Below are 66,878 nucleotides of genomic sequence, written 5' to 3' on the forward strand. Positions count from 1 at the left end.
AGTGTCCAGATATAAGTGAGTATATACCATTTGACTCTTTCTGCTTTGGGGTTAACTCACTCATTATGATCATTTTTAGTTCACACTATGGAATACTACTCAGCTATAAAAAACAAGGAATCCCTAAATTTGTGGAAAATTGGGCAAAGCCTTGTCTTAATAATAGCATATGAACCAGAAGATCAGTCATGCACATCCTATTCCTGAGCTCTAGGTTTCTAAGCACTTACTAGTTATCAATAAGGTATTTATGTAGGTCCCCAAAGAAGAGGATTCAGTTTCTTTCATATGCCAAAATAATGAGATATGAAAATAGAATGTTTTACTATAATTTCAAACTTCGAATGCTCACCTGAAACAACTGAAAATGAGAAACTGTTAAACTAATGCTTGAAAGACAATCAGCTCTAGTAATGTTCAATTTATACAGTAGAATATAATAAAATATTCTTGAGTCCAAAATCAATAAAAGCAATCACATGACATTAATCTTTTATCACAGAAGGACAAAATGAGTATAGCATGGCTGAACACAATGACACATCTTCACCACCAGCACTTCGTAGACAGTTTATGACACACTGGTCAACTAATGGGCCTTCAGGACAACGAAGGATACAAAGTGAATTACATTAAGAAAGTATAATATGAATCCAAAGCATAAAATAAAGTTAATAGTTCAAGTACAAAGATACTTCAGTACAATGGATGAAGATTTATGGACCCACGTAATCAAATCATATTATAACTGAACACTAAAAGTGTAACAGTATGGCACTAGTTCCAATCATTGTGTTCCATTTACTAACATAGATTAAGTTCATTTTAAAATGAATTTTATATGTCTATTCCTTCCTGAATGTATTTTGTGTCTAATGTCACAAGAGTTCTTATCTGGCCTTAACAAAATTATGTAACATTTGGGGGCAAAGATCAAGCCAAGGAGAGCTGTACTGGAAGCCAAGATAGAGAAGACTTCCATAGCCACCATGACCTTCCCCTTTGTGCTGTGGTAGACAGGGAGGAAGGTGACCCAGACACAGAAGAATACCTGCATGCTGAATGACAGGAACTTGGCTTCGTTGAAAGTGTCAGGGAGATTTCTGGACAAGAAGGCCATGGTGTAGGTCCCAAGTGCCAAGGAGCAGAGGTATCCCAGGACACAGTGGAAGGCAACTTCTGAACCCTTGTTGCACACAAGGATGATGTGACCATGTTCAGCATGAGCATCTTGATCAATGAAGGGTGGAGAGGTAAACAGCCAAACTGCACAGAGAACAGTTTGTATCAGTGTGCAGATGGGAATGATGAAGTTAGGGGCCCTTGATACCATTAACCATCTCACCATTCTAGCTGGAACAGTGACCTTGAATGCAATAACCACTGTAATAGCTTTGGCTAGGACTGTGGAGAGAGCCACAGTGAACAAAATTCCAAATGCTGTCTGCTGCATGATGCAGGTGGCTGTGTTGGGCTGTCCAATGAAGAGCAGGGAACTGAGGAAACAGGCTATGAGTGTCAATAACAGGATGTAGCTGAGAGCCCGATTATTGGCCTTGACAATGGGTGTGTCTCTGTGCTTCACAAAGATGAAAAGTACCACAGTTGTGAGTACAGCTAAGAACAGTGCTGTGGTGGTGAGAGCCATCCCCATGAGGTGTTCATAGCCCAAAAAGCTCACAGATTTCTGGAGGCAATGGTTCTTTTCTGAGTTAGCATAATGACTTTCTGGACACTTCACACACTGATCCATATCTGTTCAGAAAGGAAAGTTATTTTTCATTAATCCTCAGGTATTGTTTTTCTGCTTAAGCTGTTATTCAGCTTCAGGTCATTGAAATGCTTCTTTTTTAAAAGATTTATTTATTTTATTTATTGCACATGAGTGCTTTATCTGCAGAAGTGGGCATCAGATCACATAATAGATGGCTGTCAGCCACCATGTGGTTGCTGGGAATTGAACTCAAGACCTCTGGAAGAGCAGATGAAGCTCTTAACCTCTGAGCCATCTCTCCAGCCATGAAATGCTTCTTGAATGGGCTTCCTTTATTTTTTTTAGTATCAAATTTTAAGTATTCTGTGAATCATTTCAAATTAATACAGCTCTATTCGCCTATGGTGACAAAATCAAAGAAGCTTATTGCTTTCCTTTCTTTGTGTGTACTTTCCCTGAATTTTTCACTTTTTGGCATCTATTTTATAGTTCATAAATATAATTTAAAACTACATTGTATAATTATCATTTTATTATGATATAATATTATGAAATGATGACAACTCTGGATATGTATTTTGTACATTATGGCTATAATTTTTTTTGAAATTTCTTTCTCAAGTGGTGCAGATTTGGGATCCATATTTCCTTATTTTCATAAAATACCTTTGTTTCTCTAATTTGGTTGTACTCTGAATGATTTTGAAGTAAAAAATATCCTTATATTTTTTATTAACCTTAAATCCTTCACTAATAATATTTTGTTACATTTAACTATAGCATTATATTTCTCAATATATAGGAAAAGAACTTTTGAAATATTTCTAATTATTCAAATAAAAATTTGTATACTCTGTTCCTAATATTTTGACTTTTATGTTGACTGCAACCACTTTTATCTTGAACAAAATGGTAGGGTGTAGATTAGAAAGGATATTCACCAATCCTGCCTCTGACAATGGCCTAATATCCAAAATATACAAAGAACTCTAAAAGCAAAAAAGGAACCAATGAAACAACCCAATTAAAAATGGGGCATAGAAGTAAACAGAATTCTCAACAGAGGAATCTTGAATCCCTGAAAAGATTAAAGGAATGCTCAACATAGTTAGTCAGTGTAGAAATGCAAATCAAAACTACTCTGAGTTTCATCTTACACCTGTCAGAAAGGCTAAAATACAAAACTCAAGAGACAGTACATGGTGACCATGATATTAAACAATGAGAACACTCAACCATTGATGGTGGAGGTTCAACTTGTCTAGCCACTTTTGAAATCAATCTTGTGCTTTATCAAAAATTAGGAATATCCCTACTTCATGCCACAGTTATCAAAAATTTAGGAATGTTCCTACCTCAAGACACAGCTATACCACAATTGTGCATATACCCAAAACATACCCCACCACACAACAAAGACGTTTGATCAGCTATGTTTATAGCAATTTTATTCATAACAGCAAGAAACTGGAAATAATCCATATAGCCCTGTACTGAAGAATGATGAGAAATGTGGTACATTTACACAATGGAATATTACTCAGCTATTTAAAGCAAGGAAAGAATAGATATTTCAGACAAATGGATGGAACTAGAATGAATTATCCTTAGTGAGGTAACCTAGACCCAGAGATTCACATGGTATGTCCTCACTTATAAATAGATTCTAGCCATAGAGTACAGGATAAACACACTACAGTTCACAGAAGCCAAGAAGCTAAGTAAGAAGGAGGCTCCAAGGCAGGGTGCTTGAACCTCATTCAGAAGGAGAAACAGAATGTAACACAAAACTGGTTGAAAAAAAGGGAATAGGGTAGAAGCGTGAGTATGGTGGAAACTGAGGGTGGATATTAGATGTGGAGAAGTGAGGGTGGGAGGCCACAAGTCTTAGAGAGAGGAGAAACTGTGGTGGGGTAACACTGAAACAAGCTAGAGACCTATGACAAGGTAGGCTCCTGAGAGGATATGGGAGTGACTGTAGCTAAGACTCCTAGTATCAGGAGTCATGGAGTCTGAATAGGCCACCTTCTATCCAGACAGGACTTCTGATGGAGGGAGAGGAACACCAAGTCACCCACCAAAATTTTACCCCAAAATTTTCCTGCCTATAAGATATGCAGAGACAAAGTTGGAGCAGAGATTGAAGGAATGTCTAACCAATGCCTGGCACAACCTGAGACACACCTGATGAGAGGAAACCTACCCCTAAACTATAAATGATACTCTGCTATGTTCCCAGATGGGAGCCTATCATATCTGTCCTCGGAGAGGCTCCGTGGAACAGCAGCTCAAAAAGGTTGCTGAGACTCACAGCCAAACATTTAACTGAGCATGAAAGCCTTATGGAACAGGTGGGGTTAGGACAGAAGGACCTGGGGGATAAGAACTCCCCAAGAATACAAAGTGTCAACTAACCTAGGTCAAGGGGGCATATGGAGATTAAAGCCCTAACCAAGGGCCATGTCTGGAATGGACCTAGGCCACCTACACACAGGTACCCAATTGGCAGCTTAGTATTTATATGAGCTCCCTAGGAAGGCAAGCAGGAGCTTTCTCTGACGTACTATCTCACCTTCTTTCTTATAATTTCCCTCTGGTGTGGCTGCCTTGCCCAGCCTCAGTGGAAGAGGATGCATTCAGTCCTGATATGACTTGATATGCAGCCCTGTGCTCATTTTGGTGGCTTGCTCCCTTTTCTGAGTAGTAGGGGAGGCAGGATAGGAGAGGAAGGAGGAATGTGTGACTGGAGCAGAAGGGAAATGTAAATAAAAAAACAAAACAAAACAAAAACTTATACACCTTGGATTTTAATGCCACATTTCGATTAAATCTTTGTGCATTTCTAAATTTTATCACCATATCAATACATCTGTCTATTTTATTGTTTGAGCAAAACATTTATTAAGTTTGTTTTTTATGAGAATCAAATTCTCCTTTAATAACTTGGGTGATTTTTGTTTATTAATCATGGAACTCTAATGAATTTTTCTTCAGATATTTTCTCAAGCTTATCACACTTTCACAACTTATCCTTTTATTATGAATGCTTTGTTTTCTTTTCTATAGTAAAATGTATGCTTCAAGTATAGATTTTGACTTAATTAAGGTACATGCTATATGTCTCATTAACTAATTTATATAAGGATAACACTACTCTTTAAACATGTTTTCCTTATTCTACAATATTGCATTAGTATATTTTGAATTTCAAAGTTTTATCATGTATGTTTTCACCCTACTTTGTCTTACATGTATAAGTAATATAGTCACTATCACAAAACGTGCATATTGACAATATTTATGGACACACATTATAGCTAATGTGCAAAGGATAAATATTTATCAAAACAGTATTTTGTACCTGGCATTATGAACCCACATTCAATGTCAAGGGGAGGGAGAGCATATCACACAAGGAAGAACTTAATGATGCCATTTAGCCTAACGTAATTATGGTGAAACACCCTTTTAAATCTCTGTGTTTATGTACACTGATAAGCAGCACTCTCATTCTTACACAAAGAAGCCTCTCCTTACAATGATCTGTGATGAAAGGCAAGAAATATGATTGGAAGATCCTGAGACTAACTGATGATTTAATCCCCATTCATAAACAAGTATTTGTATATCATCCATTGTAATGTTGAAGAAATATAATGGAAATGAAGGTGTAAACAATTATAAGATGAGAACTGCACATTGTCTGTTTCTAGGCAACATATGATTGCACTAAGGAACTCTGTACAATTACACACAGCTCCCTGGTTCGTGAAGAAGAATGAGGAAACTATCTTACTAACCTTACCTACTACACTATCTCCTGACAAGATATTCAAAGAAAGGGGAAGTTAGTTATTACACTTGTGTAACAACTGATGACCAAATCAGGCCCTGAGCTGCATTCAGAATCCAAGGGTCATGAAGATGATGATAAATAAATAAAATAAATCACACACAAAAATGAAGAAAATCATGAAACGGGGAAAGGGACAAATACGGATAAGATGAGTTGACAAGTGTTAATAGGGGGAATCATACATTGGTTACATTGAATATATATGGAAAATTATAAAATAAAGAACTTGACAAAAATAAACCAATAGTATGCCATTCTTTCCAGAAAACCAGGTAGATTGTCTGCAAATCTTCCACTCTCTATTTTCCCCTATATCCTATCTTCTGTCAGAAGTCTATGGGAGGGAAGAGGGCAGAAGAGGGAGGGAGAGTGGAAATGGGAAGATGAAAGAGAGAGGATAACAATCAGGATGCAATCTGAATAAAGTATAATAAAAATTTTAAAAGCCTGTTATTTTCTGAGAGACAGATAAGGACTGCCTGTCTGATAAAAAAAGGAGATGGGAAGGAACTGGGAGAAGTGTATGGAGAGGAAAATATATGCAGATTATGTTGTATGAGAGAAAAGTCTATGTTTAATAAAAGGGAGACAGATTACAAAAGAACATACTACAGGAAATCTATCTTCAGTTAAACAAATGAAACTTAGTCATGATGCAATAAATTATATGTAATAGTGAAATAAATACAACTCTTCAGTCACCTACTGTGTAAAAAATACAAACCTGTACAGGGAATGATCAGAAAGAGAATGTGAGAAATCCAAGCCTTAAAACAATACTACATGTAATTGAGCATCGTGTGAAAACATAAAGAAATGTTGTGATAAACACTGTGTTCTTGGTAAAATAAAGCAGACTGCTAGTTTTAGTGCAAAATAGGTTTCCTGAGGGAACAGCGTCTGCAATGGAACAACAATGTAAGTCAAGATAATTTCAGTGTCTAGGCTGTGTCTCTTTAAAGGAAGGAAAAGTAACAGCAATGTTCAAATTTTATAGTCAAGGAACAAAAGTTTATTTCTTACTTCTCTCCCATCTCTTTCCTTTTGCTTAAGTATTGCAGACTCCTGTGATCAAGTCTGAGAGTTCTCTGTAAACAAGATTTTACCTGTCATGTTGGAAATCTCATTGTCTGCACAAGGAATGCAATCAAAGCAGCAGGCAGCCTTGCCTTCCTGGGCAGTTTTCCTGAATCCAGGCCTACAGCTCTCACTGCACACAGACTGAGGGATCTGAGAGAATTAACAGCTATTAGAAAATGCTCTAGACTTTTGTGAAAATTTAGAGTAAATAGAGAATTTATGAGTATCATCAACAGTAAATTTGCAAATGCTTACATTGGCAAATGAAAGTAATATGTTTAGATATTATTAATCTTGGCAGCAGCTTTAAGTCTGCATAAGCCACATGCTTAATTCTTGGTCCAATACCACAAAGCTGTTGTTAAGAGTAAGTCATTAAAGTAGTGTTCTAGAAGGTCAAAGTGTGATTTTGGTGAACCTGTCTCTGTACTTACTGGCTACTAGTGGGGACTTCTATATTCTATATGGTTGGCAATGTTGATTGACATCTTTGCATTGTTTAGGTTGACTATGGAGACATATCTTATGCATCTGTGAGGAGTTTTATAAGATATTTACTTGGGGTAGAAAGAGCAACCACAAAATGGGCATAATTATTTCACTGTCTACTGTGACAGACAAAATGAAAAGGAGATAGAAGGGGAGTAGCTACATTCTTGGTCTCTGACTGTGATATAATCACCTCCTCTGACTCCTAAAACATTCTCCGTGCACTAACATATAAATACATGGTAACAGTGTCATCTAAATCAAGCCTGTATCCTTTACTTGTTTTTGTTACTATTTATCTGATGTAGCAAAGCAAGTATAATACACACACACACACACACACACACACACACACACACACACACACACACACACACACACTTGTCATGCTATCCTACCTTTTAAAAGCTGACAAAACAAAAATGCCATTTTGCCCTTCTCTGAAATATACTCATCTTGCTGACAAATATAACCCTCTTATCATTGTTTGAGACAGTAACAGAAATCTAACAGACACTCTATTCATAAGAACAGAGTAAGCATGAATAAAATTTAGGAAAAACTTTTCCATTGATCAGAGTCAGGGAATGCGAAATTAGTCTATGTTTGATATCCTATGAGTAGTTTCATATTGATAGTTGTATATTGGTTTTTATGAAATAAATGTGCAAGTATTATTTTCCTGAGAATTATTTTTACTTCTGTGAAAGGTCAAAGCAGTGAGATATGTCACAACCCACCTTTGTAAATTGTGTTGGCCATTGAATCATCTGCTCAGATAAAGAGAACTGCTGACCCTGAGGAGTGTTTGGAGAGAAGGTTCCTACTTTGACCTTTAATCTCATGCCCTTTGGAAAATTCCAAATATTGAAAATGTCATACCCTGAATCTAAGTTTCTTCTCCCATCCATTAGGATGTGACCTCTCACGTGATCTTTCCGTAGGGTGTTCTTTAGGAAATGGAGGAGCTAGAAGAGATGCAGGGACATATGTTGAAGTCCATCTGAGAACTGAAAACATTTTCTTAAGTTGATAAATGAATCTCAGTTGGCACAACCATATCCACTGGAAATGGTGAAAGTCATGAAGCCAGCACAGCTGTTTGTCATTGTTAGATCCTGCTGCACGGTGTGGCTGGCAGAATCATCCCTCTACATAGGGGCAGGGATTCCCCTCTCTCAGAGATTCACTTTATACACCAGTTAGTTTGCTTCCAGGTCATCCTTCTTCCCTACCTCTCTACCCTCTCTCCTTGCCTCCCCTATCCAGTGCCACTTGCAAAACACCTGTATTTATATTATAGCTTTCTGGCCAATTAGCTCATTTTGTTTACTTAATCCATCCCTCACCATTTTCACAAAGCAGAGCCCAATGCTGCAATCACTGTTGTTCTGTGTTCTTCAAGTTTTATCCTCTGCATGTTGCATTCTTGAGGATATTCTGCATTATGACATGTTATGTCTTTTCCTGAGAAAATTATTTCTGGGTTGTTTTTATAAAAGTCCTAAATGTAGAAAGATACCTTGTGTTTTGTACAATTCAACACCTGTCACTAAAACACATATGGCCCATAGGAAAGGATAGAATCGAAAGTGGACATCTGGCAGCCAGAAAGGATTCTGGGATATCTAGGTGTGAAAGATTCATTAATGAAGATGTGAGGACAGATGCATGATATCTGAGCAGAGGTAAGCAGACATGTGGCAGAATGTAAATTAGTATAAATAGATTATTTTAAGTTATGAGCTAGTCAAAGAAGAGCCTATCTATATAGTTTAGGAATTTGTAAACACACATTGAGTTTGAGTGGTTATTCCCACAACATGGGCCCTGGTGGAAAAACCCCACAACATAATGACCTACCATTCATGGAGCATAAAATCCAAACTAACTTGTTTAGAGTCTGGGACAGAGAGAGAAACCTCACCCCCTTCAAATAAAACTTCAAACCTGTGTTTTTTAAAGAAAAGAAGCTTGAAGACAAAAAGCTTCTGAAAATAGTGGCACAAATCGGTTTTAAAAAAAAAAGCAGCTGGACACACGATTTTTCTAACTAAAAAGCTAGAAAGGAGCAGGAAATTGCAGAGAGATACAGCAGATCTCAGCCTTTTAAAACAAAGCTCCTGGTTCTCCATTTTTAAAAAGGTGCATGGATGGAGGGAGGAATGGGATTATTCAAGGGATGGGATAACAATTGAATGAATTAATTAAAAAAATTTTTAAAGACAAAAAAAAAAGACATTAAACTGGAAAATTTCTCTAGAAACAATAGGAAAATTATACTGCTATAGATATCTGATGTATCAAACATTCACATTAGCTAAATAACATATGTCTGTGAAAAAAAATATGGGAATATATATGTATATACAAATACATATATGTGGAGGAGCCCAGGGACATGAATGGAGCCACAGACTGCTGGACCTTGAGAACTGTAGGTGAGTGGGTCCCCAAACTCCGCAGACCACCAGTGGGCCTACCCCCGGGACAAGCACCATCCCAAAGGCGCTAAACACACTCCCCAAACTCTGGAACGGAATCCACCTGCAAACTGTACCCAGCATATAAAACACAAACTCATTGTCTGGGGAGGGGACTTTCCGGAGCCCCCAGTCAGAGGAGCTTCAGGGAACAGGGTGAATCTGCCCTTGGATCCCTCCATCCACACCACCCCAAACATGGAGGTCACCCGTCCAGGCTGAGTGGAAACACAGGCAGCGGGACCCACCAAAGACAGCTAAAGTGGGCCTGCAGCTCACTGGCTATCCTGGACCAAACCTAAGGCCAGACACAATGGATTGAGCCTGCAAACAGGGGCAATTAGAAACCAGCTTGGACTGCTTCCACAGGCCTATTGGGAGACATGGGTCGTGCCTGCAGTGCCTTATTGATAACCTAGAGTATTATCAGAGTCTCTGAGACCTGCAGGAAGAGCACGCACCTCCGGCAACCACCAGAGCTCAGAAACCCTATTGTCTCTGGCCGCCTGGCCACAAGGCACTGACCCTGAACTCCCCAAAGGAGAGATCCTAGATGAGTCCACTGGCCCAGGCAAGACAGGAACTCTCATGTTATTGGGAGATGAGACATGGGTTGTGGGTCGTGTGTGCAGTGTCTAATTGCTGACCTAGAGCATTATAGGAGCCTCCCAGGCCTGCGGGAAGAGGAGGCACCTTGGGAGACTGCCAGCGCTCTGAACTCCTTTTGTCTCTGGCTGCCCAGCCGCAGGGCACTGACCCTGCTCTCCCCAAAGGAGAGATCCTAGCTGGGTCCACTAGCACAGGCAAGGCAGGAATTCACATGGTATCTGGAGATGAGACCCACCAAGGGTCGTGCTTACAGTATCTAATTACTGACCTAGAGTGATCTCGGACCATCCAGGCTTATAGTTCTGGGAGAGGCTGGACACTTCTACAGGGTATAGAGGCAAAGCTAAAAGACAGCTACAGTCCAGAAGATCTGATCCACCTGGGGTCCTGGCTACATAGCTACAGGAAGGATAGGCAGATAGGATCAACCTACACTACCAGAGCGCTTGTGTGCTGACCTTATTCTAGGTCCCAAAACTGCTGATCTGAATTACAGCAGTACAGTGAAAGAGTCCAAACAGAAATGTACTTTGGCTGACTCAGCCTAGAGCCTAAGGTATAGAGAAAAATCTCCAGGAGTGGAAACCGGTTCACCTGCCTGTTCCAGGGAAATACTCCCTGATCCCCACAGGCAAGAGCACCTGACCTATAATCAGTCATCAACTATCCACTCTCAACCAGCAAAGGTCACTACAAATTACCTTCCAACATCAGAGTCACCAAAAAGACAAGAGGACAGTGAAAAAAATGCTAACAAAAATGAAAACAATTTGGCATCTCCAGATCCCAGCAATCCCAATGAAAACAACATGGAGAACCTAACAGCAATTGAGAGTCAAGAAAATGACCTCAAGTCCTTAGTAAAGAAGATGATAATGGAAGAAACAAATAAAATATGTAAACAAATGCAGGAGGAGGCAAACAAGAGGGCTGAAGATTTAAAAGAGTCATATAAAGAGTCACTTGAAGAATTTTAGAAAAATATAAAAAACCAGAAGAAGGAAATCATTAAAACAGTTCAAGACCTGAAGATAAAATTGGAAGCTATGATAAAGGGACACACAGAAGAAAAATGAGATCGAGAAGCATCAGAGAAGAAAGCAAGCATCTCAGAGGTGGCCTTATCTAACATATTGCAAGAAATGGAAGAATGAATATCAGGACTTGAAGATACAATTGCAGAACTGGAAACAACCATCAAGGGAAATGCTAAATCTGAAAAATTCCTGACACAGAACATTCAAGAAATAAAAGACACCATAAACAGATGAAACTTGAGAATAGTAAGGATTGAGGAAAGAGAAGGCAACCAACTCCACAGCCCAGAAAATATCTTTAATAGAATAATAGAAGAAAATTTCCCCACTTTGAAGAAGGAGATGCATATGAGCATACAAGAGGCCTACAGAACACCAAATAGAATAGACCTGGAAAGAAAATCTTCCTGGCACTAATAATAACAACACAAAATATACAGAACAAAGAAAAAATATTAAAAGTGGAAAGAGAAAAAGGCCAAGTAACATATGAAGGCAAACCTATCAGAATTACTCCGGACTTCTCAACAGAGACCATGAAAGCCAGAAGGGCCTGGACAGAGGTTCTGCAAACCCTAAGAGAACACAGATAACGGGCAAGATTACTTTATCCAGGGAAATTTTCAATAACCATTGACGGAGAAAACAAGATATTCCATGACAAAACAAATTTAAACAGTACCTAGCCACAAATCCAGCTTTACAGAAGTTACTAGAAGGAAAACTCCACACCAAAGGGTCAAACTACAACCAAAACTACATAGGAAATAGATAACTATACCATCGCAAAACCACAACCTCACAAAATCTAGACTGTTACAAATACCAAAAATGAAGGGACTTAGCAATCACTGGTCATTAATATCTCTCAACGTCAGGGGTCTCAATTCTACAATATAAAGACACAGACTAACTGAGTGGATGCATAAACATGGCCCAACATTCTTCTGCATTCAAGGAACACACCTCAACCACAAGGACAGACATTGCCTCAGAGTAAAAGGTTGGGGAAAAATATTCCAAGCAAATGGTCAGAAGAAGCAAGCTGGGGTAGCCATTCTAATATCTAATAAAATAGACTTTCAACCAAAATTAATCAAAAGGGATGAAAATGGACACTTCGTACTCTTCAAAGGTAAAGTCAACCAAGAAAACATCACAATTTTGAACATCTATGTTCCTAATACAAGGGCTCCCACATTTGTAAAAGAGTTATTAACAAAGCTTGAACCACTCATCGATACCCACATTTTAACAGTGGGAGACTTCAACACCCCACTTTCACTCAAGGATAGGTCTTTGAATCAAAACTAAGCCAGGAAATAACTTCATTAACCAATGTCATGAATCAAATGGATCTAACAGATATCTACAGAACTTCCCACCCAAACGCAAAGGATTATACTTTTTTCTCAGCACCCCATGGAACGTTCTCTAAAATGGATCACATCGTTGGTCACGAAGCAAACATCAACAGATACAAGAGGATTGAAATAATGCCTTGAATCTTATCAGATCACCATGGTCTAAGGCTGAACTTCAACAATAACAGAAATAACAAAAAGCATATTGACATGTGGAAACTAAACAACTTTCTACTTAATGACACGTGGGCCATGGAAGAAATAAGGGAAGAAATAAAAGACTTCCTGGAACAACATAGCCAAATTTGTGGGACACATTGAAAGCAGTGCTAAGAGGAAAATTCATAGCACTAAGTGCCATTAAAAGGAAAATGGAAACATCCCACATAAACAACTAAACAACACATCTGGAGGCTCTAGAAAAAAAAGAAGCAGAAACACACAAGAGGAGTAGACGCCTAGAAATAATCAAATTCAGGGCTGAAATCAATGAATTAAAAACAAAGAGAACAATCCAAAGAATCAACAAAACCAAGAGCTGGTTCTTTGAGAAAATAACAAGATAGACAAAACTTTAGCCAATCTAACTAAAAGACAGAGAAACACTATCCAAATCAACAAAATCAGAAATGAAAAGGGAGACATAACAACAGACCCCGAAGAAATACAAAGAATCGTAAGAACCTACTTTAAAGGCATTTATGCCACAAAATTTGAAAATCTAAGGGAAATGGACAATTTTCTTGACCGATTCCATTTGCCAAAATTGAATCAAGACCAGATAAGCAAATTAAATAGCCCTATTTTGCCTATAGAAATAGAAGCAACCATTGATAGTCTCCAAACTTAAAAAAGCCCAGGGCCGGATGGTTTCAGTGCAGAATTCTACCAGTCCTTCAAAGAGGAGCTAATACCGATACTATTCAAGCTATTCCAAAGATAGAAATGGACAGAACATTACCAAATTCCTTCTATGAGGCCATAGTCACATTGATACCTAAACCCCACAAAGACCCAACAAAAAACAAGAATCTCAGACCAATTTCTCTTATGAACATTGATGCAAAAATACTCAATAAAATACTCACAAAACGAATACAACAGCATATCAAAGATATCATTCACCATGACCAGGTAGGCTTCATTCTAGGCATGCAGGAATGGTTTAACATACAGAAATCCATCAATGTAATCCACCATATAAACAAACTGAAAGAGAAAAACCACATGATCATCTCCTTAGATGCAGAAAAAGCATCTGACAAAATCCAACACCCATTCATGTTTAAAGTTCTGGAGAGATCAGAAATACAGGCACTTATCTAAACATAATAAAGGCTATATACAGCAAACCAATAGCCAACATTAAAGTAAACGGAGAGATACTCAAGGAAATCCCTCTAAAATCAGAGACCAGACAAGGCTGCCCTCTGTCCCCATATCTCTTCAATATAGTTCTGGAAGTTCTAGCCAGAGCAATAAGACATCAGAAGGAGATTAAGGGGATCCAAATGGGAAAGGAAGAAGTCAAATTATCCCTATTTGCAGATGATATGATAGTGTACATAAGTGACCCCCAAAATTCCACCAGAGAACTCCTGCAGGTGATAAACACCTTCAGCAAATTGACAGGATACAAAATTAACTCAAAAAAGTCAGTAGCTTTCCTATATACAAATGACAAACAGGCAGAGGAAGAAATTAGGAAAACTACACCCTTCACGATAGGCACAATCAATATAAAATACCTAGGAGTAACTCTAACCAAGCAAGTGAAGGACTTATTCAAAAAAAACTTTAAAACTCTGAAGAAAGAGCCTGAAGATGACATCAGAAGATGGAGGGATTTACCTTGTTCATGGTTCGGGAGAATTAACATAGTAAAAATGGCCATCTTACCAAAGCAATTTACAGATTCAATGCAATCCCTATCAAAATACCTACAAAATATTTTGAAGATATTGAAAGATCAATTCTCAAATTCATATGGAGAAATAAAAAGCCCAGAATAGCAAAAACAATCCTATACAATAAAAGATCCTCCAGAGGAATCTCCATACCTGATCTCAAGCTGTACTACAGAGCAACAGTAATTAACACAGCATGGTACTGGCAAAGCAATAGGCTGGTAGGTAGATGGAATCTAATTGAAGACCCAGAGATGAATCCACACACATTTGCTCACTTGATTTTTGACAAAGAAGCCAAATCTATTCAATGGAAAAACGATAGCATCTTCAACAAATGGTGCTGGTCTAACTGGGTGTCTACATGTAGAAAAATACAATTAGACCCCTATTCGTCACCATGCACAAAACTCAAGTTCAAGTGGATTAAAGACCTCAACTTAAAACCAGAGACATTAATTCAATTAGAGGAAAAAGTGGGAAAGAGCCTGGAACACATTGGCACAGGAGACAACTTCCTGAACAGAACAACAACTGCCCAGGCCTTAATGTCAACAATTAATAAATGGGACCTCCTGAGGCTGAGAAGCTTCTGTAAGGCAGGAGACACTGTCAGCAGAACAAAGCGACAGCCTACAGACTGGTAAAAGATCTTCATCAACCCTTCATCTGACAAAGGTTTAATATCCAAAATATATAAAGAACTCAAGAAATTAAACACCACAAAACCAAACAACCCAATTGTGAAATGGGGCTTGGAACTTAACAGAGAATTCTCAACAGAGGAATATCAAATGGCTAAGAAACACTTAAAGAAATGCTAACCTCCTTAGTCATCAGGGAAATGCATTTCTTTTTTTTTTTTTTTTTTTTTTTTTTTTTTTTTTTTTTTTTTTTATTAATTTATTCTTGTTACATCTCAATGTTTATCCCATCCCTTGTATCCTCCCATTCCTCCCCCCCCCACATTTTCCCATTATTCCCCTCCCCTATGACTGTTCCTGAGGGGGATTACGTCCCCCTATATATTCTCATAGGGTATCAAGTCTCTTCTTGGCTACTTGCTGTCCTTCCTCTGAGTGCCACCAGGTCTCCCCCTCCAGGGGACATGGTCAAATGTGAGGCACCAGAGTATGTGAGAAAGTCGTATCACACTCTCCACTCAACTGTGGAGAATATTCTGACCATTGGCTAGATCTGGGAAGGGGTTTAAAGTTTACCTCCTGTATTGTCCTTGGCTGGTGCCTTAGTTTGAGCGGGACCCCTGGGCCCAAATCTGCCTATCATATTGTTCTACTTGTAGATTTCTAGGACCCTCTGGATCCTTTTATTTTGCTGTTCTCCCATGCGTCTCTCATTTAGAGTCCCAATAGGATGCCTTCCCCTCTGTCCCAGTTTCCTGGTAAGTGAAGGCTTTCGTGGGACATGCCCCTTGGGCTAGTATGCAGATATAAGTGAGTATATACCATTTGATTCTTTCTGCTTCTGGGTTAACTCACTCATTATGATCATTTCTAGCTCAATCCATTTATCCACAAATTTCGGGAATTCCTTGTTTTTAATAGCTGAGTAGTATTCCATAGTGTATATGTACCACAGTTTCTTTATCCACTCTTCTACTGAGGGACACTTAGGCTGTTTCCATGTTCTGGCTATTATGAATAAGGCTGCTATGAACATGGTTGAGCAAATTTTCTTGTTGTGTGCTGGAGCATCTTCTGGGTATATTCCAAGGAGTGGAATAGCTGGGTCTTGAGGAAGCCCTATTCCCATTTTTCTGAGATAGCACCAGATAGATTTCCAAAGTGGCTGTACTAGTTTGCATTCCCACCAGCAATGAAGGAGTGTTCCTCTCTCCCCACATCCTCGCCAGCATGTGGTGTCGCTTGAATTTTTGATCTTAGCCATTCTGATGGGTGTAAGATGGAATCTCAGAGTTGTTTTGATTTGCATTTCCCTGATGACTAAGGAGGTTGAGCATTTCTTTAAGTGTTTCTCAGCCATTTGATACTCCTCTGTTGAGAATTCTCTGTTTAGTTCCAAGCCCCATTTCTCAATTGGGTTATTCGGTTTGGTGGTGTTTAATTTCTTGAGTTCTTTATATATTTTGGATATTAGACGTTTGTCAGATGTAGGGTTGGTGAAGATTTTTTCCCAGTCTGTAGGCTGTCGCTTTGTTCTCTTGACAGTGTCTCCTGCCTTACAGAAGCTTCTCAGCCTCATGAGGTCCCATTTATTAATGGTTGACATTAAGGCCTGGGCCGTTGGTGTTCTGTTCAGGAAGTTGTCTCCTGTGCCAATATGTTCCAGGCTCTTTCCCACTTTTTCTTCTAAGTGAGTTAGTGTCTCTGGTTTTATGTTGAGGTCTTTAATCCACTTGGATTTGAGTTTTGTGCAAGGTGACAAATATGGGTCCAGTTTCATTTTTTTACACATAGACCTCCAGTTAGACCAGCACCATTTGTTGAAGATGCTATCCTTTTTCCATTGAATGGATTTGGCTTCTTTGTGAAAAATCAAGTGACCATATGTGTGTGGATTCATATCTGGGTCTTCGATTCGATTCCACTGATCAACCAGCCTGTTGCTGTGCCAGTACCATGCTGTTTTAATTCCTATTGCTTTATAGTACAGTTTGAGATCAGGTATGGAGATTCCTCCGGAGCATCTTTTATTGTACAAGATTGTTTTAGCTATTCTGGGTTTTTTGTTTTTCCATATGAAGTTCAGAATTGAACTTTCAATGTCTTTAAAAAATTGTGTAGTTATTTTGATAGGGATTGCATTGAATCTATAGATTGCTTTTGGTAGGATGGCCATTTTTACTATGTTAATTCTCCCGATCCATGAGCAAGGAAGATCACGCCATCTTCTCAGGTCATCTTCAATCTCTTTCTTCAGAGTTTTGAAATTTTTTTCATACAAGTCCTTCACTTGCTTAGTTAGGGTAACTCCTAGATATTTTATATTGCTTGTGGCTAATGTGAAGGGTGTGGTTTTCCTAATTTCTTCCTCTGCAAGCTTGTCATTTGTGTATAGGAAGGCTACAGACTTTTTTGAGTTAATTTTGTATCCAGCCAATTTGCTGAAGGTGTTTATCAGCTTTAGGAGTTCTCTGGTGGAGTTTTGAGGGTCACTTATGTACACTATCATATCATCTGCAAAGAGGGATAATTTGACTTCCTCCTTTCCCATTTGGATCCCCTTGATCTCCTTTTGTTGTCTTATTGCTCTGGCTAGAACTTCGAGTACTATATTGAAGAGATATGGAGAGAGTGGGCAGCCTTGCCTTGTTCCCGATTTGAGAGGAATTTCCTTGAGTATCTCACCATTTACTTTGATTTTGGCTATTGGCTTGCTGTATATAGCCTTTATTATGTTGAGGAAAGTGCCTTGTATCCCCGATCTCTCTAAAACTTTAAACATGAATGGGTGTTGAATTTTATCAAATGCTTTCTCTGCATCCAAGGAGATAATCATGTGGTTTTTTATTTTCAGTTTGTTTATATGATGGATTACATTGATGGATTTCCGTATATTAAACCATCCCTGCATGCCTGGAATGAAGCCTACTTGGTCATGATGAATGATATCTTTGATGTGCTCCTGTATTCGTTTTGCAAGTATTTTATTTAGTATTTTTGCATCTATGTTCATAAGAGAAATTGGTCTGAAATTCTCTTTCTTTGTTGAGTCTTTGTGAGGTTTAGGTATCAATGAGACTATGGCCTCATAGAATGAATTTGGTAATTTTCCATCCATTTCTATCTTTTGGAGTAGCTTGAAGAGTATCGGTATTAGCTCGCCCTTAAAGGTCTGGTAGAATTCTGCACTGAAACCATCTGGCCCTGGGCTTTTTTTGGTTGGGAGACCATCGATGATTGCTTCTATTTCTGTCGGGGAAATGGGACTATTTAACTTGTTTATCTGTTCTTCACTCAACTTTGGCAAGTGAACTTGATCAAGAAAATCGTCCATTTCCCTTAGATTTTCAAATTTTGTGGCGTATATGCCTTCAAAGTAGGATCTTATGATTCTTTGAATTTCTTCAGTGTCTGTTGTTATGTCTCCCTTTTCATTTCTGATTTTGTTGATTTCAATACTGTCTCTCTGCCTTTTAGTTAGTTTGGCTAATGGTCTGTCTATCTTGTTGATTTTCTCAAAGAACCAGCTTTTGGTTTTGTTGATTCTTTGGACTGTTTTCTTAGTTTCTAATTTGTTAATTTCAGCCCTGAGTTTGATAATTTCCAGGCGTCTACTCCTCTTGGGTGTTTCTGCTTCTTTTTTTTCTAGGGCTTCCAGTTGTGTTGTTAAGATGCTTATGTGCGATGTTTCCAATTTCTTTTTAAAGGCACTTAGTGCTATGAATTTTCCTCTTAGCACTGCTTTCAATGTATCCCACAAATTTGGGTATGTTGTTTCTTCATTTTCATTGAATTTCAGAAACTCCTTGATTTCTTTCTTTATTTCTTCCCTGACCCAGGTGTCATTTAGCAGAGAGTTGTTTAGTTTCCACAAACGTGTAGGCTTTTTGTTATTTCTGTTGTTGTTGAATTGCAGCCTAAGAGCATGGTGATCTGATAGGATACAAGGTATTATTTCAATCCTCTTGTATCTGTTGAGGCTTGCTTTGTGACCTACGATGTGATCAATTTTGGAGAAGGTTCCATGGGGTGCAGAGAAGAAGGTGTATTCTTTCTTGTTTGGGTGAAAGGTTCTATAGATATCTGTTAGATCCATTTGACCCATGGCATTGGTTAATGATGTTATTTCTCGGCTTAGTTTCTGTTTCAATGACTTATCCTTCAGTGAGAGTGGGGTGTTGAAGTCTCCCACTATTATTGTGTGGGGATCGATGTGTGGTTTAAGCTTTTTTAGGAGATCTTTTACATATGTGGGTGCCCTTGTATTGGGAGCATAGATGTTCAGAATTGTGATGTCATCTTGGTTGACTTTACCTTTGATAAGTATGAAGTGTCCTTCCTCATCCCTTTTGATTAATTTTGGTTGAAAGTCTATTTTGTTCGATACTAAAATGGCTACACCTGCTTGCTTCTTGTGACCATTTGCTTGGAATATTTTTTTCCAACCTTTTACCCTGAGGTAATGCCTTTCATTATGGGTGAGATGTGTTTCTTGGATGCAGAAGAATGTTGGGTCTTGTTTATGTACCCATTCAGTTAGTCTGTGTCTTTTTATTGGAGAATTGAGGCCATTGATGTTGAGAGATATTAATGACCAGTGACTGTTAAGAGTCTTAATTTTGATGTTGTTTCCAGTCGAGCGTTTGTGTAGTTGTGTTTTTGCCATGGGATAGTTATCTATTTCCTGGGTAGTTTTGGTTGTAGCTTGACCCTTTGGGATGGAGTTTTCCTTCTAGTACCTTCTGTAAAGCTGGGTTTGTGGATAGGTACTGTTTGAATTTGTTTTTGTCATGGAATATTTTGTTTTCTCCATCAATGGTTATTGATAATTTTGCTGGGTAAAGTAGTCTGGCCTGGCATCTGTGTTCTCTTAGGGTTTGCAGGATCTCTGTCCAGGACCTTCTGGCTTTTATGGTCTCTGCTGAGAAGTCAGGTGTAATTCTGATAGGTTTACCATTAAATGTTATTTGGCCCTTTTCCCTTGCAGCTTTTAATATTTTTTCTTTGTTCTGCATGTTTTGTGTTTTGATTATTATGTGGCGGGCAGTTTTTCTTTTCTGGTCAATTCTATTTGGTGTTCTGTAGGCCTCTTGTATGTTTATAGGCATCTCTTTCTTTAGATTGGGGAAATTTTCTTCTATGATTTTGTTGAGAATAGTTTCTGGGCCCTGGAGTCTGATGTCTTCTCTTTCTTCAATGCCTATTATCCTCAAATTTCTTCTTTTCATGGTGTCCTTAATTTCTTGGATGTTTTGTGTCAGGAGTTTTCCAGATTTGGCATTTTCTTTAATGGTTGATTCAATATCTGTGATTGTATCTTCTAGCCCTGAGATTCGTTCTTCCATCTCTTGGATTCTGTTAGAAAAGCTCACCTCTGTGTTGCTCGCCTTCTTCTCTGAGGTCTCACGTTCTCGTTTTTCTTCTGTCTGTGTGTTTATCATTGAATCCATTTTCATTTTCAGATCTTGAACTGATTTTTTGATTTCTTTCATCTGATTTTTTGTATATTCCTGAGTTTCTTCCATTGCCTCTTTATAGGTCTTCAGAGCTTGAACCGTTTTAGCTATTTCTTTCATCTGGTTGTTTGCATTTTCCTGCAATTTTTCCAGTTCCACTCTATGTGCTTCTTTTATGTCTCTCACCTGTTTGTCTGCGTCTTCCTGCATTTGATTACGAATTTTATTTGTTTCCTCCATTATCATCCTCATTACTAAGGATTTGAGGTCATTTTCTTGTATTTCCGTTGTATTTGAGTTCTCTGGGTGGTTTTCTTTGGGATAGCTGGAAACTGGAGACGCCATGTTGTTTTGGGGTTTTTTGCGTATGCTTTTTCGTTGTCCTTTAGACATCTTGCCGTCTTTGTTTTTGTTGGGTAGCTTCCAGAGTTGAATGGAGGGTGTCTGATGATAGATTCACTTGTTTTCTTACGATTTCCCTAGGCTGCGAGCTCAAAGCTTCACTGGTGTGGATGTTAGGAGGTTAGCCCTGTTGTTCTGGTCTCTCACAGCCAGTGATCCTCAGTCCCTCTCTGCTGTGGATCCTGCAATTGTTCTGGGTCTCTGAATGAGCGTTGGGTCAGGCCAAGGTATCCACAGCCTTCTGTGTTCCCTGCCAAGTCCAGCCAGGAGCACTGGGACCGAACCACGGGCAGAACTCCGCTAGATTCTCAGGGCCAGAACCGTCTGCCAAGCTCAGCTAGGGATTTTGGGCCCAAAATGCACACAGGGCCCAGCCAGAATTTTTGGGCTGGGACTACGCACCAAGCTCCACTAGGGCCTTTTGGCCCAAAGTGCGTGCTGTAGTCAGTTATTGACTCAGGGCCCGAACTGACCACCAATCTCAGCCAGGAATTCTGGATTCAAACTGTACACTGTGTCCAACCAGAGTCTTAGAGCTGGTGGAACCGAGAGCTCTGTCCAGCCTGTGCCACAGCAGGAGAACTGCGGCTGCTCTGAGTTAGCGCCAGTAGTGGAACAAGTGCTCCACCCGGACTGTGTCACCGCAGGGGAGCTGCCGCTGAGCTGAGGTGGTGCCTAGGATGGAACCGCGCACGTCACCAAGCCTGCGCCACAGCAGGAGAACTGCGGCTGCTCTGAGTTAGCGCCAGTGGTGGGACAAGTGCTCCGCCCAGACTGTGTCCCCGCAGGGGAGCTGCCGCTGAGCTGAGGTGGTGCCTAGGATGGAACCGAGCACGTCACCAAGCCTGCGCCACAGCAGGAGAACTGCGGCTGCTCTGAGTTAGCGCCTGTGGTGAAACCAAGTGCTCCGCCCAGACTGTGTCACCGCAGGGGAGCTGCCGCTGAGCTGAGGTGGTGCCTAGTGTGGAGCAGCGTGCTCAACTACGCCTGCGCCACAGCAGGGGAGCTATGGCCACGCTGAGTTAGTGCCTCAGGCAGAATTGTTTGCTGGGCCGGGCCAATACCCGGGACTCTGGGGCCGAACTGTCCGCCGAGTCCAATCTGGGTCCAAAGGCTCCACGTGACCCAAATCCTGCCCCGAGTCCCCTCTCCCGCAGCAATTCCCACCAGCCACCACACCAATCGCCTCCACCGGAAGGCTATGAGCTGCAAACCTCAGCCGCCGCTGCTGGTGCCGCTGGTGCTGCCGCCTCTGCCGCTGCCGCTCTGATCAGAGAAAAACCACGCTCCTCCCGTGTGCAGGGGCACGCAGGTCCTCCGCACCCTGGTCCCTCCGAACCGTGGAGCACTCCCGCTGTCGTGATGTTCGGACCTCGGTGTTCCTGGCTCAGAAATCTGTGCAATTCCCTGAATTGTTCACTGGAGCCTCCAAACGCGGTCCACACTGCTCGCCGCCATCTTGGATCCTCTCGGAAATGCATTTCAAAACGACACTGAGATTCCACCTTACACCCATCAGAATGGCTAAGATCAAAAACTCAAATGACATCACATGTTGGCGAGGATGTGGAGAGAGAGGAACACTCCTTCATTGCTGATGGGAATGCAAACTAGTACAACCACTTTGGAAATCTATCTGGTGCTATTTCAGAACAATGGGAATAGGGCTTCCTCAAGACCCAGCTATCCCACTCCTTGGAATATACCCAGATAATGCCCTACCACACAACAGGGACATATGCTCAACCATGTTCATAGCTGCTTTATACATAATAGCCAGAACATGGAAACAGCCTAAGTGTCCCTCAGTAGAAGAATGAACTAAGAAACTGTGGTACATTTACACTATGCAATACTATTCCGCTATTAAAAACAAGGAATTCCCAAAATTTGTGGACAAATGGATTGATATAGAAATTATCATATTGAGTGAGTTAACCCAGAAGCAAAAAGAGACAAATGGTATATACTCACTTATATCAAAACACTAGTCCAAGGGATACGTCCTATGAAAAACTTTACTTACTAGGAAAATTGGTCAGAAGAGAGGACATCCTATTGAGGCTTTAGGTGAGAGTAGCATGGAAGAATGGGGAAATAGTAGGATCCACAGGGTCCTGGAAACCTACAAGAAGAACTTTATGACAGGCACATCTGGGTCTTGGGGTCCTCTTTTAACTAAGGTGCCAGCCAAGGAGAATATAGGCAGTAAACTTCGAACCCCTACCAAGACGTAGGCGACAAACAGGATATTCTCCACCGGTGAGTGGAGAGTGAGATCTGACTCTCACATGAACTCTGGTGCCCCTTTTCTGACCACGTCCCCTGGATGGGGAGGCCTGGCGGCACACAGAGGAAGGATAGCAAGTTACCAAGAAGAGGCTCGATATTCTAAGAGCATATATAGGGGGAAGAGGTCTCCCTCAATCACAGACATGGGGGAGGGGAGAAGGGAGGAAGTGGGAGGGAGGGAGGAATAAGAGGAAATAAGGGAAGGGCTAACAATCGAGATGTAATGTGAATAAATTAATAAAAAGAAGAAGAAGAAGAAAATTAGTAAAACATGAAAATTTAAAAAAATCAAATAAAAAAGGAAAAAACCAAATACATATATGCATACAAAATCAATCGATTTAAAAAATAGGTAATGAATTTACAGTAGAGCACAGAGGGGTATAGGATGACTTCGAAGGAAGGAAGAGAATGGAGAATTTTTGTAATTTATTATAATTTCAAAAATAAACAAAATATCTAAATATAAAAAAATATTATCTGCCACCTGAGAAAAGGTGCCTATGAACAGATGACTCAGTGGGAGGTAGTCAGAGCTGTGCAGCAGTCTCTCCAGCAAGTCCAGTCACACCCTGCAGAGTCCACATTATGTGGAGCAGCCAGTGCAGCAGCAGGGGTACCACTGAGAAGCCACAAACAGCTGACAACATTGCAGGACCACCCCTTTCTGTCTAGTAGGTCATGGCAGGAGGCTTAGCCCTTTAAAGCTTGAACTCTGGGACAGAGACAGGACAGCTGTGCATGACCAAGCACAGCACAGCCAGCACAGCACAGCACAGCACAGCACAGCACAGCACAGGAAGGAGGAGCCAAGTGCATACACAGGAAGACACAGAAAAAATCCACACTTAGTCAACCAGCTTAAAAAGAAACAAAAACAAAACAAAACACCTAAACATTTAAACTTGTGTTTTAGTGCTATGGATGCTTATCATTAAAAGGGCTTGGTTACAAGTTGTTTATGATCTTGATTAGGGAAAAGATTCATGGGTAAACAGACTCATGGATTTCTCTTTTCTTTCCTTACTCCATCCTTTTTTCTTAGATATTGGGAAAGATATTCAGAAGAAATTGTCGGTAGAAAGGGCATAAGATTTAGGAATAGTATAGGATTAATAGGGAAAAAGGGTAGATTATTGAATCTGCTCTTAAACCAAAATCATTTTACAAACCCATAATCTAACACTGCTGCAATAGTGTGTAAAATTATATAAAAGTAATGTTATTTTTGCTTATAATAGTATGGGTTTTTGTACCTTGATACAGAATTAAGGTTCCTTTTGATACTTTGATATAGATTATTATACATTGTAAAATTTAAAGTTATTTTGATAGACATATGTACATCTGCTTCAACGCCTGTATTGGACCTATACAACTCATTCATAAAGAGAAGGTTTACTTCCAGGTACTTTAAAAGCTGCTATTACAAACTGTTTAGGATAACTAGGTAATGCAAGTTAATAGTCAATGAAATTCATGGTCATGTGGGATACTTGTCTGGCTTATCACATAAATATATATCCTAGGTTAAACATATAGTAAATAGCTAGAAAAAATCAACATTGGTCTTTTCACATATACTATAGAAAGATAGATAATTAGTAAGCACTATATAAATGTGTATAAACACATAGGCGGTCTTCAAGGCCTCATAGACCAGTCATAAATTGCGTTTGAAGATGTTTTATTGTTTTAAGGATTTTCTGATACTGAGACATGTCAGGTGCTGGCAGCACACATTTCCACATGAAAGAAGATGATGAATATTGAAGAATTTCCCTTAGGGGTTTACTTAAAAAGTGGCAAGTTGCAACTTAGCTAAGAAATGTCTTTACTCTATCGGCAGACAATGGGCAGAACTTGGACACAGGCAAAGTCAACTGCTAAGCTCTGTGAAGACAGAGTAAGCAAGTCCTTCCTAATTCTTGCTTCACAAATATGTCTGTCAGATATTCTGGGCAAGAAGACTGAAGATGACGTTTCAACACTATACATAAATTCTGGGTGACTACCAAGGCAGTCAGCTGTCTGACAGTTCTCTATTTTGTAAACTGCTTCCTTATACTGTTTACATACTAAGGTAATATTTTGTTCTCAAGCCTTGATGGGGTTGAAGACTTGACAGTTACGGACTTAAAATTAAGCTTAAATTATTTAGGATTTAAGAAGAAATTTTTAGGTCAAAATTTTTAGGCTGTTAAATGAAAGCCATAATAAAAACTGATTTAGATGTAAACTCATCAAGAGAGAACATAGTAGAGCGCTTTCTCCAAGTACGTATGGACTTGACCCTGTGAATGGAAATCTTACCTGATTGTTCCATAGTTGTTTTTATTGTATATAGTTGATTATTAGAAGAAAAACAGACTTTTATTGGACTTAAAGAGGGCATGTAGAGAGAAGATCTTGTGTATTGCATGGATACAATGCCTGTAGATAAAACCTATGGACTATAGGAAAGTATAGAATAGAAGGTGGGACATTGTCAGACAGAAAGTATTCTGAGATATCCTGGTGTGAGGGATTTTTGTTGAAGATGTGGGGAGGAGAGATGTATGGTACCTGAACAGAGGTAACCAGCCATGTGGCAGAATGTAGATTAGTATAAATAGATTATTTTAAGTTATGAGCTAGAAAGAGAAGAGCCTAACTGTATGGCAAAGGTATTTGTAAATATATGAAAAATCTTAACTTTTCACAATAAAAAGATTATGAAGAGAATCTGAGGGCAAAATGTTATAAGAATTTAATGATGATTTAATGTTGATTTTTCCCTATTCATGTCATGCATTTTATAAAGGACACTTACACATGGTTTTGCATTCACCTCCAGACAGGGAATAAAGTATGTTTATCATCTAAAACTTATGCTGCCCAATTGGAATGCCCTAGAAATTAATAAAAAAAAAAAGTCACAGTGCTGATATTACAACACACAGGAAGGGGTATTACCTGCCAGTGGAAGAATACCATTTCTTCTGCACTAGCATATTGCTGTATCTGTATTTGTTGAAGACTCATCTCATGAAGACTGTATGCCACAGCATACACAGCATTGTATATATTATAACTCTCTTCACTCATGGCTGTGTCAAAAATATGTCTGGGCAGTAAATCCAAAGAAGCATTTGGTTGGCAGTTCTCCAAAATTTGACAACGAAACCCATAAAATGAGCAGTTGAAGAATAAAGCCCAAAACTTAGGAAGAAAAGTGTCTTCTTGGTATTTGTAGGGAGTAAGTGTGTGAAGAAAATTGGTAAATCCAACCATCTCTTCATGGTGGTGTGAAAATACGAGACTTCCATGAAGTGAGCCTACCATGAAATAATCATAATGGTTGTCAACATCCCATGGAAAGTTCAAGACCCAGACTTTCCATGTCACTAAGAGTTTTGCAATGTGAAACATTAAACCTTGTGAAGAAACAATGTTCCCATAAATAACTATCACATTTGCTGATGATTTCAGAATGATCTTTAGATTTTCCCCCAAGTTATTGGAGTCTATATGTGAAGTGGCAGGGATAATATTCACAAACTCAATACAGATGCTACCATTGTGCATATTTTCTCTCAATTCTGACAGAAACTGAGTCCCTTTGCGATCATCTGGGAGGATCAGACCAACCCAGGACCAGCCGAAATGAAGCAGCAAAGAGACTATGGCAAGTGAGAGATGTGTGTCCTTGGGAGCCATCTGATAGAGAGAAGGAAACTGACCTTGGTCATTCAAGGTAGAATCGAAAGGCCCAAAAGTGAGCTGAAGAGAAAACACAATGGGAAACCAGAGAAAGAACACTGGCATCAAACACAAGCTTAGTCTTGAATCAACAGATGGAAACAGTCATGATGAGAATGGGATTGTTACTTTTTTTTAATACAAACCCATTATAAAGTTTTCACTAAAATTGCAGAGAAGTCTCCAGTATAAATAATCTAGCAGGTCTCATCCATCTCTCCTTCCTTTCAATTTCAAGTACTGGAAATGTGGACATATCAAGTACTCTTATACTTTTTTGGTACCTGACATCAAAATATTTTGTTGTTTACCTGAAGTAATTGTAGGCCTAGTAACCTAGGCCCAGTCCATAAAACCTCCAGACTTCATACTATCTTAAATAGGCCTACAATGATTTCAACCTCTGAGTCTTCCTTCTGAATAAGCTCATTTTTCTTCTTCATTCTGAATTCTTTCTGTCTCTTTCTGAATTCTTTCAGGTGTACTGGCTCAAACTCCTTTCCATGATGACTGATTCAATCTAGCCTCTCTCTTGTCCTCTGACTGAATTGCTCTGCTTGGCCTCAAACTGACTCTAGCAATCTGTTGTAGTCTTCATGCTCATTCTCTGGCTCCGTTTATCTTCACCTGTGTCCTTCTTGTCCTCTCCTCAACCTGTCTCTGTAAAATATCCAGATAAATCTGCTTCCGCATCTCTCTGTGCCCTGATTCCTCTGTGCCAAGTCCTCTTTTCCTTGGAAGAGCTGAGCATATTTTATCCTGACCCATTCTCTATGCTTTTTTTTTTCCTATGTTCACTCCCTGACAACTGGTTGCTATCTCTGCCTCCTGACTTGTTGACATTATTTAATCTTGGTTCCAGAAAACTCTTGGATTAAAGAATGTGTGAGAGGGGTGAGCGACACTACACTAAGAACAGGGTTTTCCAGTATACAATCTTGGGGTTCACATTGTAAGCAAAGAGCCTGCAACAATGTGATTAACTCAAGTGAACCTATTTTACATTTTTAGACATCTATAATGTCAACATAGGATCCTTGCCTCCTAGTCCCACATGTCACTTGCAAGAGCCATTCTCTTAAAGGAGATAGTTAAGCATGTGATCTTTCTAGGAGGTGATCTGGTATTTTACAAGGTCTGTACCATGATGCACCCAAAGAATTGCTTCCAGCATCTGAGCCAATCTGTTAAATGAGTTAAATGGGCATATGAGCTTTCTGGAAAGGATCTACCAATTTGCAAGATCAGTACCATGATGCACCCAAGAATTCCTTCCAGTGCCAAATGTGATGTCAACACATCTGTTCAGTAGGCATGAGAACTCTCTGGAACCGATCTGGTATTCTGCAAGTCTATACCTCGATGCACCCCAGAACTGCTTCCAATGTCTGACAATTCTGTCAGTTGTGCACTGCTGCATCTTACCTTCCTGGGTATTGACAGACTATGTTTGACCAAACTGAGTACATTATCTTACTGAAAGATGCACTGCGTTCAGATGAACTAATTCCAGATAATGGTATTCCTGATGTGATTCAAACAATTTTAAAACTAAATTGTTTTAGATCTTCCAAAACAATAACATCAATTAATACCTTTGAGGACCTCTATATGCCACACTAGGGAACAGCCTTGAAGTAGAATTGTGGCCTCATATAAGCTTTCACTCCAGATGGCACCATGTATCTTGGTATACACCATAAATATTTGCAAGTTGGCTTAACCTTCTCATGAACCCAAAATATGATGGAGCTACCTGAACATGTCTAAATTAAGTATAAACCCTAATGTCTGAATGTACAAACTGTTCTGTTATAATCCTTTATACCCTGTCACCTTATAGCATTATATGCTGTCATTTTAAATTTACTTTCTTTCTTGAAATGAAAGAAAGATAAAATCATTGTCCTGAATTTACTATAAACTAAGAGAAAACTAGACATTGTGTAGCTGGGTTGGTCCTAATGGAAAAGACATATATTCTTGTAACTTAGGCCCTATTAAGCTTTATCACTTGTCAAACTTTGTCATTCTGAACTCATCAAGAGCTTATTTAATGGACACATAGAGAAGAAAAATTTAATTTTAAGACATCTAACCTGCTGTATTTTAGCATTTATCTCTTTTTTGTCATTTATTGTATCTTTTTACTATGAGGCAATTCTTTTTCTTATAAGTATAAATATGGTGACTAACAATAAATGGAATTCAAATTAAGATGTTTAACTTCATCCACACTTTCTCTTGAATGTGTGTGTTTGTGTGTGTCTGTGTGTGTGTGTGTATGTGTTGTCTATTTTTATTTCTTATTATTTCACCGTGGATTCAGAAATAAATGAATAGGCTCAGGGTTCCCCAACATCCCTCACGTACAAACAGGCATACTTTAGCTTTCCAGAGATCTCCACAAAAGAGCCTATCTATAGAGCAAGGAGCCTCCTTTAATGACCCTCTCAGTTTTTTGGTAAAATTTGCATTTACAACCCTGCATGTAGGAAACTTGTGGTCAGTTTGGGTTCTCCTCCTTAGCTGCAGTAGAGCCAGTCCCTAGAGAAGGAACTCTGGGCTCCCTCCCATCATTCTTCTTTAAATCCTCATTAGTAGTCTGAGATAAAGTCAATGGAGAGTCTGCATCCAGTACCAGAAATCCAACCCTGGACTTGCCAGAGCAAAGACAGACATTGGCACCTCACCCACCTGAGGTATGTTGTAGAGTTGTAGCAGTGTAACAATATAGGAAGATGTTGACATTGGTGTTCCTGTGAATGCAGCAAGTGATGTTTTCTTCTCTCCACAGTTGTAATTAACCACGGGATTGATGAGCCGTGTTAACCAGAACATGATAAAATCAAAACTATACCTTTCAGAATGTAAAGTAGAATAAAGATCAAAGCCCAGAGTTGTGTTGGGTAGAAGATAGGGGTTCCTGTTGACTTCCTCAATGGCAAATATCAGGGCCAGAAACACCTGATAGTTCTTAAAATTATACCTGCACAAATTCCATAAAATTACACAGTATAAAGACATAGACCATCGAAACTTCTTATTTAGTGCAATGGCCTTTATAATTCAAATGCCAATATCTGTATAAAATCCAGTTTTTAATATCTTTTCATGAAAGGCTAGAATTAGAAGAATGCATAATTAAACAGGATTAAGTAAAATTCTACAGTATTAACACTCATTAATTATGAGTTCTGTGATTTTAATTTATTATTAAATTGCTTTCTTAGTCTTTTATGGGAAAAAACCTGTCCATGAATAAGAAATTAGAGTATGAGAAAACATCAGAACTTTGATGTCTGGATCTAGGACCTTCAGCCTCTACAATTATAAAAAAAAATCAGTTTATCTTCATCCAATCACCTTGTTATTTGTGACAATCTCTGATTTAAAAATAGCACAAAGTTAATTCAAATAATTTGTGTCCATAGTTGTCATCTCTATAATTTGTTTTTCAGTAGTGTGTCCTAGAATATAGTATGTGGAGCATTCTGGTCTTGAATTCATGGAGATATTCCTGTCTCTGATTCTTTTTTGGTTTAATTAATTCATGTGAACCCCCATCCAAATTTATTTCTTTTGCATATTTTTGTGAGCCTTGTGAATTGATTCTGTGAATCTGTACATAAACATCAACAACTAAGAGTGCAAGGCAGAGGACAGTTAGTGTCAGTCCACGCTGTCCATACTATTTCACAAAGTATCTCTTGACCGGTTGAATTAAATATCGACTGACTGACTGACTGACTCATTTGATTGACTTAGACAGAGTTTGACCATGCAGTCAACATTCTGTAAACAATCTGGACTTGAAATTACTAAGATTATTTCTGCCTCTGCTTCTTCAGTGCTGTGAAAAAGAGAGAATAGCACAACAACTGACACCACATTTTCTTTATTGTTTTCAGTGCATACGCCTGGAACTCAGGCCAGCAACTTGTAGGGAGTCATTTTTCCCTGTCTCTCTCCTCCATATAATAATTTGATTACAAGAGTACTTGCATGCTTTCTGGAAGATATTAATACAGGTCCTTAAACATGCAACTGAAACAGTTTATGTTATTGCTCAAGTTTTGATCTGTTCAATAATAACATGGTGAGGAAAAAACCTTACACATTTTATGATGCCAAAACCCCGCACACAAAGGAATGGCAATTCATTTTACTGTCAAAATGTGTTCTGTTCACAAAATAGTGTCTTTAAGGTTATATTTAGTTAATTGTTCTTCAGTTGGATATAGAAATACTCAGTATTAAAATATTGTAGGGTTTCATATAAAACCAATATTATCTTGTATTTTAGAAAGATATATAGAGTAAGATGTTAACCCTTCATTAAACATACTTGAAAAGAAAAGAGACAGAGCATCTCTCTCTAAAATTTTTTATTTCTGCAAAATTCTGTCCTTTTAGTTACATACATTTGTTTTTATTTCTTTTGATTTTTGCATTGTTCTTGTTTTAAGTGCGTGTTCCTTTGTTTGTTTGCTTGCTTGCTTCAACAAATTATTGCATCTCCGATCCTTGTGTTTCCCTTCTTCTTTTTTAACCATTTTTCCCTTTGATTGTTCCTGGTCTGCTACATATCTGACACACATGCTGCCTCAAGAAATTATATGTTTTATTACCTTCTGTATAGTCCTTTTCAGGGATGCTGCTGAGATTTACAGATTGCATGCAATGAGGTATTTTCTTTTGAAATTAATAGATTTCTCTAGAAGTTTCACACAAAATGAAATGCAACAAAACACTTAGTATATATTTTAATTAAAAATGAATAATACAGGATTCAATTGTAGCCAGGCATGGAGTCACATGCCTTCAGTTCTAGCTCTTGGGATGTAGAGGCAGGTGAATCACTGTGAGTTCAAGGCTAGCCTGGTCTAGAATTTGAGCCTAGGATATCCAAGGCTACGCAGAGAAACATTGTCTCAAAACAAACAAAAAACCAAAAGGATTCAATTGCATTTAAAAGATGAAATGAAAACCACAAAAATTAAAATATTTTAATTAAAATCTATTATAATAACTCTCAAAATTAAAATACAACGTACCAATTTACCCTGACTAGAAGTCTGTAATCTTGGTGAATTGTACATAACTAGAGTAAACATTCTGCATAGCATTAAGAAGGTTAAATATTTTCCAGCAGAGACTGTAAAATCAGAAGGGCCTGGCCAGATGTCTTATAAACTCTAAGAGAAGACATATGAGAGTCCAGACTAGTATATGAAGCCAAATTTCAATAACCATAGATGGAAAAGGCAAGATATTCCACAACAAAAACAAATTTAAACAGTACCTATCCACAAACTCAGCCCTACAGGAGGGAAACTCCAACCCAAGGAGGTTAACTACAACTGGGAAAACACAGGATGTAGATAACTTCACTTTAGCAAACAGAAATTACATAAGCACGTATATACAGTACCACAACCAATATAATAATAAAAGCACCTAGCAGTCACTGGTCATTAATCTTTATCAACACTCTGGTCTCTGCTCTCCAATAAAGACAGAGAATGACAGAATGGATGCATAAAGAGGACCCAACATTTTGGTTCATACAAGAAAAACACCTCAGCAACAAAGAAAGACATTACCTGAGAGTCATGGGCTATAAGAATATCTTCCAAGCAAATTGACAAAAACAATCTAGAGTAACCAATTTGATATTTAATAAAATAGACTTTTAACCAAACTTAATCAAAAGAGATGAGGATGGACATACTCATCTAAGGATAGTTAAACCTAGATGACGTCAAATTCTGAACATCTATGCCCTAAGTACAAGCGCATTTGTTAAAGAAAAAGTAATAAATTTTAAACCACACATTGATTTCCACACATTAATAATGGGAGACTTCAACCACCCCCTCTCAACAAAGGATAACAAAGGTCAACAAAACAGAAGACAAACTGAGAAGTAATAACATTAATAGATGTCATAAATCAAATGGACCTAACAGATATCTACAGAACTTTTTACACAAACACAAAAGGTTATAACTTCTTCTCAGTACTTCACAGACCCTTCTCCAATATTGAGCATATAGTTGGTCATAAAACAAGCCTCAACAGACACAAGAAGATTTAAATAATACCTTTTACCTATCAGGCATCCATAGCCTAAAGCTGGACCTCAATAACAACAGAAATAACAAAAAAAGCCCACACATATATGGAAACTGAACAACTGTTCACTCAATGACAACTGGGTCAGTGAAGGAATAAAGCAAAAAATTAGGGACTTTCTAAAATTCCATGAAAATGAGTATACAACATACACACCTTATGGGGACACAAGGAAAGCAGTGTTAATAGGAGAGTTCATAGCACTAATTGCCCTTATAAAGAGAAACATCTCATACAAGCAACTTAATGGCACATTGGCACATTTAGAAGACCTAGAAAAAGAAGCAGAAATACCCAAGAGGAATAGAAAGCTGGAAAAAAATCAAATTCAGGGCAGACATCTAAAATTAGAAACAAAGTGAAAAATTCAGAGAATTAATGGAACCAAGAGCTGGTTCTTTGAGAAAATCAACAAGATAGACAAACTCTTAGCCAAACTAAAAGGCAGAGAGACACTATCCAAATCAACAAAATCAGAACTGAAAAGAAAGATATAACAACAGACCCTATGAAAATCCAAAGAATTATTTAGTCATACTTCAAAAGCCTACATGACACAAAATTTGAAAATCTATATGTAAGATTTTGATAGAGTCCACTTCCTGAAGTTGAATCAAGATCATGTGAACAAATTAAATAGTCCTATATCTCCTGTTGAAATACAATCATTCAAGGCCTCCAATCCATAAAACTCCCAGAGTCAGATGGCTTCAGCACAGAATTCTACCATACCTGCAAAGAAGAGCTAATACAAATTCTCTTCAAATTATTTCAAAAAATAGAAATGGAAGGAACATTAACAAACACAGTATATGAGACCACAGTCACCTTGATACCTGAACCACACAAAGGCCAACAAAGAAAGAGAATTCCAGATAAATTTCTATTATGAAAGTTAATGCAAGTACATTTAATAAAATATTAACAAACTTAATCCAAGAACACATTAGAAATATCATTCACCATGACCAAGAAATCTTTGTACCAGGCATGAAGGGATCATTCAATATACAGAAGTCAATCAATGTATTCTACCACATAAACAAACTGAAAGAAAAACCATATGATCATCTCCTTAGATGACAAGAAAGCATTTGACAAAATCCAACACCCATTCATGTTTCAGAGAGATCAAGGCACGTACATAAACATCATAAAGGCTATACACTGCAAGCAGATAGCCAACATCAAATTAAATGGAAACAAATGCAAACAAGTTCCAGTGAAACCAGGAACTAGGCAACAATTCTCACTCACTCCATCTCAAATATAGTACTTGAAATTCTAGATAGAACAATAAAATAACAAAAGGAGATCAAGGTGGTCCACATTGGAAAGGAAGAGGTCAAAGTATAGGTCTTCACAGATGACATGATAAGATATATAAATAATCCCTAAAATTCCACTACAGATTTCCTACATCTGATAAACACCTTCAGCAAAGTGTCTAGAAACAAGATTATTAATAAAAAAAAAATGAGTAGCTCTCCTGTATAAAAATAACAAAAGAGCTGAGAAAGAAATTAGGGAAAGTACATCCTTCACAATTGCCACAAATAGCATAAAATATCTTGGTGTAACTCTAAACAAGCAATTTAAAGACTTTTTTGAAAAACAAACTTCAAGTTTCTGAGGAAAGAATTTCAAGAAGATACCAGAAGATGGAAAATTTTCCCATGAAAGCCTATAGACTGGGGAAAGATTCTCACCAACCCTACATCTGACAAAGGGCTAATATCCAAAATATATAAAGAACTCAAGAAATTAAAAACCACCAAACTAAATAACTCAATTTTTAAAAGGGGTCCAGAGTTAAACAGAGAATTCTAAACAGAGGAATGCCAAATTGCCAAGACACACTTAAAGAAATGCTCAATGTTGTTACTTGTCATGGAAATGCAAACCAAAATCTCAGAGATTTCATTTTATACCTATCATATTGGGTAAAATAAAAAAAAATTCAATGAAAAACACATGCTGGCCAGGATGTGGACAAAGGGGAACACTCCTCCACTACTGATGGGAGTGAAAACTTGTACAACCACTTTGGAAAGCAATCTGGTGCTTTCTCAGAAATTTGGGAATAATGCTACCTCAAGACACAGCCATACCACACTTGGGCATTTACCTGAAAGATGCCCCACCATACAAAAAGGACATTTGCTCAACTAGTTTCATAGCAGTTTTATTAGTAACAGCCCAATGTGGAAACAACCTTGATGTCCCTCAACTGAAAAATAGATAAAGAAACTGTGGCACATTCACACAATGGAATGCTACTCAGATACTAACAACAAGGACCTCTTGAAATTTTAAGGAATTGGATGGAATAGAAATGATCATCCTGAGTGAGGTATCCAAACCCTGAAAGACACAAATAGTATATACCCACTTATAATCAGATATTAGCTGTATAATACAGGATAACTATCCTATAATCCACAGACATGAATAATCTAAATAACAAGAGGACCCTAGGGAGAATGCTTAATTCTCATTCAGAAGGGCACAGAGACTAGACACTGGAAGCATTTGAAGAGACAGAACAGGACAGAAGCCTACCATAGAGGTCCTCTGAAGTACTCCACCCAGCAAGGGATCAAGGAAGATGCTGAGACTCACAGCCACATTTTGGAGTTGAGAGGAAGGAGTCTTAGGGACGACTTGGGAGATAGAAGGACCTGGAGTAGGCAGGTGCTCCATAAGGAGTCCAAAGAATCCAACAAATTTGGGCGGGTGGTAGGGGCTGCTGCAGAGAGTGATGCATCAAGCAAGGACCATGCATGCTGAGAACCTCTGCTCAGATGTAGTGCATAGACAGCAGAGTCTCCTTGTGGTTCTACCATGGTAGAGTAGCGGTTACTTCTGACATGGACTCTGGTGACCACTCATTGAACACCTCCCACTGGCAGGCAGCCATGCCAGATACTGAGGAAGTAGACACAAGCAGTCCAGATGAGACTTGACAGGCTGAGGTCACATGATAGGAGAGGGGGCTTCCCCTTTTGATGATTGGAGAGAGGAAGAGGGAGCAGTGTGGGAAAGATTAAGCTTTGTCACAGGTGGAGGCAGTCTTGGCGGGCTTTACCCTTGGTGTACCTCATAAATACCTTGTGACAGCCTGAGTGGGGCCATTCTGGGCCTGGAATTCAGAAAACAGACCTGGAAACTCCATCTGGGCTATTGTTTTTCTAATGACCCTCCACGAGAGAAGGAGACCGCCCTTCCCACGTGACTCAGACAGGTGGGGAGGAGAGAACAACAGGTTCAGCCCAGGCTTGAGTGCGTGGGGAGCAGCAAACAGGCTGGACCAGCGTGCGGGCCAAAGAGACACCTAAAGACCCGTCCTGTGGAACAGATACTGGAAGGGTCACTCTTTTGTCCCTTTAACCGTTTTCCCTTCTTGTGTAAGCTAGATGGGTTGTATAATAAAGTTTAATTATTAAAAAACAGAGCCAACAGAGCAGCATGAGGGAGGGAGTGTAAGACTGGGAGTCGAAGACGGAAGGGGCTACAATTGAGATGTAAAGTGAACAAATTAAAAATAAAATAAAATAAAACATAAAAAAGAAAGTCAAATATTAGGAAGGTACCAGATTGGATCCTGGAGAGAATACTAGGTATTTGAATTAAGTAACATGATGAAATAAAACTGATATTCACCTGGATGTTTTATCTTTCCTGGCTGGAAGGTTCTATGCTTGCCACCAAAGAAAATAAAGGTAACTGTCACTGTCACTCCTCTGTGAACCATGAGGGATCCAGTAATGACAGGCTTTATATGATATTCCCTCTGATGTTTAAATGGCACACATGTTATATGTGGAACTACCTTTGTCTTATTTGGTTAATGTCCCCCACATGGTATGGAACCAATGCTTGGCACTATAGAAATGGCCAAAGTCTGTTACTGAGTAGGTCATAGACCCAAGAGGAGAACTTAATACTGTTAGCCTTCTAAATGGACACAGTTGAAATCAACTCCTAATGTCTTATTGCTTTACCATTAGTTAGTGCATTCCTCAGCCCTCATCAGAGCAGCTTCTATTTGCAGTACACTGCAAATAATACAGAAACTGAAGACTGATCATGGTACGAATCATAAGAGACTATCATGTTCTCAGCCATAATTGTGGCTTACATATCACACCTGTACAAACAAGGCTGATGAATCATGGTTAAAGAGAAGTGGGAAGATTGTCAGGGCCAGAGGCTTTGAGGATAACCTCAAGGTAGGAATATGTTCTGTGCACATAGTTGCACATTTAACACAGAATGATTATGAAAGTATGAACAAGACTATGTATGCTTAAACATGACAAAATGCCAGTATGGAAAAGGAGATGGACATGAAATCTAACACCTAACAGCCATGCTAATGAGATTCAATAGTTATTGAAGGAGAGATGTTCAGTTTCTTTACTGTTGTCACTACTAGGAGATCAACCCCACACAAGGGAAGGCTGTAATTGCAGTAGTACATTTAGAAAACAAAGTGTACTTGACTTGAAAAAACAAATGAAACATTAAGTTACCTGGATAGAGGCTAAAGTTAGACATAGTGAATTTGGAAGATGTGGTGGTGTGGGTGACTATGATCAAAATGTTTTGTTTGAAATGATTAAGAATTAATAAATACTTTTAAAGGCCCAAATAAAATACAATTATGTCTAGAGGAGGGGCATTTGTCAGAATAGTGAGAAACAAACAAACAAAAATAATAATAAGTATAGTTTTTGATAATGGATGGTGTATTTTAACATGTATACATATATCAAATAATAATAATATGTATTGTCTTGACAATTTCATCCATGTAAGCAAAGACTTATAACCACAGTATAGAGTGAAATCTCCACTACATATTTCATGATAAAGCAGAAGAGAGGCTACAAGCATCCAAACTCAAAGCAACATTAAGAAAATCTAATCATTATAACCAAAATTTCTTTCCTTTTTTTAGAATCATGTTTCACAACACATTGTATGTAATAAACATGTACAATTCATATATGATAATTTAAATTTGTTTAAAATTCAACATAATTTTATTTCATACTTTCTCATTCTTTTCTTAGATGGAGTTTGAAATCTGCATTCCATAGATTGGTTAAACATTTGTCTTGATTAATAAATTTTAAATATCTACATATCTGTGAACATGTGTAAAATTTTCTTTTATAATGACAGAATTTTTTCTCTTCTAATTTATTTTGTATCCATCTTTCCATCTATCCAAATTCATCTCTCTCTCTCTCTCTCTCTCTCTCTCTCTCTCTCTCTCTCTCTCTCTCTCTCTCTCTCTCTCTCTCTCTCTCTCTCTCTCCCTTCAGGCAAATTCTAAAACTTCAGCAGAGCTTGTTATACATACAGAGTGTTAAGACAGTCAAGGCTACACGGGGAAGCCTTGTCGAAAGAAAAGAAAGAAATGAAGGAAGAAGAAAGAGAAAGGAAGAGAAAGAGAAATGGGGGTAGGGGAGAGATAGGAAGAGAGAGAGAGAGAGAGAGAGGTGTTTAGCTGAGTATGGTAATGCATGCCTTTAGTCCCAGAATTCAGAAGGCAGAGGGAGGCAGATCTCTGTGTGTTCTAGGCCAGCCTAATCTACATAGTAAATTCCAGGACTACCATGCTATGTGACTTAGAGAGGCCCTGTCTCAGAAAAATAAAAATAAAAGCAATGAAGGAGCACATCAAACACACACACACACACACACACACACACACACACACACACACAGTGTTTTAGTTAGTTTAATTAGATGAACCAGTATACCCAAAGCAAATTGGGGAAGAAATGACTTATTTGACATTTTAATTATGTTAGCTATTGCTGTGATGAAACACCACATCAAATTCAAGATGGAGAGGAAAGCTTTTATTCTACATTTTAGTTTATCACTAAAAGACATTAGGACAGGAACTCAAACAGTGTGAAATTGTAGAAGCAGGAGATGATCTATAGACCATGGAATGTTTATAGTTACTGGCTTGTCCCTAATGGATTTCTTAGCCTGCTTCCCTATAGAATTGAAGACTACTAGCAAAGGAGTGGCTCCACCCACAATGTTCTGGGCCACCCCCCATCAATCACTAATTGACAAAATGCCCCATAGGCTTGGCTCTAACCCAATCTTATGGAAGACTTTTCTTAAGTGATATTCCTTTCTCTCAGGTAGCTTTAGCAAGTCTCAAGTTGATATACATCTATGCAGTACATTTGACATATACGTCATTACTGTCATTGTTTGAGGAAGTGAGAACAGGAACTCATGCTGGGCAGGACCTATAGGCAAGAGCTCTGACTCAGAAGCCATTTATTGGCTGGCTCACTTTGGCCTGCTCAGTCTGATTTTTTTAATGGAACCTAGGACTACATGCTCAGAGGTGGCACCACTCACAATGGGCTGGGTCCCTCCACTAACTCAATGATTAAGGAAATACCATAAAGGACTGTCTATAGCCTGATCTTATTGAGGCATTTAGTCAACTGAGTCTTCCTTCTCTCCACTGACTCTAGTTTGTGTCAAGTTGAGATAAAATTATCCAGCACAGACCAAAAACCAAAGGTTTTAGATAATTAAAAAAAAAAAATGTTAAGAAATTTATAATACTAATTTAAAGTAAAAGTAATGAATTACTAAAAATTAACCTTATGTGGTTATATACAATATTCTTGTTAGGATAATGGTAATAATAACATGCAGACAAATTAGTAGGAAAGGCCAGAAATCTGAGACTTTTTTGTATTATTTGTAAATGAAACTGCATCAGATAAGTTACATTGGAAAATCAGAAAATATATTATGACTTATGTTCTTCTTCAATTAGAGTAGATAAAGTTGGAACACTAAAATAAATACTTTTCATTTAATTAATTTAACAGAAAATTAATATATAAAGACTTGAGTGCATAACTATTTCTCTAAATGTGTTTAGATAAAAGGTAGAACAAATTGCACAGTACTGACAATGACTGCCATCTGCAAGCTCCTCAGCCAGAACCTGACAAAAATCCCTTACATCAGAGAGGTTCGTGTACAGGTGATGGGCTGTTTGCATTTGTGTTTCTGGCTGTGCTGAAAAAAACACCTCTACACATTACTTCCTCTTTGTTAATTGACTTGAGAAAAGGGGAACTAACAACCACAACCAGAATTCCATTTAAAGAACAACCTGGAGATGAAGGAAGATCAATTGATACAAAAACAAAAAGAAAACAAAATAAAATAACAACAACAACAAAACAAGCAAACAAAAACCAACAGCAGCAGTAACAACAACAACAAAAACCAGACATCAAAGTCGTACTAGTGAAGTAAATTATTACAGGCCAGATACATGATAGCCCTCCACTAAATATTTAGAGGACACTCAATAGCCATTCCGACTGTACTCAAAGAAATGACCACAGGGCTGCAATTCATGGAAATTGAGACCCAAATTATAAAGCCAAGGCAAGAGGGGAGAGTGTGCTCAGGATCAAGATGCAGTTAGGAGTGGAACCATTTTCACTGCTGGTGCACAGAAGAATAAAAATGGAGAAATCAATCCAGGATGATATTTAGACACTGGAGCAATTGTCCTAGAAAACTTGTAGTTGCTCCATTCAATCTTTTTTTTTTTTTTTTTTTATTCTGGGAAGAATGTAATAGAACTTTATTTAAGTGTATGCAGAATATATGTTTGGGAATTGCATTCTATAAGACCAGATTCTTAATCTTTTATAACAAAAATACTATTTTCCTTTCATGATCTACTTTGAATATATTTCTGATGATATAAAAAGTTGGATTTTTATGACCTGGAATTGCTCACCCCCCTTAGGCAACCTAGTGGTCCTCCACTTCTGAGAGGTCACCATATTCATGCCAAACTTAGTGTGTACACCTGATCCAAAAAGTGTACGACATCCCTGAACTCCTGGACTCAAGCTATCTTCCTGTCTCAGCCTCTGGAATAACTAGGACTGGTCAAGGTATGGGAAATAAATGGCTGCAGAGTGTTCAGCCCTAAATGGGGCTGCTGGATCATATACCCCCATGCCAGTGCTTAGAATGATTGCAAAAGATGAATCAGAAAGGCTGTAAGAAGCAGAAGGCAGAATGACTAAAAGGAGAGAGTGTTTTCCAGAAACAACTGAGCAGTTGGTCATATGAACTCTGTTGTGACCTGAACAAGATCAAGCCTGACAGAATTCCATGAAGGAGAAGGAAAGTTGGCAGGTGGTCTGGAGTGAAGTTCCAAACATAGCTGAGGATCTATTGACCATAATAGCTGATGGGAAGGACAGAATCAGTTTCCCTTAATGGTGTGATCCTTGACAGTTCTAGCACACTTCAGTGGAAGACCACACATTGAGAGTGTTTTATGGAGGTATTACCTGGACTCAACAGATGCATTTAAAAACAAAACAGAACAGAAAATAATGATACACAATTGGGTGGTCAAGGAAGGGGGATGAATCTGGGAGGAGATGGGAGAGGGGGATGAATAGGATCAAAGCATAATCTATGAAAATTTCAAAGATCTCATAAATAAAAAATATTTTAAAATAAAAAGGTGACTTTTTTGGAAACAATTCTATACCAATCCTGGACAAGCCAGACACTCGTGACTCACATAACTGAAAGTATATTCTTTTCATATATAGGCTTGTTGCAGGGTGACATAAAGAAAAACTCATACAGATGTACATTTGTGCCTGAGCTACTGAAAACAGAGAGAGCAGAGGAAAAAGAGAGTGACAAGAGGCATTAGTTCTGATGTAGTAGAAGCGGCTCCAACCAGCATCCAAAGTCCTCAGTCTGCTAAGTTTATCAGACAAATCTGTGATCCTATTTGAGATATGATCCTTAAGAATTTGGGTCTAACTTTAATCACTGCACTGAGATATAAATTATTTCATCTACACAGAAATTTTTTGTCCTGTGACCATCTTTGTTATGTTAGTTTCCAATGAAATGTGTCAAGACCACCAAACATCCCATGAAGTTTATATATGAACATATTTCTTCCTCCACCATTCTTGTAGTTTTACTTGACACCCCACCATGGTGTTAGGAATTACACAGCACTGTCACACTGAGAACAATTTACCTTAAGAAGGATATTTTTTCTTGTAAATTTCTGCCTATTGGCCTCATAACAATTTTCTCATGTGTTCAAAGATCTTACAAGCTCAATTGCTCTATTTCATGTTTGTTATATTTATCCATTGAGATTTGGAATGTCTATATAAGATAGCCACAATATATTTCCCTTATAAAGAGACACACTTGAATTTTTGTCATTTGTTAAAGAAATCAGACTTCTCTTGACACTATTTCTTAACCTTGCATATCTATGAAAAGCTAAAAAAAAGCCTTATGTGGCCACCCTCACATCAAGAGTATCTTCTTGGTGATCACATCCATACAAATGAGGAAAAGCACTGGAAACATATATGGCAAACATATACATTTAAATATGTATAACTCACTTATCTTAAACAGCCTGTGATAGAACTTTCAAAATATTGGAAGTAAACCTTGTATTATAATTGAGTTATATGGGTGCCAGATAAAATAACCAAAACAGTAAGAATGTAACATTTATATAATTCCTGATCATGTCATGGTTCTTCTTAATATAGTTAATTTATTGTATATAAATGTAATAATATGAATACATATGTAAAAAATTAATAAAAATATATAAAATGTGTTTTAGAGTAAACACATTTAACAAAGAAACATTGAAATATTAAAAAGGATATACACAAAGATAAGTGTAGAGAAACAAAGTGCTCCCTAATGTCAATAGTGACAGTCCTGCTCTGAAATCAGCTGCATGTAACACAGTCAAGACTTTCCAGGCACTCCAGGCTTCAAAATGTCACTTTTCCTTGAAAGAGGAAAAGAAGTACACATGGAAATATGTTTGAACTGGTTTGAGAATGGAAAAGAGAAATTGTGAAAAATTCAAGAAAGTTTTAATCCATACATTCTTTTAGTTTCGGGAATCCTCAACTCTGAGAATAAATAATTGTACTTACCATACATTAAGGTTCTGCAAGCGGTGTGGCACATATTCATTTCTAATATACTTTTCTACATGGAAGTCAGCAAATGGAAGAAATGCACCAATCATCATATCTCCTTCACGGAAAAGATAGTCATCAGTTATTGCATAGCAGTGACTGTCAGTTGAATCACACACAAAATTGGGAATATACAGAAGCCCAAAGATAAAAATCCAGAACATCCTATTAACATGTGCATCTGCCCAGGCACAAGACTGATAGATACATATCCAATGATGTCCCTCAGGTATATATTGATCTCAAGTGTTTGTGAACATGTGCGCTTCTCACTTTGTTAATGGGTGCAGCTGTCACACTAATCAGCACACAGTTTTTCCTGACACTTCCTCCACTGCCATTGAGAGTTCTGAAACTCTTTTCCCTTAGGCTTTCTCTACATCTGCACTCCTGTTTTCTGCTTAAGAATAAGTTGGAAGCTGTATTTTGTATTTTCTTCTCTAGCCACAGGCATCGTGATTTCAGCCAAGTAGACAAATAGCATAGCTCAGGCATCAATTTCCCTATTAGGCTGTTTTGGACAAATTTGAGGCAGGAAACTTTTCATGTGACAACAACTTTGGCTGATGAAAACAGCATCAGAGGTTGCCATGGTAGGTGAATTGGGAGAAGGTCAGTAAATGGCCATGGCAGACACACATAGACAAAAATCAGTGTGCCATGCTTTTCCAAACCAAAAACAACCAGTGAGGTCCCCTCTTCTTCCTGACTATTAGTGTCTCCGAATATTATTCTATGATACATCTGTGTCTGGAGATCACTAAGATGTCTATACCTAATACAATTTTTTATTACTCACTTAGGAAAAGACCAATCATCCTGCTGCTTTCATCACTTCCAAATTATCTACTTAATACTTCCTTTATCAATCACTAGGTACAGATGTACTTGTGAGCCACTCCTGCATGTAGACCTCATCCACGATTTACCCTGCTCTGAAAACATCAGTGTGTGAGAAGTTCTTCTCAGTTCTGTCACAAGTATAATAACTTGAATGTATCACAATGTGTCCTTTAATGTGAAGTAACGAAGGAAGCTATCTTGAGAAGAGCTCTATTTCTATCCACCAGCAGTTTAGGGCAGTGAATGCACTATATATTTTGATATGGTAATGAATAGGTGCCCCTCCTCCAAAATAAATTGACTCTCCTAAGAAAGGATGGAGAATAGAGTGAACAAAACCCAAATGAAACACTAAAACTCTACAATAATAAATGGTTGTTTTCTTGGGCTATGGGTGTTTATCTTCATTGGGAGTTCACTTCATGTTATTATTGCTCTTATTCAGACAGAAAATGAGGTTGGACTCAGGGATTTCTCATTTTTTTTTCCTTTATCCTTCTTTCTTAGATCTAGAAATAAGGGTGAAAAAGAAAGAAGGGAGAATATAGAAATATATAGGGATGACAGAAAAGAAAGTAGATTATTGTACCTACTCCTCAACTTAAGGCCTTAACTGTTACTCAAAAACAAGGTTATTTTGAGTTCATTGGTATAGACTTTTGCATATTGATGCAAAATAAGTTCATAAAGAAACAGAGCTTAGAAGCTGTTTTGTATCTGGGCAGGTTTTGTGTCTCAACCTGGACTTTGTTCAGGTTAGTTTTTATTCTGTGCTCCAACTACAGAAGAGTGTACTTAGTAGTTAGTAGTTTTTCCTCAAACATCCTACTGTTCTACTCTTTGACAGAAGCAAATTTTGTTTATAGAAAACAACCTCTGTACAGTGACTAAAAGTACCAAACATTGCATTAGGTTGCTCAGTGTCTCAGAAGGATGTTAAAAGTTGATGAAAACCAATTACTTTTGCTCATCTGGTTTCTCCTCAGAAAAAAAAATGTAATGGAAAGAGTATCATACCAGAGATCTCAGCCTGGATTCTTGAGTAAATTAAAAAAAATCACTGTCGTGGTGAAAGAATCTCAACATTATTATGAATGTGTTTTCTGGGCTAGATTTAAAAGCTTTATGAACTTCTTAAGTCTTCTATATCCCAACATGGGTTCCAATAATTGTAGAGACAGCTATTTGAAGATACTTCTCTGTTCAAATGGCCTGGAATTTTGTGATGTAACACGGTATCCTAGTTTTTTCTGTTGCAGTGGAAAATATCATGGCTAAAACAATTTAGGGGAATAAAGAGTATATTTCTACTTACACTTTTAGGTCATAGGCCTGTTGTTGGGAGAAGTTAAGGCAGGACTATTAATCACAGCTAAAACTAGAGCAAGAAATATGGAGGAATGCCTCAGGCTGTTGTTGTATTGAGGGTAGCGCCTTTCTCTTTTCTTTAGCTTTTAGGCTAGTCACCTAGCTATTTGGAGCCATGAGTCATGGTAAGAAAACTTTAGGGGCCACTGGAATGAGGAAAACCATTCAGGCTGCTAGCCTGGCTATATTGGGGTCACAGGATGTGGTGAGAAACTCTAAGGGAATAATGAGGTAGCAGAGAATTGATCCCTTGGCCTTCAGTTGAGTTATCCAGTCCCTCTGAGAGAAGAGTGGGTTTAAGGTGGATTCCTGAGGTGAGGATAATATCTGTTTTTTAAAATGTGATGGGTGAAATAAGTGGTATTTTGTGAGGTGCGGTATTTTATATTCTAGGGTAGACAGGGAAGGTAATAGTTGGTCGTTAAGTTGTGAGGAGGGAAATGGGCCTCTCAAGCCTTGTAAGCAATTTGAGATTAAAGGAATGAACTGTGAGGGAAAATAAGTATTTTAACAAATTTTTGGGAAACCTGCAGCCTGGTGTCCTCACCCCAATTCAAACTTGGAAATGGTGAGGTAGTCAGGATTCCCAGGGGAATTCTGACATCCTCCTTCCTCCAGTGCAATCTATGGAAAGGGTCTGGTTTGGGTCCGTTGCTGTTGCCACTGACACCAGTGCTGTAACCTGGGAAAGAGCTGGCAGTGTGCCATGGTGCCTTCTTGCCCATGGCACATAAGAGGCTTGATACTCATGCACACAGCAGAAAGGACTGTGAATGAGGCTGGGGATGGTGCAGGCAGGGTTGGGCCTTTGTTCCTTGTCCCTGTCTCAGCTGCCTGGTGGGAAATGACAGAAAAGTGTTAAGGGCTGAGTGGAGCCCAAGCCAGACAGAAAGAAGGGCCTAGTGTAACTTGGGCAGATCAGTGGCTGTTTTGTGAGCATCTGGTAATGGGGAGGGGGGTGCTGGCAGGGAGCCCTGAAACAGATAGAAACAGAGGAAGGAGCCTGGCTTTGTTCAGGTAGGCAAAAATGTCTGCTTCAGGAACAGCTGCATGCTTGATCCTTCAGACTGGCACTGTGGTAGACTGAGCTGAGCTACTGAAGATGGGGGCTGAGGTGGGCTGAGAGGCATAAAAAGATGGCTGCAGTGATCTTGCACACACACTGGTGTTATAAGGAACTCACAGCCACTGGTCAGGTGGTGTCTTGTGAGCCAGAGGGAGGGATTACTCTATTCTCTACTTGAATTGCACAGAGACCTCTCTGTTCAGAAAACCTGTTAGTCATGTCCTGTGCTGTTCTGTAGAAAAAGGTTCCTGGTTAAAAAGTTTATCAAGTCCCCATGGGATGTCATCTGGGTCCTGATTTCTCATAGCGATAATATTACCTGGGAATCCCTGGGATTCCTGAATTTCTAGCTTCAAATTGGAGTCACGAGTTCCCCAGGGTTTTGATTTGAGTTTGCTTTTTAGTTTGTTTGTTTTGTTTTTACAACAGAATCACAGAGATTGCAAAGACGATGCATAGTAGAGGATGGGTTGTGGGTGAAAACTGTGGAGTTATTTAGCTTCTCTTTTTGTACTTTTTAGTGGGATTTTGAAGGGTGTGGTTTTGTTGCCTATGAGAAGCAGAAGCAGGGACCATTTCCTCTGCTTTGGCAGGAGGTAGAGGACTGGGAGGGGAAAAGTTGCCCACTTTTATTATGGAGTCCTGCAGATATCTGGGCTATTGAATTAAGAAACTAGGGAGGGTGGGGGCCAGCGGTTTGCAGATATACCCCAGAAGTTATAGGCTGTTAAGGGTGGGTATATAATTTTAAAATCTCAGAGATATTTGGTTTTAAATTCACATAAGGATTCAGCTAGGGCTGCAAGATCTCAGTCAGGGAGGGATTTAAAGCCCTGATTCTCAGACTCCACTGGTTGGGAAGAAGCAGCATTTTTGACAGGACCTGCAATTGGTTCTAGGTGCTGACAGATTAGGGTAAAGATGAGCTGAAATTTGGGGGAGGTTTTTCCTCTCTGATTGTTTTGATTTTGAGTAAGAGATAAGACTGGGTCAACAAGTCAGAGTAATAAACATAACCATGGCCATGTGAGGTGCTGCCTGAAGTACCTCCTCCCAAAATGAAGAGATTTGGTTTTCGTCTGTTTATGCCATGTACTTTTAAGCAGTTACATATCCACTTAACATGAGGGCCTTTCCTATACGATGAATTGTTCCTCATGATGATAGATAAAGATAGGTAATATTGTGATAACAGTCAATATTTTTGAGACAATTTTGCCAGGAGTGGTTGGAATACCCCACCAATGCAAGCCTGCCCACAGATTTAAGAATCTGGCAGCTGTCCCAATGACCTTTAAGAGGCCTTTACATTACCAGTTATTTTTTTTTTTTTCTGAGATGTTAAAAGGTCATTGCTTACACCCAGGTTGTCTGTCAGGGTCCATAAAGAGAGTAAGGGAACCTTTGAGCAAAATTGGGGAGTATCCTTACCAAGAGACTTCAGATGCTCCATAAACCTATCTAGTGCCTCACAAAGGTGTTGACTAAAAACAAAGTAGGAAAATAGATAGAACCACCTCCCTCGGAATCTGGAGGCTTTTCTAGGCTGGGAGACACTCATCTCTTTTCACCCTAACATGAGGTTCTGTTGCCCCCACATTGGTAGCATCAGCTGTCATTTAGCATATGGCTAGTGGGTGGTCAGGATCTGTCACAGACATGATAAGTCATAGAGGCTTTGCTTGACAAATTCCAGAGACATCCTTTCTTTTTCCTCTGTTCCTCAACCTCTCTTCAACAACTAGTTCCTCTAGTTGTCAACTAACAGCTGATTTTCCTTAACCAGTTGTTCACTGTCTTCTCAGTTCTCTCTATTGTGGATCGATCTCTCTTCTCTCCTGTTTACTATTCCTAGAGATGTCCTGGGGAGCAACATGGATCCCACATCCTGCAGGCTGGTCCAGGCACTGGTTGCCTCCTGACAAAAACAGACCTTGGGATCAAGGGTCCAAAGGTCCTGTTTATGATCAGAGGGAGATAGAGCACTGTAGGGTGAGGCCTGCCTAGGTGCTAGGCCAGATTCTTGGTCACACTGGGTGTCAGTACCGAGCTAGCAGCAGTGGTACCATGCCCTAGTGGATACAAAGGCACTTTCACCTTTGATGGTCCACCCTGTCACTGATGCTGCTGTAATAGAGTCTCAGACAGTCATGGTGGAGGAATGGTGAGCAAGAGAGTGAGCATCTGGAGCATGCCAGCCAGCTTTTAATTATAAGCTTTGTACAAAATGGAGGGCTTCTGTTGGTCAATGTGTCTGATTTGCTATGGCTAAGGGTACCTGGATACTTAATCTACATACAGTGGCACAGTGTGTCATTTACATGTAGTAACATGGGGCCCTATAACAAGAAGGAGAAAACAGTGCTCAATTATCCTATGGGTGAAGGGAATATCTTCTAGGTAACATTAGAAGTCATTTTCTCAAGGCTTTGATCTCCTCAGCATAGAGTTGGGTGCTTCCAGAAATTCATTGTGCTTATTGGGCAAGTTCCATACCAGGAAAAGTTTGGACTTGTAATTTTCCTTGAGGATTATGTTATACTCCTTACAAGATCTGTGGTTTTCAGAGCAGGTGTAGAGGGCACCAGCATAACTGAAAAGGTTTTTTGTTTATTAATTTTGTGTGTGCCACATCTTGGTGTTGGAAATGCTGCTGCTCAATAGAATGATTTAAATATAGTGGATTTAATTGGCCCTGAGGTGGTGCAGGCCAGGTAGCAGGACTCAGTCACCAAAGGCAAGGTGATCATAGTCATCCTAATGGGAAACAGAGGCAAAGAATGTCTATAATGCTCTAATCCATCACAATCAGCACATTCCAAGTGAATTTTATGATTGTTGAGACCACTGATGCTGTCTACTCCAGTATAATAGATAAGGAGCCTATTGAGTCATTGTTGGGTCTGTATAAGTGGAAAACTTCTCAAACAAATAAAAAATGCTGTATTAAATTGTGATAAAAAGGAATCTAAGCACCTGAGTCAACTTCATGACTTGAGGTGATTTCACATCCAGGACCTTTTAAGAAAAGACTGCCAGATTTCCTTGAGGACAGATCTTGATAAAACTACTCAAAAAGTTTTACTTTTTAACTTCTAGGAACATTATCGAGATAGACCTGCTGCATAATTACAAGAGTAATTATACAAGGGGGAAAGAAACCAACCAGAGATTTCTGTGTTCATTGGACACCAGTTCTGAGTAAATATGGATTCCAGGAGATCCCAAGAAATGTTGTTACACTTCAGATAAAGTAAAGCCTTTTAAAGGTCAGGTGGTTAATAGAGTTTTGGCCAAAATTCAACTCACAATAAGTACAGTGGTCCCCTAACTCAACTAGCAGGTACTTTAAAAGGGAATGATTGGAAAATTTGTGAGAAAGATATCTGGAAAAGATGTATGTGGATAGATCTCTCCAAATGGGCCAAGGGTTTGACGTTCCTTGTTTCCAGTGAAAATGCACATCAAAAGGTGATTTCATCTGAGGAGGAGGAGTTCAGTTGTCAAGTCAATAAGATGACACAATCTGTGGACAGGTAACCTCTTTCTCCAGCCTATCCTGTCATTACCCAATGGACCCACAAACAAAATAGTCATGGTGGCTGAGACAGGGGCTATGCATGACCTTAACAACATGGACATCTAATCACCAATGCTTACCTGGCTAAAGGTGCTGCAAAGTGCCAGATATGCTAACAGCAGAGACTCACATTGAGCAACAGACATGGGACTATTTCCTGAGGTGACTAGCTGATGATCAGGTGCCTAAATGACTACTCTGGGCCACTTACTCCATAGGGAAATGTTTTGTCCTTAACAGCATAGATACTTATTATGATTATGGATTTGCCATTCAGCATTCAGCACATAATGCTTGTGCCCAAACTACCATCCATGGATGTACAGAATGCTTTATTCACTATTGTGGTATTCCACAGAATATTGTAGGGGACCAAGAAAACACACTTCACAGCCAGAGAAGTAAGACAACAGGACCACAATCATGGAATTCACTGGTCTTGCCAAATTATCTCCTGTTCTGATGCACCTGCCTTGTTGGAATTGAAACAGCCTTTTGAAAACACAGTTACAGCATCCATTGATAGCAATAACCTGGAGGTTAGGGATGGGTTCTCCAGAAGGGTGGTATATGCTCTGAATAAGTGTGCAATACATTCCATTTATTCCAGGGCTAGGATCCACTAGTGCAGGAATAAGGGGTTAGAAATGGGGAATAGTTCCAATACCATCTCTAGTGACCAGTAGGAAAATTATGCTTCCTGTCTCTGAAAATCTTGAGCTCTTATGGCCTAGAAATATTTTTTCAAGAGCAAGAATTGTTCCTGCTAGGAGACACAACAAATATTCTAATAAACTTGAAGTTCATACTTCCTCAAAGGCAACAGTCGGTTTCTGATGGTGTTAAGCTGATACACTAAGAAAAAACTAGAGGTTTCAGGAGGGTTATTGACCAGTCAGTCTTACCAAGGGGAAACTGAATTGCATCTCTTCAATGGAGGTAACAAAGCTTATTTCTGGAATTCAAGTGATTGTTCAGAGCATCTCTTGGTGTTAAAACATCCTGTGGTTAAAAATCAATGGGAATAAATTCTAGATCCAGGGTCTCATCCGTTGAATTTATTTTATGCAACTGTGTTTGTTTTTCTTAGCTTATTTCTTAACCAAGCTATCACACAAATAATTAACTCTCTTTTATAATACAAAGTTTCATAGCACAATCTGAGCAGTTTAAGTCTGTAGTTAACCCTCTAAAGTATTTTGCCTTACTCCCAGCCAACATCCCAGAGATAATTGCAATTTTGTAGCTTTCCTTGGCTCCAATTCCTTTCTCCTCAACTTCCTTTGCCCACTCCTTTCACTCCTTCCCTAATCCCTCCGCCTGTCTAGCAGGAAGTCCAGCCCTATTCTCTGGCCTGCTCAATGATTGGCTATAAGATGCTTTATTGACATATAAGGGGACAATTGCAAAGCAGAGTTTACACATTTAGACAGAAAATTCAGAAATTTTTTATTTTTTGACATTTTTATTAATTTATTCATATTACATCTCAATTGTTAGTCCTTTCCCTATTTCCTCCCATTCTTCCTTCCCTCCCACTTCCCTCCTTCTTCCCTCCCCTATGTCTGTGATTAAGGGAGACCTCCTCCCCCTATATATGCTCTTAGAAAATCGAGTCTCTTCTTGGTAACTTGCTATCCTTCCTCTGAGTGCCGCCAGGCCTCCCATCCAGGGAACATGGTCAGAAAAGGGGCCCCAGAGTTCGTGTGAGAGTCAGATCTCACTCTCCACTCAACAGTGGAGAATATCCTGTTCATCGGCTAGGTCTGGGTAGGGGTTCGAAGTTTACTGCCTGTATTTTCCTTGGCTGGTGCCTTAGTTTGAGGAGGACACCAGGACCTAGATCTGCCTGTCATAAAGTTCTTCTTGACACCTTCAGCAAATTGGCAGGATACAAAATAAACTCAAAAAAGTCAGTAGCTTTCCTGTATACAAATGACAAACAGGCAGAGGAAGAAATTAGGAAAACTACTCCCTTCACGATAGCCACAAACAATATAAAATATCTAGGAGTAACTCTAACCAAGCAAGTGAAGGACTTATTCGAAAAAAAACTTTAAACCTCTGAAGAAATAGATTGAAGATGACATCAGAAGATGGAGGGATTTACCTTGTTCGTGGATTGGGAGAATCAACATAGTAAAAATGGCCATCTTACCAAAAGCAATTTACAGATTCAACGCAATCCCTATCAAAATACCTAAAAAATATTTTGAAGAGATTGAAGATCAATTCTCAAATTCATATGGAGACATAAGAAAAACCCAGAATAGCAAAACAATCCTATACAATAAAAGATCCTCCGGAGGAATCTCCATACATGATCTCAAGCTGTACTACAGAGCAACAGTAATTAAAACAGCATGGTACTGGCAAAGCAATAGGCTGGTGGATCAATGGAATCAAATTGAAGACCCAGAGATTAATCCACACACATTTGCTCACTTGATTTTTGACAAAGGAGCCAAATCTATTCAATGGAAAAATGAGAGAATCTTCAACAAATGGTGCTGATCTAACTGGATGTCTACATGTAGAAAAATCAGAATTTAAACTATACAAAACTTTATGCCTACATTTCTCCATTTTAATATAATAAAAGGCTACTTTTATTACATTAACAGACTATATACAATCATGAAAATTATTAGGTAAGATTTAAATTTGTATAAACATATTTTATTATCAATCAACTTTTTATCATCTAAATAAGTTAAGTTTAAGTATGAGACTGTAACTATCTAGTCTTCAACTCCATATGAGATTCAACAAGGAATAAATATTATCTAATTATGTAGGAGGTGAAGGCAAGCAGCTTCCAAAAGCATAGTAATGACAGAGATATTTAGCTGCCTGGACAGTCATTCAAATTTTTCTATAATGTTAGAGCCTCGTCTTCAGTCTTCTGGGCCATAATACTTGACAGTCGTTTCTGTGAAGCAGGAATTATTAAGACTTACCTACCTTGTCCTGCAAATCTTGACAGTCAACCCTCCTGCATCCAGTTTCTCATGTTTGGACTGTATCCTGTTTGTAATTGACACAATTGCCTTTTCTAACCCAGTGGCTATCTTGCCACATATGAAGAAGCCTTTGATGCTCCTTGAAGTAGAATGGGATGTTGCCAGAAGTAGTCTTGTCTTAGGTCAAAAAAGCCTTAAGTTATTACCATCTTTAAACGGCATATTCTGTAGACCTCTGAGGTTTTTTGAAGACCATCTATGTATCTATTTTATATGAATTGCTTGTTTCTAGCTATTTTTATCAGTCAATCTAGGAAACATGTTTTTAATAATTAGATAAACTAGTATCTAACATGAACATGAGTTTGATTTTCAGACTAACATAGGCTTCATACTTATCTTAAACTGTTCATAATAGCAGCTTTAAAAATGACTAGAACTTAACATTGCAGTTTTAATAATTACTTAGGAACAATACTTTAGCATGTCGTAACAAAATATAATACAAAGATCTAAATAAATATAAGATTTCAGGTTTAAAATGTTCTTTGGTTTATAAGCAGATTCAATAATCTAACCTTTTACTTATCAGCCTTATAACCAACTCCTTTAAGCAATAACAAAAATCTGTCACCCATAGTATGACAAAAAACCATGCACCACCACACTGGCAAAGGAATGGGACATAGTTTTCTTTTGCAGGGGAGGAAGAAATGTGTGGTATTGTCCAGTCTAAAAAAAGTAGTTGAAACATTTTCTATCCAGTCTCTAAATGCTGAGAAAGTTCACAGCTCAACTGAATTCATGACTGGAACAGTCTGTGATGCTGGATCATCTAGGTAGCCATTTTGAAACTGTCCCAGGTAAAGACTTTCTTTTTTTTTTTTTTTCTTTTTTTTTTATTAATTTATTCTTGTTACATCTCAATGTTTGTCCCATCCCTTGTATCCTCCCATTCCTCCCCCCCCCATTTTCCCATTATTCCCTCCCCTATGACTGTTCTTGAGGGGATTACGTCCCCCCTATATATTCTCATAGGGTATCAAGTCTCTTCTTGGCTACTTGCTGTCCTTCCTCTGAGTGCCACCAGGTCTCCCCCTCCAGGGGACATGGTCAAATGTGAGGCACCAGAGTACGTGAGAAAGTCGTATCACACTCTCCACTCAACTGTGGAGAATATTCTGACCATTGGCTAGATCTGGGAAGGGGTTTAAAGTTTACCTCTTGTATTGTCCTTGGCTGGTGCCTTAGTTTGAGCGGGACCCCTGGGCCCAAATCTGCCTATCATAATGTTCTACTTGTAGATTTCTAGGACCCTCTGGATCCTTTTATTTTGCTGTTCTCCCATGAGTCTCTCATTTAGAGTCCCAATAGGATGTCCTCCCCTCTGTCCCAGTTTCCTGGTAAGTGAAGGCTTTCGTGGGACATGCCCCTTGGGCTAGTATGCAGATATAAGTGAGTATATACCATTTGATTCTTTCTGCTTCTGGGTTAACTCACTCATTATGATCATTTCTAGCTCAATCCATTTATCCACAAATTTCGGGAATTCCTTGTTTTTAATAGCTGAGTAGTATTCCATAGTGTATATGTACCACAGTTTCTTTATCCACTCTTCTACTGAGGGACACTTAGGCTGTTTCCATGTTCTGGCTATTATGAATAAGGCTGCTATGAACATGGTTGAGCAAATTTTCTTCAAGGAAACATTGTCATTGAGGCCATCTAGAGGGAGGATCACCTGGGCTACTTATTTTGTCTTTTTTGATGTCTGGTCCTCTTGCTGTGCAAAATATATTAACTTTCAATGGTCGTATATGTACATATACATATATATGTATACACACACATATACACATTTGTACATACACACATACGTATACATTTGTGCACTGAGCACAGTTTGGTTAAAGATGATTCTCTGTAAAATAAAATTTTATCTGTGCCATTTAAAAGATTAGCACGATAAGTGCTGTGGAATTTGTAGTCAAAGATTTATTGCCATGCATAACTAATATCCTGGCTGGAGATATTTTCATATCTCAGGAAGTTTCAGTTCTGCTCCTACGTGGAGGGATCAACAAAGTATATTACCTGTCTTGTTTGGTAGTTTGAAGTCATATAAATATAGAATGATATAATTTAGCAGTACCCTTTTTACCTACATCTATTTAATTTTGACCTCTCTCAAATGGGATGTATATTACCACTACCAAAGAACATATAATCATTATCTATTTGAAATCAAAACAAGATCGTATAGATCTAAATGTCCTTCTACAAGTTCTATGGCACCTGATGTATAGGCTAGGCTGCTGTTATCTAGAAAAAGATCCCTGTTTAGAGACAGGACAGTTGCCACGAGCAAAAGAAAAGGCATTTTGTTTTAAAAAATTTTTATATAAACTTTTTCAATATTTGAGTTTAAGCATACTGTAAAACCTTGTACCTGGTTTATTACATTTGTTGTGGCTATTTTTGTTTCACCCCTTTTCTTCATATGGGATGGATGGTTCTGCCTTTTAAACATATGAATTGTAGCCTTTTAGTTATTTTGGGACCTAACTATGGAAGCCTGTACTTTGCCAATTGGATAATCCCTTGGGTCTCTTTGTATCAGACATGACTGCCACCTGTCCCCTGTGAAAGTGTCTCACATTTAGAGGGATAATCCAGCTTCCAGATCAGTGATACCTCAATTTCAGTCAGCAAACAAAAGGTTTTCATATTTGAAGGCATGCAGCTTGCATGTCTGTCTCCCTGCCCAAACTTGGTCCTTGTATTGGTCAACAGAACATATTTTTTAGACCAGTTACCCTTTGGCACCAGTTCTCTTGTGAAAGCACCACTTTCTTTTTTAAAAAATATATTTTATTAATTTATTCATATTACATCTCAGTTCTTTTCCCATTCCTTGTATCCTGCCATTGCTCCCTCCCTCCCATTTTCCCCTTATTCCCCTCCCCTATGACTGTGACTGAGGGGGACTTCCTCCCCCTGTATATGCTCATAGGGTATCAAGTGTCTTCTTGGTAGCCTGTTATCCTTCCTCTGAGTGCCACCAGGTCTCCCCATCCATGGGCATGGTCAAATATGGGGCACCAGAGTTCATGTGAAAGTCAGAACCCACTCTCCACTCAACTGTGAAGAATGTCCTGTTCATTGGCTAGATCTGGGTAGGGGTTCAAAATTTACTGCATGTATTGTCCTTGGCTGGTGCCATAGTTTGAGCAGAAACCCTGGGCCAGATCCACCCATCATAATGTTTTTGAAGGTTTAAAAGCACCACTTTCAAAGAGGTTTGCTGGCCTATTTTGAGCAATGTGACTCCATTTTTTCTTATAAAAAACTAAGACTGATGTGTATACATCTTTAGAATAGTAAGGACATTAGATCAATAAGGAATTTACATAGCACTTTTGAAGAAAAATTGTAATTTTGACTCTTAGGCTCTCTTTGTAAGATCCTTATCTTATCAGCAGTGGGTCATGACCTGGCTTATTGTGTAAACCAGGCTGGCCTAGAACTCACAGAGATTTGTCTCTGAAGTCCAAATCATTGCAACTCAAAATTATCTGACAGAAATGAAGCATAAGTTTTGGATCAGTTGTGCCACTTGAGGATTCACAAGTGAAGCCCTGTTTATCATTTTTTGGAATTTAATTGTTAAAAGAGATAGGCAAACCCTTGTCAGAAATAACTGAAAAGCGTCTTGTAGCTACAGAACCTTGAGTTCCATCTATTATTAACTTTCCATTCTCTATAAGGAAGAGTTCTGATTGGTTTTCTTGATTTCTTTCTTCCTTCATCAACTCTGTCTTATCCTGATTTTCTCCCAAAGAGAATAAACAAAACTGCAATTATTGTTGAAGAAAATATTTGTAGGCTAAGATAAACAAATTCAACTGGAATCCAGAAGCACTGAGTCACTGTGTCTTCCATCTTATTAACACAGAAAATAATCTTTAATCTCAAGACCCCTTCCTAAGGACTTCACTTTCTTAGACCCAGCTTCCCTTCTAGACTTTCCCAGTTCAGAGGCTTGAAGTTTTCAGTCTGTGTCTTGCTCCTGCTTCCAGGACATCCCTCTTTTATACTTGTAATACAAGGCTTCCCAACACAATCTGAGCAGTTTAAGTCTGTTCTGAACCTCTAAGCAATTTTGTCTTACTCCCAGCAAACATCCCAGAGATACTGGCAGTTTTGTAGCTTTCCTAGACTCCAGCTCCTTCCTCATCCTCCCTTGCCCTCTCCCTGTGGCTCCTTTTCTAACTCTTCCTATCCTAGCTAGCAGGAAGTCCAGCACTATTCTATCTCCAACTCTGCTTTATTGACATAATAGAGGGAAAATTGGGGAGTAGGTTTTATACAACATTTATACAGAAAATCAAAATTTAAACTACACAATAACCTTATGCACACATCCATCCCTGCCCTGAATGACCTAGGTGGCTACCTGGCAAAGACAGGCAACATCTCTATGAACCAGCCTCCTGTTTGCATCAAGCCACTGTGTAAACACAACAACAGTGAGCTACACCCAGCTCCTGTACCCTCCATCTACAGGACATCATTCCCCAATGCCAGGGTGCCAGAGGGATCATCAGCACCTCAATTCCTGGAGTCCCTTGGTGGACATCTGGGCACAGGCTTTAATAAAGTCGGAAATATTTTAGAGTTTTTATTGGCCTCCCCAATGACTGACATGCAGGCCTAGCATTTCCAAAGACCAATTGTTTTAAAGGATATTTTTGCCTCAGGGGTAGGAACCATTTTCTCCATTGTTTCTCTTAGTCCAGCAATGAATTCCTCAAAAGGTTCCTCTAGCTTTTGTTTTATACTAGAGAGATGTCTGGTATTTGTATCTCCCACAGATATGCATTTACACGTTTCTGTAGCAGTGGTCATAACTATCAGTAAAGCTTCTCTAGGCAATTTGAATCACCTTAGATAATTTGTCATGAACTGAGTCCTCATATTCAACTTTCCAAAGTAAAATACTGCCTCCTCCTAAGCAGGGTTTTGCCACCTGGAACCAATAAAAAGGTGTCATCCATCAAGAGGCTAACTTTCCACATGAATGAGAGTGTATAGAGATGTGAGTCCATAGGCAGATGTGGCCTGTTTTATCTCCTTAAGTAGTTTAAATGGCAGAGGATCCCAGGAAGGCTCCTCATTCTGTTCATCATCTCCCATAACCACAGGAAAGCATCTTAAAGGTTCACCCTGTTGTTGGGACTGCTTAACAGCAACAGCAAAGCTCACAGGTCCTTTTGTCTTCCTTTTACATTTTTTAGGGAATCCTGGGGGTTTGGCCTATGGCCAAGTGCTGCACAGAAGGCCACTTTGGTTCATTGCATATTTTTGTTTCCCTTTCTAAATCAAGTTCTTCCTCTGAGGCCAAATTTTCCTGTCCTGATTCATCTTTTTCTGGACTGCTTTCCTGGGGCTCTTCTACTAAATAATCAACAGTGTTCCTGGATCCTGTGTGGGATTTCAACAAAGGAGTTTCTTCATGAGGAAAAGAGGCTACAGACTCTGATTTATGTGGGGGTTCTCCTTCATTTGCTAATGCCTGTGTGAGCACATTCCATCTAGTAAACAATGTCATTGGCATGCCTTTTTCCTCCAGTCTCCTTGAATTGGATTGAAATGTCTGTTTCTATTTCATCTTTTTTCTTAAGAGTATGTTTGATAATATGGGTGAAAATCCATCTATCTCTATATTTACTTTGTCCCATCTTGAGGGATATTTAAAGGATGTACACAACAAAATCAGGGCTGGTGGCACCTGACACAAATCTGGTCCTGCTGGTACCACAAATGCAGCTAGGTGCTGATGGCATGTACATTATCGACCTGTGCTGACGGCAGCAGGTGAATTCAACTCTAAGACTGGCAACTGAGACTATCTTTTTTTTTTTCTCCATTACTTTCTCTGTTTTTCGGGTCCAGTTAGACCGGCAACTGACGCTTAATTCTCTATATCTGCACGACTAAGAGTGATGATTCTTTCTGTTTCTTTTTTCTCATTTCTGGAGCCACTTAGACTGGTGACTTGTGTTTTCTTTATCTATATCTGAGGAATTAAGACTGATGATTCGATTCTTTCTCTGTTTCTTTCTCTGTTTCCTGGAGCCCATTAGACTAGCGACTGGCATTTCTTTCTCTATATCTGAAAGACTAAGCCTGATAATTCTTTCTTTTGTGGTAACAGTTAGACTGGAGATTGACATTTCTTTTTCTATGTTGAGACTCACAGTTCTTTCTCTGTTTTTCATCTATCTTTTTAGGCTCTCAGGATGAGCTTATCCACATCAACTTATCTATCAAAGGTTCCTGTCCAGGCACCAGTTGTTAATGCCTGGCTGCTGCCCTAAGACATCCAGAGTAGGGTCTCTGGTGCTGGATACAGCTGCCCTTCCAGTTTGCTTCATTTCCTGGGACCCCAGAGCTCAGGCAACTGATCAGGATTGAAAGAGCAAGGAGGGAGGGAGTCCAGGGTTTCTTCTCTAGGGACTGACTGCACTGTGGCCAAGGAGGGTAATGTAAAGTGACCACAACTTTCGTATGGCTGAGGATGTAAAAGCAACTTTACCCAGAAACTGCATGGGTGGGGGGGTCTTGTAAAAGGAAGCTCTTTGATCTACAGATAGGCCTTTTTATGGAGCTTTCCAGTAAGCTAATGTGAACTTAGACTTGTATAAAAAAAAAAAGGCACTGAGTCTGCTAACTTATTTGCAAATCTATAGAGAAATAAGAGGGAGATAGAAAATAAACTACTCACACACATGCATTCAGGAGAAAAGGTGGATGAAATTATGCATTTCGACTTCATCTAAAGTCATGTTTCCAATTTCAACACATACATTCAAGAAAAGAGTTGGATGAAGTTAGGCATCTTAACTTCAACTGGATGAAGTTAAGCTTCCCAATTTCAGTGCTGTTTATTGTTGGTCACCATACTTATACTTCTGAGAAAAGAGAATTACCTCATAGTAAAAAAAGGCAATTAATTACAAAAACAGATGAATTCTAAAATACAACAGGTTACATGTGTGAAATCTGAACAGTTATTATTCAAGTATCCATTACATTAGTTTATAGTGAGTTCAGAGTAGCAAGGCCTAAAAGTTACAGGAATATACGACTTATCAATTAGAACTGACCTAACTATACATTATCCAGCTGTCTCTTAGTTCATAATGAGTTCAGGACAATAATTTTATCTGTCTCTCATTCTAAGAAACAAAGTAAATTAAGACATCTTTAGGTAGCTTCATTCCAACTTGGGTTCATGGGAAGTTTAAACCAACTTGTCTATATTTATTGTAAAATACCAGGATTCATGGTGCCATCGGGAGTGGAAGCTTATCTGAACTCCCAAATCTGCCACAAGGCTATCCCTAGTGAGGCATCTGGAGTTCCACAAAGGTATTTATTGCAGCCATAAACTCTCTAAAATTGTTTTAGAAGATCAAAAATAATTTAATTTCTAAAACTATTTGAATCAAGTCAGGAAATCAATAATCAGGGATTAATTCATCTGAACAATGAACAGTACATCCTCCTATAGGAAGCCTGCTCAATCAGAGCTGGTCAATACCCAGAAAGTGACATTTTACACCAATACCAGATGGTATTTCTTCTGTATTTTTGAGACAAGGTTTCTCTGTGCAACCCTGGCTGTCCTGGACTCACTTTGTAGACCAGGCTGGCCTTGTATGTAGTCTTGGCTGTCCTGGACTCACTTTGTAGACCAAGCTGGCCTTAGACTCACAGTTATTCACCTGCCTCTGCCTCCCTGTGTGCTGGGATTAAGGGAATGTGCCACCAATCCCAGCTCTAATGCCAGATTTTAGAGAGATGCAGCAATGTACATTTGACAGGGTAGTCAGAGGTTGGAACCAATACTGGGGTACATCACAGTACAGATCTTGCAAAATACCAGTTAACCTCTTAGACAGCCTGTATGTCTAGTGAGCTCCCTTAACGGGGTGGCTCTTGGCAATTACTGAGGGCCCTCAGTAGACACCTGGCAAAGACAGAGGCCTACAGTCCCCAACAAAAACCAGGATCTTGAGAAAACACAGCAGAGAGGAGCTACCCCTGTTCCCCTGCACTCTCCATCCACTGGAACTCACACCTACATGCATTCCTGGAAACAGGAGGTCCCCAGTGACCACCAGCCACTACCAGAGACAGGCAGGTTGCTAAAGGCCCACATAAGACTACAAATAACAAAAGCCTGGCAACATGTCAACAGCTGAACTCATGTGTCCTTCTACAGCAAGCCCAGGATATCACAATACAGCTAAGGAACAAGAAAACAACCTTAAACTTAGTCTCATGAACATTATAAAGGATTTAAAGAAGAAATTAATAAATCCTATAAATAAATACAGAAAAAACAACATAACTGTTTACAGAAATGAATAAATCTGTCCAAGACCTAAAAATGGAAGCAGAATCAATAAATGAAGCACAATCTGAAGGCAATCTGGAGGTGGAAAACCTGGGTAAGAGAACAGGAATAACATGGAAAGCATCTCCAACAGAATCCAAGAAATGGAAGGAAGAATCTCATGAACAGAAGAAAGATAAAAGAAATAGACGTACAAGTTAAAGAAAATGTGAATGCCAAAAAATTCCTGATATAAAGCATCCAAGAAATCTTGGATACTATGAAAAGCTCTAATCTATAAATAATGTGAACAGAAGAAAGTGAAGAGTCTTGGCTCCAAGGACCAGAAAATATTTTCAAAAAATCATAGAAACATAGAAACAAGAAACATTTAAACATAAAGAAAGAGATGCTTATAAATATACAAGAAGAATACAGAACACCAATTAGGCTGTACCACAAAAGAAAACACTCCTGCCACATAGTAATCAAAACACTAAATCTACAGAACAAAGACAGAATATTAAAAGCTGTGATGGGAAAAGCCAAGTAACATATAAAGGCAGACCTCTCAAAAGTGCACATGACTTCTCACCAGTGACTCTAAAAGCCATAAGGGCCTTAACAGATGTTTTGTAAACCCTAAGAGACCACTGATTTTATTCCAGACTACTATGCCTCCAAAAACTCTCAATCACCATAGATAGAAAAAACAATATATTCCCAGAGAAAACCAAGTTTAATCAATACCTATCCACAATCCAGCCATAAAGAAAAGACTAGAAGAAAAACTTCATGACAATGAGGGTAAATTACACCCAACAAACACAGGAAATAAATAATTCCATACCCTCAAATGAAAAAGAAAGAAAGCACATACAAATACACACAAACACCAACATCAAAATCACAAGAATTAACAATCTTTGGTCTCTAATATCTCTCAACATTGATGGTCTCAATTCACCAAGAAAAAGGCACAGGCTAAGAGAATGATTGAAAAACAAGACCCATCAATCAGTTGTATATAATAAATACACCTCAGGCAGAAAGATTTACATTACCTCAGAATAAAGGCCTAGAAAAAATTTTCCAAGAAAACAGACAGAAAAATCAAGCTGGAGTAACTGTTCTAATATTTAATAAAATAGACTTTCAACCAATATTAATCAAAAGAGATGAGAAGGGTTTACTCATACTCATCAAAGGAAAAATCTAACAACATGACACCTCAATGCTGCAAATATATGCTCCAAATGAAAGGGCACCCACATTCATAAGAAAGACAATTAATAAATGTCCAAACACACATTGAGCCCCACACATTAACTGTAAGAGAGTTCAGCACACCTCTGTCACCAAAGGGTGATCATCAAGACAGAAACTAAACAAAGAAATAACAACACTACTTGATGTTTTGAGTCAATTGGACCTATCAAATACATGCAGAGAATTCTATCCAAACACAAGAGAATATACAGTCCCATAGGATTTCAGCTTTAACTTCCCATAGGGATTCAATGAGGGCTTCTAGGTCTGAGGTTGGCTGGGGTTTAAGGCCCTGATTTTCAGACTCGGTTGGCCTGGAAGAAGCAGCATTTATGGCAGGGTCTGCAATTAGTTCTGGGCCCTGACAGACTAGGGTTAAGATGAGCTGAAAGTTGGGACAAGTTTTTCCTCCCTGGATTGTTATGATCTTACATAAGAGACTCAACTTGGGTCTATAGCCAGGGTCATTAAAAAGCCCTGTGGCCATGTGAGGTGCTACCTAAAGCACCTCTCCTAAAGCTAGGAGATTTGGTTTGATTGAAGTTCATGCCATGCAATTTGAGGTTACATATCTCCCTAACCTGAGGGTCTTTCTTATGTGATAAATTGTTCCTCATAATGACAGATAAAGATTGGTGATGGTCAATGTTCTAAACGCAGTTTTCCAAGAGGGATTGGCATGCCCCACAACCACAATCCTGCCCTCAGATTTAAGAATCTGGCAGCCATCCTAATGACTTGCAAGTGACCACAGTATCACAAGCTTTTTTTTTTTTCTAAAAGGCTAAAATACAATTGCCTATACCCAGGTTGAGTATAACATGGAGGACCGCAACCAAGAGTCTTAGGTGTCCTGCAAAACATATATGATCCCTTGCTAAGTCACCTACTGAAACAAGAGTAGGAAAATAAATAGTGGCATGTCCCTCAGAGTGTGGAGGCCTCCTTAGGCCTGAGGACTCTCTCCCTTTATTTGCTCTAACTAGATGTTCTTTTGCCCCATATGATGAGCGCCAGCTGTCCTTGTGGCAGATGAGGCTGGCCTGGGTTCTACATCTTTTAGGCTGTTCAGGGCAATATTTGCCCTTGGATGAGAACTTTCTTGTTCAGGCGTGGCTAGGCCCCTTTAGGCTGAGGCATGTTGCCTGGGCACTGTGCCACATTCCTGGCCTTTCTAGTGATGTAGAAAATGAGTGAAGTTCCTTATTAGAAAAGGTTTGGTGTCTAATCTTCCCTGAGGGCTATGTGACCCTCCTTATAGAGTCTGGAGATACCAGACCAAACGGAGTAAAAACAATTGTTAAGAAAAGGGAAGTCTGCCTTCATAGACCAAGCATGAAACAGCTATCTGGAGAAGTCAGATTTCAACCTTATCTACTAGAATCACACAATACCCCTTTTCTCACTATAGAATATCTTTCCCTAATATTAGAAATAAAACAATCTCTACTTCTGAGGGCAGACCAATACCTTTCTGCCTTTTCTCTGACTACATTACCTCAGAAATGGGTCCATGGTGTTAAAACACTCTTCCTTACCTCTGAGAAGCCCAGCTTTTCAATCACATCAGAAAAATAACAAAACCAATAATGGATTGCACCTGTCCAAAGTACATCAGCTAATGCTACCTCATATAGATGGCATTTAGGATATTATTAGAATAAGAGACTCTAAAATCTCCTGTTTCATACAGCCATAAGTTTTCTTCTGGGATACTGATTATCCAAACATGGTTTCTATGATCACATTCAAGATCTTTCCCTGAGACCATTTAAAATTATATTTTCACTTCCATTGTCAATAATCTGTTGATGGGTTGTCTCTGCCAATGTTATATGCTAATCAAAGCCAGATTAAAAGCATAAAAAGGGCAGGTTTATTTGATAACTGAGGCTCCTGGGTGAATTCAGCATCCTCACAGGTCAAGGCTAGAAGTCACACCTCAACTATGGTAGGTAGGGTTTTTAAGAATTCCAGGTGAAGGGACATGATGTGTCTGCCTCCTGCTGGGCTTGAAGAGATGGTGGCTGCAGGTGAAGTGGTTGGAACTGTCCTTAGGAATGCTAGAGATATGCATGCTTTCCTTCAAGGGGAACTGGACCATGTGGGGGAGGAGAGGGCAACTGGAGATTACATCTGAACATCCATTGCTTCTATTTCTCTAGGAAAAAATTTAATTTTTTAATTATGTGTAATATCTTCATATTACCTTTGCTGTAGAGGTTTAATTACTCCATGCATCCAACAAAGCTTGTTGCTAAACTGAGCTCAGCATGGTTCAGTCAGTGAATGGAGAGGTAATGCAGTGGAATCGAGTTTGTGGGAATTTAGTTAGTGGAATTCAGAGGCATTTTTACCAGGAGAGTTTTACAAAAACAGGTTGGAGAGTACAATATAGACACAGGTGAAGATGAAATGAGCAAAAGAATGTGAAGGAACCAGAAGATTAGAACAGATTGCTGGAGTTAGTTTGAGTCCAAGCAGAGCAGTTTACAGATGCTGAGAGAAGCCAAATCGAATCAACCAGCTTGGAGTGGATTTTGAGCCAGAACAATTGAGTTGAACCAGGCAGCAAGAGTTCAGAAGGAACAAGAAAGGGTGAGCTTATCCAGAAGTTAGTCCCATAGGCTGAAAAAATTATGTCTATTAGTTTGTACTGAGGCTAGAAGTTTCCCAGACAAGGCCTAGGTTAGCAGGCAGAGGCAATAAGCTTCCAAGAAGACAATTACATCAGGCAAATTCCAGGTGTTGTGGTGCACCCCTTTAATCCCAGCACTCGGGATACAGAGGAAGGTGAATCACTGTGAGTTCGAGGCCAGACTGGTCTACAAAGATAGTCCAGGACAGACAAGGCTAACACAGAGAGACCCTGATTCAAAAAACAAACAAACAAACAAGTAAAAAAACAAACAAAAAAGATACTTTTAAATAAAGCTTAGCATATATACACATATATATATTATTTATTCATATTACATCTCAATTGTTATCCCATCCCTTATATCCTCCCATTTCTCCATCCCTCCCACTTTCCCCTACTCCCCTCTCTATGACTGTGACTGAGGTGGACCTCCTCCCCCTGTATATGCTCATAGGTATCCAGTCTCTTCTTGGTAGCCTGCTATCCTTCATCTGAGTGCCACCAGGCCTCCATATCCAGGGGATGTGGTCAAATATGGGCCCCTAGAGTTCATGTGAAACTCATTCCCCACTCTCCACTCAACGGTGGAGAATGTCCTGTCCATTGGCTAGATCTGAGTAGGGGTTCAAAGTTACTGTATGTATTGTCCTTGGCTGATGCCATAGTTTGAGCAGGACCCCCGGGCCCAGATCCATCCATCATAATGTTTTTCTTGTAGGTTTCTAGGACCCTCTAGATCCTGTTATTTCCCCATTCTCTCATGCTTCTCTCACCTAGAGTCCCAATAGGATGTCCTCCCCTCTGTCCCACTTCCTGGTAAGTGAAGACTCTCATGGGACATGCCCTTTGGCTAGTGTCCAGATATAAGTGAATATATACCATTTGACTCCTTCTGCTTCTGGGTTAACTCACTCATTATGATCATTTCTAGTTCACACTATGAAATACTATTCAGCTATTAAAAACAAGGAATCCTTAAATTTGTGGACAAATGGGCAAAGCCTTGTCTTAATAATAGCATATGAACTACCAGATCAGTCATGCACATCCTATTCCTGAGCTCTAGGTTTCTAAGCACTTACTAGTTATCAATAAGGTATTTATGTAGGTCCCCAAAGAGGAGGATTCATTTTCTTTCATGTACTAAAGTAATGAGATATGAAAATAGAACATTTTACTATAATTTTAAACTTCGAATACTCACCTGAAATAACTGAAAATAAGAACCTGTTAAACTAATGCTTGGAAGACAATCAGCTCTAGTAATATTCAATTTATACAGTAGAATATAATAAAATATTCTTGAGTCCAAAATCAATAAAAGCAATCACATGACATTAATCTTTTATCATAGAAGGACAAAATGAGTATAGCATGGCTGAACACAATGACACATCTTCACCACCAGCACTTGGTAGACAGAGGAAGGCAGATATCCACCAGTTTGTGCCAC

At 38.9% G+C, this 66,878-nt stretch overlaps 1 protein-coding gene across 1 annotated transcript; it reads right to left on the reverse strand.

Moving 5' to 3' along the window:
• Positions 1-820: 820 nt before the first annotated feature.
• Positions 821-43,455, reverse strand: LOC127197762 (vomeronasal type-2 receptor 116-like). The gene is made up of 6 exons (XM_051155699.1): positions 43,247-43,455; positions 29,772-30,063; positions 26,289-27,095; positions 7,880-8,107; positions 6,677-6,800; positions 821-1,755 (listed from the first exon to the last, which is right to left on the reverse strand). The coding sequence occupies exons 1-6, from the start codon at positions 43,453-43,455 to the stop codon at positions 821-823; spliced, it is 2,595 nt and encodes an 864-aa protein (XP_051011656.1).
• Between the last annotated feature and the right edge of the window lie 23,423 nt (positions 43,456-66,878).

This window comes from Acomys russatus, chromosome 13 (assembly GCF_903995435.1).
Source record: "Acomys russatus chromosome 13, mAcoRus1.1, whole genome shotgun sequence".
Classification (NCBI taxonomy): domain Eukaryota; kingdom Metazoa; phylum Chordata; class Mammalia; order Rodentia; family Muridae; genus Acomys; species Acomys russatus.

Bases quoted from the DNA above. Each gene is read 5' to 3' on its own strand.
- LOC127197762 (XM_051155699.1), bottom strand. From the start codon at position 43,455: ATGTTCTGGATTTTTATCTTTGGGCTTCTGTATATTCCCAATTTTGTG. The intron at 27,096-29,771 runs GTGGGTGAGGTG...TTTTCTCTTCAG, and splicing joins AACTCTACAACATACCTCAG to CTCACTTTTGGGCCTTTCGA. The intron at 1,756-6,676 runs GTAAAATCTTGT...CTTTCTGAACAG, and splicing joins TGAGATTTCCAACATGACAG to ATATGGATCAGTGTGTGAAG.